General features: G+C 42.2%; 5 protein-coding genes across 13 annotated transcripts; 4 read left to right on the top strand and 1 right to left on the bottom strand.

Annotated features, from left to right (window-relative positions):
• The first annotated feature begins 10,696 nt into the window (after positions 1-10,696).
• Positions 10,697-15,578, top strand: LOC311144880 (malectin-like). Its single transcript, XM_084181047.1, has 6 exons — positions 10,697-10,930; positions 11,291-11,543; positions 12,600-12,778; positions 13,072-13,248; positions 13,468-13,525; positions 13,859-15,578. The coding sequence occupies exons 2-6, from the start codon at positions 11,336-11,338 to the stop codon at positions 14,104-14,106; spliced, it is 870 nt and encodes a 289-aa protein (XP_084037173.1). The 5' UTR covers positions 10,697-10,930; positions 11,291-11,335; the 3' UTR covers positions 14,107-15,578.
• Positions 15,579-18,298: 2,720 nt separating this feature from the next.
• On the top strand, positions 18,299-27,940 carry LOC311144338 (protein unc-119 homolog B-like). The gene is made up of 5 exons (XM_084180373.1): positions 18,299-18,587; positions 20,953-21,066; positions 26,273-26,375; positions 26,800-26,972; positions 27,334-27,940. Exons 1-5 carry the CDS (start codon positions 18,353-18,355, stop codon positions 27,444-27,446), a joined length of 738 nt encoding a protein of 245 aa, XP_084036499.1. The 5' UTR covers positions 18,299-18,352; the 3' UTR covers positions 27,447-27,940.
• A 2,976-nt stretch (positions 27,941-30,916) lies between these two features.
• On the top strand, positions 30,917-32,903 carry cUnh12orf43 (chromosome Un C12orf43 homolog). Of its 3 annotated transcripts, XM_084180889.1 has the most exons (6): positions 30,917-31,086; positions 31,278-31,308; positions 31,442-31,540; positions 31,689-31,759; positions 31,888-31,978; positions 32,169-32,903. In XM_084180889.1, the coding sequence occupies exons 1-6, from the start codon at positions 30,966-30,968 to the stop codon at positions 32,554-32,556; spliced, it is 801 nt and encodes a 266-aa protein (XP_084037015.1). In that variant the 5' UTR covers positions 30,917-30,965; the 3' UTR covers positions 32,557-32,903. The 3 variants fall into 3 exon arrangements, with proteins under 3 accessions (XP_084037015.1, XP_084037013.1, XP_084037014.1); XM_084180887.1 differs by lacking the exon at positions 30,917-31,086 and having other exon boundaries at positions 31,137-31,540; positions 31,689-31,756; positions 31,885-31,978; positions 32,169-32,778; XM_084180888.1 differs by lacking the exon at positions 30,917-31,086 and having other exon boundaries at positions 31,137-31,540; positions 32,169-32,778.
• Positions 32,866-43,137, bottom strand: hnf1a (HNF1 homeobox a). 2 transcript variants are annotated; one of them, XM_084180879.1, is made up of 10 exons: positions 39,658-43,134; positions 38,279-38,478; positions 35,829-36,009; positions 35,521-35,723; positions 35,174-35,319; positions 34,532-34,673; positions 34,173-34,343; positions 33,898-34,013; positions 33,651-33,735; positions 32,866-33,379 (listed from the first exon to the last, which is right to left on the bottom strand). In XM_084180879.1, exons 1-10 carry the CDS (start codon positions 39,954-39,956, stop codon positions 33,249-33,251), a joined length of 1,674 nt encoding a protein of 557 aa, XP_084037005.1. In that variant the 5' UTR covers positions 39,957-43,134; the 3' UTR covers positions 32,866-33,248. The 2 variants fall into 2 exon arrangements, with proteins under 2 accessions (XP_084037005.1, XP_084037006.1); XM_084180880.1 differs by having other exon boundaries at positions 33,259-33,341; positions 39,658-43,137.
• LOC311144776 (RNA-binding protein Musashi homolog 1-like) lies at positions 38,491-68,863 on the top strand. 6 transcript variants are annotated; one of them, XM_084180885.1, is made up of 15 exons: positions 38,491-39,325; positions 48,053-48,093; positions 48,871-48,952; positions 50,120-50,204; positions 56,296-56,337; positions 56,996-57,088; positions 60,285-60,333; positions 61,035-61,117; positions 61,215-61,332; positions 61,960-62,097; positions 65,809-65,865; positions 66,086-66,142; positions 66,255-66,421; positions 66,810-66,855; positions 66,998-68,863. In XM_084180885.1, the coding sequence occupies exons 2-14, from the start codon at positions 48,057-48,059 to the stop codon at positions 66,849-66,851; spliced, it is 1,050 nt and encodes a 349-aa protein (XP_084037011.1). In that variant the 5' UTR covers positions 38,491-39,325; positions 48,053-48,056; the 3' UTR covers positions 66,852-66,855; positions 66,998-68,863. The 6 variants fall into 6 exon arrangements, with proteins under 6 accessions (XP_084037011.1, XP_084037012.1, XP_084037009.1 ...); XM_084180886.1 differs by lacking the exon at positions 38,491-39,325 and adding an exon at positions 44,575-47,690 and having other exon boundaries at positions 62,017-62,097; positions 66,255-66,400; XM_084180883.1 differs by lacking the exon at positions 38,491-39,325 and adding an exon at positions 44,575-47,690 and having other exon boundaries at positions 62,017-62,097.
• The last annotated feature ends 1,179 nt before the right edge of the window (positions 68,864-70,042 follow it).

Below are 70,042 nucleotides of genomic sequence, written 5' to 3'. Positions count from 1 at the left end.
GTATGTCTAAATACCTGAGCCCAGGAACAATCCGCCGAGGGAGCTGAACATAAATACAATGGGATCTTATCCGCCCTGATAAGATCCCTAATCCTAATTTTGAATCTTACTCCCCACCCTTCTCTGACTCCTATTTTGTAGATCACTCGTCCTTGAAGGTCAGTATGTCAGGTCGCTTCCCTTTTATTTCTTAATAATGGTAAGGCCATAGCATAATTGGTGCGAGGTGGTGGTGGATCTTGACATACCAAGACTATTGCCGAGACTATGATGCAGCTCAGGGTCACCCATATTCCCAAAAACCGCCAACCCTCTCCTGCCTTTAGTCCTTCTGCTTGGTACCACCCCATACTCACACCCTAGGAACACACTACAATGATGATAGGTCTGGGTAGGAGATCTTCATTAACAAAGGTGACCCCCGGACCCTATTGGCACAGTTCTTCTCTCCAACTCTGCGTGTTTTCAGTGGTGCTTGTATGTGGTCTTACCCTCTTGCAGTGGGTAACATGGACCCAGGTTGCTCTCTCTGCTATTCTAACGGCAAAGGCAGTGACCAATATAACCTGATAGGGCCCTTCCCAACAGGCCTGCTTCCAGTTTTTCTTCTTTAGGGACCGTTAATTCTCGGACCTCTTTAGAATATTTATTTCCCATGGTGGAAAAATAAGAAATCCCCCCGTTTAGTAATAATTCAATCCAGAATTATTTTCCTAGGAGTTATTATTAGCTGCGTCTCTTGAGCCAATGTTATGATCTGCTTTTGTAATTAACCATTTAAATTATCTAACCCGTAACCCAGAGGTTTTTTTAAACTCCAGTTTCATGAAAGGGATCGGACAACCCTTTTTTCTCACGCTACCTATTTTAGTTCCTTCCTTGAAACAATTATCACGTATTTCGATGGATCATTAAGTCTCACACGTATACAACATTTTACGATGTATTTCTAACACTATCCGTAACCTAGAGGTCGTAACTGCTCCAGTTTCATGAAATAGACAGAGTTAGAGCCAATCCCCAGTTGTTTATGCGACTTTTGACTTATCTATCTTACACAATGATAATGATCTCCCTTCCTGTTTATATTGTAATACTGTACTCCGTACAATCTCAATATTAACTAGTTTATTTTGGTGATGGCCATTCACCTTGAGTCATTTCAGACCCCCTTCCTTTTAATTCTCTTATGAGATTTTGGTAACTATTCTCTGCCCTCCACAAGAATTACTATTCTCATACGTTCAAATCATTTCACCAAAATCCATGAATAAAAATTACTGACCTTTTCCTTGCAGTTTGGATTTAAATACTTTTTCAAACTCGTTAACGTCTTTATCGTTCATAAGATTAATCACCGGCCTGTTTATAACCTTAACGTCGAAGGCCAGGACTATTCGCCACGGATGCAATCACCCGCCCGTGCACGGTTTCGGTGTCCTTAGAACGACAAAGATGTATTTTAAGCTCCGCTCGTAGGACAACTTGTCATGAGAATTTTTATCTCTAATTCAACCTAAGCTTGAATCATTACCAGGGGTTGTAAGGCTCTGGTTTTAATCATAAATGATTCAAGGTCCACAACCAGCAAGAATGATCTGTATTTTTATTCATGGAGAGCTCTGGCGCCAAAACCCATACACTCCTGTTTTATACCCCTTGACACACAAAGGCACTTTGCTCCACCCACCTTTTAGGAGGCTTTTTTTAACCCGTTTTCTCAGTCCCCTTCACCCTGGAATGTTTAGTCCCGCCCCCCTCTGTTAGTGGGTTGCCACTACATTATAACTCTAACACCGTTCACACATTTATACTGTATTTGGGGTGAAATCCTTTAGTCATTATTCTTAAAATACAAATTAATCTAACAGAAACTGAAGATCTCGTACAACGCTGTGTACTACTCCCTTCACAGAACAGCGCAAACTGGCTCTAACCAGAATAGAAAGAGGAGTGGGAGGCCCCTGTGCACAACTGAGCAAGAGGACAAAAACAGAGTGTCTAGTTTGAGAAACAGGCGCCTCTCAGGTCCTCAACTGGCAGATTCATTAAATAGTACCCGCAAAACACCAGTCTCAACGTCAACAGTGAAGAGGCGACTCCAGGATGCTGACCTTCTAGGCAGAGATGCAAAGAAAAAGTCTCAGACTGGCCAATAAAAATAAAAGATTAAGATGTGCAGTCTGAGATATGGCTTTTTCTTTGCAACTCTGCCTAGTTACCACTTGCTGTGCGGTAGCAGAGAGAACAGTCTATGACTAGGGTGGCTGGAGTCTTTGACAATTTTTTGGGAATTCCTCTGACACCGCCTGGTATAGAGGTCCTGGATGGCAGGAAGCTTGGCCCCAGTGATGTACTCTCTGTAGTGCTTAGCGGTCGGAGGCTGAGCAGTTGCCATACCAGGCGGTGATGCAACCAGTCAGGATGCTCTCGATGGTGCAGCTGTATAACTTTTTGAGGATCTGAGGACCATGCCAAATCTTTTCAGTCTCCTGAGGGGGAATAGGCTTTGTCGTGCCCTCTTCACAACTCTCTTGGTGTGTTTGGACCATGATAGTTTGTTGGTGATGTGGACATCAAGGAACTTGAAGCTCTCAACCTGTTCCACTACAGCCCCGTCGATGAGAATGGGGGCGTGCTCAGTCCTCTTTTTTTCCCTGTAGTCCACAATCATCTCCTTTGTCTTGATCACGTTGAGGGAGAGGTTGTTATCCTGGCACCACACGGCCAGGTCTCTGACCTCCACCCTATAGGCTGTCTCATCGTTGTCGGTGAATTGGCCTACCACTCGTCGGAAAACTTAAATGATGGTGTTGGAGTCCTGCCTGGCCATGCAGTTATGGGTGAACAGGGAGTACAGGAGGGGACTGAGCACGCACCCCTGAGGGGCCCCGTGTTGAGGATCAGCATGACAGATGTGTTGTTACCTACCCTTACCACCTGGGGGCGGCCCGTCAGGAAGTCCAGGATCCAGTTGCAGAGGGTGGTGTTTATTCCCAGGGTCCTTAGCTTAGTGATGACCTTTGAGGGCACTATGGTGTTGAACGCTGAGCTGTAGTCAATGAATAGCATTCTCACGTAGGTGTTCCTCTTGTCCAGGTGGGAAAGGGCAGTGTGGAGTACAATAGAGATTGCACGGTATGGGGCGGTATGCAAATTGGGACTAGGATTTCTTAGACAATGGTGTTGATGTGAGCCATAACCATCCTTTCAAAGCACTTCATGGCTACAAACGTGAGTGCTACGGGTCGGTAGTCATTTAGGCAGGTTATCTTAGTGTTCTTGGGCACAGGGTCTGCTTGAAACATATTGGTATTACAGAGTCAGTCAGGGACATGTTGAAAATGTCAGTGAAGACACTTGCCAGTTGATCAGCGCATGCTCGGAGTACACGTCCTGGTAATCCGTCTGGCCCTGCGGCCTTGTGAATGTTGACTTGCTTAAAAGTTTTACTCACATCGGCTACGGAGAGCATGATCACATAGTCATCCGGAACAGCTGATGCTCTCATGCATGCTTCAGTGTTCCTTGCCTCGAAGCGAGCATAGAAGTGATTTAGCTCGTCTGGTAGGCTCGTGTCACTGGGCAGCTTGCGGCTGTGCTTCCCTTTGTAGTCTGTAATAGTTAGCAAGCCCTGTCACATCCGACGAGCGTTGGAGCCGGTGTAGTACTATTCAATCTTAGTCCTGTATTGACTCTTTGCCTGTTTGATGGTTCGTCGGAGGGCATAGCGGGATTTCTTATAAGCGTCCGGGTTAGAGTCCCGCTCCTTGAAAGCGGCAGCTCTACCCTTTAGCTCAGTGCGGATCTTGCCTGTAATCCATGGCTTCTGGTTGGAATATGTACGTACGGTCACTGTGGGGACAACGTCATCGATGCACTTATTGATGAAGCCAGTGACTGATGTGGTGTACTCCTCAATGCCATCGGAATAATCCCGGAACACATATTCCAGTCTGTGCTAGCAAAACAGTCCTGTAGCTTAGCATCTGTGTCATCTGACCACCTCCTTATTAACCGAGTCACTGGTGCTTCCTGCTTTAGTTTTTGCTTATAAGCAGGAATCAGGAGGATAGAATTATGGTCAGATTTGCCAAATGGAGGGCGAGGGAGAGCTTTGTACGCATCTCTGTGTGTGGAGTAAAGGTGGTCTAGAGTTTTTTTTCCTCTGGTTGCACATTTAACATGCTGGTAGAAATTAGGTAGAACGGATTATAGTTTCCCTGCATTAAAGTCCCCGGCCACTAGGAGCGCTGCCTCTGGATGAGCGTTTTCCTGTTTGCTTATGGCCTTATACAGCTCATTGAGTGCAATCTTAGTGCCAGCATCAGTTTGTGGTGGTAAATAGACAGCTACGAAAAATATAGAAGAAAACTCTCTTAGTGTGGTCTACAGCTTATAATGAGATACTCTACCTCATGTGAGCAAAACCTTGAGACTTCCTTCATATTAGATTTTGTGCACCAGCTGTTGTTTACAAATATACACAGACTGCCACCCCTTGTCTTACCAGAGTGAGGTGTTCTATCCTGCCGATGTAGCGTATATACCGCCAGCTGTGTGTTATCCATGTCGTCATTCAGCCACGACTCGGTGAAACATAAGATATTACAGTTTTTAATGTCCCGTTGGTAGGATATCCTTGATCTTGGTCGTCCATTTTGTTATCCAATGATTGTACGTTGGCTAATAGGACTGATGGAAGAGGCAGATTACTCACTCGCCGTCGGATCCTTACAAGGCACCCCGACCTACGCCCACGATATCTCTGTCTCTTTCTAATGCGAATGTCTCTTTCTACATGTCTTTTCTTATGAGATGACGTGCAAATTCTTTTCAGCCTACATTTCGTTTCAGGGCTGGGTTTTATTTAAATGTTACCACCCACCACCAGCATGGCAATGTTTATTAATCAGAAACACCTGCTGCAAAGTTATTCCTATTCACGAGTCCGTCCGAGAGCCAAACAGCTTTTCTCTGTAGCTTACATTTGGGTTTCCACTAGATAAAACAGCCACAAAGTCAAAATAAGCTTAATTTAAGGTCAGGGTTAGGCTAAGGTTAGCAGTGTGGTTAAGGTTAGGGTTAAGGTGAGAGTTAGGTTTAAAATCGACCCTACACTTGGCCGCCTTGCCATGGAGCAAATTAAGATTTTTTTTTTACCAGCAAATTATCATAATCCATTGGACAATTTATCAAATGTCACTTATTTTTTAGCTAGTCTGCATTAAAACTGCAATATGTAACTTTTTGGGAGACCCAATCAAATTCACATAGAAATGTGAGTTATATATCTGTCATTCTCATTGAACGCAAGTCTAAGAAGCAGTAGATCTGTTCTATGTATGCTATTTTTATGCTTCCCATTCTTACATTTCATTTATGTTTCTTTTACTTTTGGTTTTGTACACCAGCTTCAAACAGCTGAAGTTACAATATTTTTGGTTTTTGAAAATATATTTCACAGCGGTTTGGATGGTACAATGATTGTCTCTTGTTTTGTCACATAAACTGAAGTTAGGTGAACTATTACAATTTTAGCAACCAGGAAATGGCAGAGCGATTTCTGCATATTGCACCTTTAAAACAAATATATGCAGGGGTGAAAGTAGATTAAATTTCTTACCGGTACAGGACAACCAATGTGCGCACACGCATTTTTTTTTTAATAGGCCTATTACAAAAATTACAGGGTAGCCTACTCTGCTGACACTGACAAAAATATCAATAAAAACGATGTTGTCTGATCCATATAATGCGGCTACGAAAAGGGGAGACACTAATACGTTGACGTCCATCTAACCTGGAGGTGGTCCAAAAACAAACGAAAGTGGCACTGACCCAATGATAAAGACAGTGAATATGCACACTCACCCGGGATATGGCCGATGTTCTCAGCTGGTGCCAATAAGATAGGCTACTGTTCACTCAATTAAGTAATTAAATGACAGATTGGAGTATTTTCATTGTCATCTCTTTACAGCAATAGCCATTTGCTTTCCAAACAGTTTTTCCGCGATTGTATTTTTAAATATTGCGATTTGACTGGCTGGGTCGCTCTGCTTTTCAGTGACAGTCGCAACTCAACAATCATCTATTTGGTATATGCAGCCCGCTGCCCAAATTGCGGGCCCTTCCTACTGTAGGCTATGCGATATAAAACAATTCTGGTATAGTAGACTATTTTGAATCACTGATTTATTTCTGTATAGACAGGAGTAAGCTAATTAGGCTATATAATTTTGGCAATTTAATTGAATTTACTTTTGGGAAAGCTTAGCTAGCTAGCTTGCTGAAATGATAACAGAATATAGCTATTTGATCATGTCCATGTGCATGACCAAATATGAACGATATCTGGAATCAGACATTATTTCACACAGCCTGGTCTCATACACTAAACATAATATAGTAAATGTAAATCGGGACACTGAAATTTGTATATGTCATGTTTGGTATGGTTACATAAGACAGAAGGTTACTTAAAGTGGAACTGACAGTATTTTAACTACTTTGCAGATATGAAACAAACAGACAATCATAATATCAGTCAAAAATGTAAAAATCCCAGTTTATGCTACAAAACCAACTTTATAAGAGGTTTTTAAAAATATGTTGTAGTTGACTCAAAATTCCATGACATAGAGTAAGGCAATTTTAGCAGAATAGATGGAGTTAAAATGCATGATTAATATAGCGATTTCACCAATACTTTTCTTGGTAGTCCAACAAATATTGCTATCACGGTTGTAAAACACAGCTGGCCAGGGCCCAGTTTCCCGATAGTGATGGAATTTAGGCTTATGAGTGTTAAAACTATGCATCTTTCCTACAACGGCCGTAGATGTAACATGCCTTTCCCAGAACACCACGCAGAGAGAATGTTCGTTAAGTGCATCGTTGAGGCATGTGTCAATACTGATAGGATCGAAAGAAAGGAAGCACTGCTCTCGGATCAGCATTCTCCCTTTCCAATCTTACCTTAAAATTAGAATTATTCCACAATACTGACGACAGATCAGCTCCTAGAGAGATATTATCACCTATGGCTACAAATATTGAGGCGGCTTATTCTAATGCTTACCCTATAATAATGTACTAAATCAAGATTTGGCACATCATTGTGCACATGTTACACATCATGAAATAAATTGAAGCAAAAATTACAGACAGTAGTGTACAAATAGCTAAATAAAACTCAATTGAGTTAACATTACATTTATTTAAATATCATTCAAATATATAAGTCTATGTAGCCTATCCTGTATTTATCTGTTAATACAGTCATCTCGGTTTTCATTTGAAGTGTCTTTATATCCTTCTCTTGTTATGCAAAGAAACTGTCAACTTTGTATTTGTAGTCACTGTCACACTTGTTCTGAAGTTATTGGCGGTCACAGAAAGACTAATAAACATCTTGATTTTGTGTTCAGCAGAGATCTTCTGTGTATAAAGTGATACGAAAGGGCAAAAAAGCATGCAACAAAGTAGGCTACTTTGCTGGTCTGAGGCAGTCGTTAAATAACGTGCGTTTTCAAGAGCAACTTTAGTAACAATGGTTTTGGGAAACCGCTCTGAGATTTAACAATGCTCCTACAAAGGTTCTAACGATGAAAGTAGCCTTAAGATGCTTTTGGGAAACCGGGCCCTGGTACATTGTTTGCTGCCTTCAGCACTTCGGGATGCATTGTTTCAGATTCAATGACTCAATGTTTTGGCAAAAAACGGACAAATGTAACTAAGGCTGGGAATGTCAATACAATCAAACTAGCTGGGGCAATGACCACAAGTCAGTCATAATGTGGCTAATAGGCTAGCTTATCTATTTATGTAGCTATTTATTTAGCAAGCTAAAACACATAGCCTAACATAATGTTAGCTAGCGAGCTGCTGGGAGGATGTCATGTCATTGGACAAGTCGGTGAGTGGCCAACTTTTTCCTCCATTTCGTTTTTCGATGGCTACAGCTAGAGATGCAATTATCATTTGGTTAGCTAGCAAGAAATGTTAATCACTTTGCTAGCTAGCTATGCTGAACTTGAACGACTGTTATTCACAGTTAGCATATCTCTTAGTTGTCAATGAATTGTACTTGTCATCGATCAAATGGAAGGGCAGGCAGACAAGTTCCCATTCAGTTGTCAAAACGTGGGTTCGGACAAGCAGAAGGGGTTCGCAGGCTACTATTCCGCATCGTTTATCAGTGTGCAATTTTGACGGCCAACTACAATAAAAAAGTTTGAGAGGGTTTATCTACTGTTCCCTCATTAGATTTGAGCTAATCTCGCTCTGGCTAACATTAGTTGTTGATCTTGTTGTTGTTGATGTGCACAGGCAACTGAGGGAGAGAGAGCCTACCTGTTCATGGTTCTTTGATCAATAGAACTGTAAAGTTCCCAAATGTAAGATGACTCCTGTGGTATTTACATATTTGTAGAAATCCATTCAGCTGTATTTTATGGAATCTGGCAAATGCATTCTAATGATCTAAAGTCACGCTTTTGCTACTGCCTGTAAACACAAAGTCCAGTTCAAAGTGAATGATGGCAGGTCCGTGTGGCAAATGGCTTATTTGTATATAGGCCTACTGTAGCTCTGATTGGCTATGGCGCACTGGTTTGTGTAGAGTCTGGTTCTGGACAAGACTGACACGTTTTTATTAAGTTGTATTTACTGCAGTGTCTTATCAATTCTCCAAACGCAAGGTTGCGTGTTCGAATCGCATCACAAACAACTTTAGCATTTTAGCTCATTAGCAACTGTGCAACTACTTACTACTTTTGAGCTACTTTGCAACTACTTAGCATGTTACCTAACCCTAACCTTAACATAACTCCTAACCCTAACCTTAACCCAGCTAACGTTAGCCACCTAGCTAACATTAGCCACAACAAATTGGAATTCGTAACATCATACGTTTTGCACATTTGTAACATATTATCCGAATTGCAATTAATACATACCATATGAAACGTAACATATGATACTAATTGGAGAGTCTCGGATTTATTTTTACTATGTTATGTCTACCCCTGAGTCCAGGTTGCAGCACTGGAATTATCAAATGGCAAGAGTCAACCCTCAACATGTCAACAGCTGGAATAGGCACGGTTTTCACTCATCTCTTGACAGGTAGGCTGGTAGTCTTTTTCTGAAATAATTATTTTCCCCTGTTTTAACTGAAATGTTGCTCACATACTGTAACTTTCATTAGCTGGCTAAGGTTATTAGCATGCTAGCTAGTTACACTGACAGTCAGTTCCCTATTTGTTGTTATTTCTCTGCTACACGTGGAAATCACCACAACGGTCCCACCACCAATTCCTGAAGATGTATTAGAAGCCTTCCTCAGTCTTCGAGGTGGAACCTAAACGAGAATTTTCGCTCTAAGACAGGAATTATTCGAAATACAGTTGGTTTGGCAACTTCCTCTGAGGTGGGCCTTTAATGAACACCCTTTTCCCCTTTCATCTGTGCCAGACCGTTCTAATCACAACACAATCAGAACGATTGGGAACTATTTCACCCTGGGAAGATTTTTACATGACACCAGAGCCATCATGAAATCTAAGCGTCAAGTGTTACTATGGCAACGTTGTTTGTTCGTCATTTCTGACAAGGTCAGTGCTATCCGGCATCCTTGGAACGTCCCTACCCTAACCCGTACCTTTACCCTAACCTTAACCATAACCCAGGGCTCTCCAACCCTGCTCCTGGAGAGCTATCCTGTAGATGTAGTGTAGTGAAAACCTACAGGACGGTAGCTCTCCAGGACGAGGGTTGGAGAGCCCTGCATAACCCTTACCTAATCAATTGAAATGTCAACTTAAAAGGGCGGTATGTACGTCCCAAGGATCCCAAATAGCACTGGCCTTTTTTGACAAACCCAGAGTGCACTGCAAGTGCGCTGCGTTGGACTCTTCTGATTGGACAAGATTTCAGACATCGGTTGCGTTCCAGGTTATTTTTAATTGTAGTAGCGCTGCGCCGATTATCAGATCCCAAAATGCCTGAGAAAGTGTTTTACATTTATCGGGAGCCACATTGCTTTATACAGCAACCTTCGTATCATATTAATGGGGTTCTCAAGAAGTTAAACACTTCTCATAGCATTGTGAGAGCTGATAATCTACGCAGTCAACTACAATAAATAGGACCTGGAACATGGCTATTTCCTTCTACCGTTTTTGTGATTATGGGAATCTGGTGAAATGTATCACTTTAATTTCAATTTAAACGTTTGCCATGTAGTAGACACTCTTAACCAGAGCGATTTACAGGAGCACTACCGTCATTCAAGTTTGCACAAAATACATATGCAGATTTGGACTGCAAACGTGTTTTTATTGAAAGTCTTATCTATATATTATATCTATGTATTCTAAATGTTATTTTCGAACAACACAATTAATAAAATCACGAATAACTCCCATTAGGTGTAATTGTGTGTAACTTCCGCATTTTGCCAACTGAACAACGTTGCACCTCAACCAAACCTCAGCTCGGTCTCTTTTGCATCGCCAATGTATCAACTTTGACCCTCTCATTGGTAAATGAGGTGAAAGTTAATATATAGAGAGGTTGTAGGGAACTGTATGTGATTCGTGAATCCAATGCATTTCTATGAATATGCTAAAATTGCAATACATATGTAGAAATACTTCAATAATGCCATGTGATTGGGTGTCTATTCAGTCATCCACTTCCTGTACAGTGAACCAGCATGTTCGTTCACTCACTCTTTCTCTCGCTTCAGCCTTCATGCAATGTGTGTGGCTCTATGGAAATCAACGTCTGTCATACCAATTTGGCAGAGAAGACTAAACCGTCATTACTGTCAATGAGAGCCTCAGTGTAGATTGTGGACTATTCGGTTTTACATTTAGCAGGAAACAGACATAGAAGCAACTTGCACCAAGGATTTTTCAATGTAAGAACCTCATATTCCGCAAGCTACAGCTGCTGAGAGCGTTGATGAGAGTTAGAGGAAGTCAGTTAGCAAGCTGAGATAGCTAACAGGCTAGACAGGTACTGTAGCTAGCTAGATGTAGTAAAGGCCAACGAGTCAATTTTACATTTTATTTAGAGTAAGCTGTGTTGACCGTACATTCTAGTTAGCGAACGTTTGCCAGCTGCAACATATTCATAATCATAGTTCATCTTAGCTAGATAGCGAACATGCTAGCTAGCTGAATATATTTGACTACCTTATCTGTGGAGGGGGTGGGAGGGTTTTGTGCTGTCATTTATGCTATCTAGCTAGCTACTATTGATGCCTTCTCTCACACAGCTTCCTTGGGCCAACTGGTGTGTGTCTGCTTGTACCAAGCTGTGTATGGCAATGCGGCGGGTAACAGTCCCATTGGTCATCGGGCTGGTCGTGGCGGTGTTGTCGCTGCTGGCTGAACACTGTTGGGCGGATGGTGGGGGCCCAAACCTTGCTGAACGAGTTATTTGGGCAGTGAACGCTGGCGGGGAAGCTCACACAGACATGCATGGCATTCATTTTAAGAAGGATCCATTGGAAGGAAAGCTTGGGAAAGGTGAGTCTGTGTAGGCATGGCTGGATCGTAATTTCCCTATTAGCTTCCTAGCTAACCTCGGTAACTTTGTATGATACATGACACAGTTTCCTATTGCAAATGTGACTGCTAAATTGAATTGAAAGCTAACTAGCCAGCTACACGTTAGATCTGTGTGAAATGAGCCACAATTTGAGCTATTTGGCTAAAATATTTTCTTCTGGCAGAGGGTAATTGTGTGATTGCAGATTTGTATTTCCCATAAAGAAGATATTTCAAGCTAATCAATTCATGCATGTGTTTGACTTCCGCAATTGAACCTAGTTAACCAAATGAAGAGTCAGCATTAGTTTCTAGTGCCTGCCTCGAAAATGAAGCACCTCATGGAAGAATAATTAACCCAACTGTGATGACTAATGATATTCAGAAAAGTATTTATTTAAAAGCAATAATTGGAAACCAATAACATGAGCAGTTAATTAAAAGTAAAGTATGAGGTAAAGGATACATTGATTAAACTTCCTATTTGATGTTGTATGATAGCCACTTTGCTTAGTTCCACGGCATGTTCATCTGTTCATTGATAAAAAAACACTTCACTCTGTAGCGGCATTTCAGATTGTTTCTTACATCCACTCTAAAACTAAAGACCAAATGAGTCTGTCTTGAAAAATACTGAACAAAAATATAAATGCAACATGTAAAGTGTTTGTCCCATGTTTCAAAAACTGCTAGGCTCCCTGCCGCTAAGCCATCGCCGCTCACATGCCAGAACAGATAAGTCATGAATATTTGAAAATGCCAAGCCATGGTTAGCCAGCAAGTTTGCATCTCAAATTTTAAAAGGACCTTATCAGCCATAAAAATGCATGCACTATTTGCCTTGTTTGTGTGCAAATACAGTAAAAAAAAAAGTAAATGTATGCAGGCATCACTATACTGTTCCAGTACATGTGTAAGCAAATGGATTTGTATTGTGTAAGCTTATGTGAGAAGTGTGTTGGGTGAAAATGTGACTGAATTGCTTATAAATCGACAACGTAGTGAACAATCTCTACTCTTTGTATTTCCCTCTAGCTTCAGATTATGGAGTCCGTCTGCCCATATTGCGCTCTAGTCCTGAAGACCAGGTTCTCTACCAGACAGAACGCTACAATGAGGATACTTTTGGCTATGAGGTGCCGATTCGTGAGGAAGGAGACTATATACTAGTCATGAAGTATGCAGAGGTCTACTTTGCCCAGTCTCAGCAGAAGGTACGACTCAGACATCAAATCATCAAAATATGTTTTCTGTTTAGATCTCAAAGTTATCACTCCTGTAAATCATGTTAATGTTATTCTAATTTGGCAGCAAAGATTGTTGTTCAACTTAGATGATGTTGATAGTCTCAAAATAAAATAAAATGTCCAACAGATGTTTTATTGCAAGGTAATGATTTATTAGTAATCTATAAATACTTCTTACAAACTTGTACACTTTGGACTGAGGATTTCCCATGCTATTTTCATGTTGCAAATCTAGCTGACTGAAATTGTCCTTTCTACAGGTATTTGACGTGCGTCTTAATGACCACGTGGTGGTGAAAGATCTGGATATCTTTGAGCGGGTGGGTCACAGTACAGCTCATGACGAAATAGTGCCCTTCTCAATACGCCGCGGTAAGCTGAGTGTCCAGGGGGAGGTGTCCACCTTCAACGGCAAGCTCACTGTGGACTTTGTCAAGGTGAGTTGAAGTGTGTCAGTGCACAACGTTTTTTCCTCAAATTAAACAGTCAAGCACAAAATTGACCTACACACAACTCTGAATGTGTGTTTGTTTATGGTATTTCCTATGCCAGTAATATTTATTTTTACAAATAATGGTAGGATAGTGTTTTTCAGCATTTTCATTTGCCGTGTGGCTTTCTCTGCTATGAACTGATAACCTGCTGTGTTTTCTCAGGGTTATTACGACAACCCCAAGGTCTGTGCTCTGTACGTGATGAAGGGGACATTAGACGGTGAGCCTCAGTCTATTAACAGTAGAATATTCAACAGTACCAGTCAAAAATAGCATTTTCTAAGATGTTGTCTTTATAATTCTGAAATGTTTGAAGAATTGTAATGGCATGTTCTATTACAAAATAATTGCTCCTTTTTTATCACTTTCTTTTTCAAAAAAAAAAATCATTTGCTGCTGAATCAATTAATTGTATGCACAATCCAGTCTAAAGACATCACAACCTCTCCTCAAGTTCTGTATTACTAATTCTTTTTTTATTACATTTCTATTTTCACTTAACCCTATCTTTAAATCCATAATCTCACCCCTCTCTATTCTTTCTGCATCTCAGATGTACCAAAACTCCAGCCTCACCCTGGACTGGAGAAACGTGAAGAACTTGAAGAGGAGGAGGAAGAGGAGACTGAGGCAGGAGAAGAGGGTGGTAAGAAGAGTACCTCAACAGTTCCCAAGTACAAGGTCCAGTCGGGCCCCAGAACACCAAACCCGTACGCGGCTGACAATAGCAGCCTCATGTTCCCTATCCTGGTGGCGTTCGGTGTGTTCATCCCTACACTCTTCTGCCTCTGTCGGCTGTGAGAACGTAAGATTGAGGGGGAAACGGGGACATGAAGGACAAGAGACTGAAGAGGGAGGGGAGGTCAAAGTGACATCAAAGACACAAGGCAAGCATACAGATGGGAGAGAGCACGAGATCCAAGGGGAGAATGGTGATAAGAGGACAAAAGAGAGACCACAATTTTGGAATGCTGGGCAGGCTGCAGAATAAAATGCCTTCCTCACTGACTTTAAGGTCACACAGAGAAAAGGGAATGAAGAGAGTGTGTTTGTGTGTGTGTTGTACATTGACACATTTTCACTACGTGGCACATTTAACACATTGCAAATAAATAAGACAGGATTTACCACTTTCAAACCAGGTTTGTCTTGTCTGGCAGGAAGTGGCTGGGATTATACTGAGGGGTTCTGAAGTGTGATTGGCTGTCCCTCTTTATAGATGGACGTATTGCTATGGCTTTGGATGAGGTGTGGCTTGAAGTGAAGGGAATGCAGATAGGCTGCAATGCTGATCAACAAAAATCAGGCCCAGTATTTAGTCAGATGGTACAGGAGGTGATATCCAGAAAATTGACTGATTCTTTAAAAGTTGGAAATTGAAGATATTTTGTTTTAGAGAATGCGTGTTTGGTGGAGGGGAGGGGGAGATGGTTGCCAATTTGATCAGTTAGGCTTTAGAATTTTGCTTTTGCTTGCTCTTTTTGACTTAATTTTTGTGCTTGATTATCTCAACTTGCTGGTGTTGTAGAGCAAACATGTATCTTAGCTTTTGATACAAGATGTGCCATAGTTTGTTGAGGAAGACAACATACTAATCATTTGAACAAGTTAATACTGTTACAGCCTGTTCTTTGCAGCGCATTGATGTTTCATGTGCTGTTTTATAAGACGGCTGATTAAGTGTTATCACAAATTCAAGGTGGGCATTCAATTATGTTGCATAATGTTTTTAAAATGCATGTGTACCTCAATGGGACTATCCCATGCTGTGCTGTTTCAAATAGCCAATGCAAGTTTCCTCAAATGTGATCACAAGTAAGAAGTCCACTTGTTGTGCTGGCACGCATAAATATCTGTCCTAGCAGGTACCTTCTGAGACAGCTAGACTTTATCGTTATCAGAAATTGAATCCTTTGAGGGTTTACATGGTTTTTAATCACATTGATAAAACCCTCTAACTTCTATGTGTTTTCTGCTTAACGGTACATGGCTTGGTTTGCAGCTGATGAAAGGCCACCTCTGAAAGGCTATATGAAATAGTTCTGAGTGATTGAGTTACATTGCCAACATTGAGGGACCTGGTAATTTAACAAATACTCTAGTGGGACAGGTCCCGAATCAGGAACATGTCTAGATTGACACAGAGATGCGTGTAGTCCTTTGTCATGGTCACTGCCTTTTCCACTCATTTTATGATTGTGCATGCCTTTTTGTTTCACCAAAGAGTGTTTTGTGTTGTAAAATTTTGTTTGATAAAACTCTTAGTAATCCTCCATTCATAACACTGTGATTGATATGATTTAGTTTTTTAACTCACATTGTTGGTGCTGTAGTGATGATTAAGTACTAGGTCAGGATATAATGTAAACATCAGAGAAGTTATCCCTATCCAATGTGTCATTAGGATTTATAATAATGGGAAGAGCCTAAGCGTTTTATTTTATTTAGTATTTATGTAAAGTCCTCTTTGAAATACTGCTGGATTCTTTAAAAATATTGGAATATAAATGTAGGACTTACAATGTGAAGAACAATTGTGTGTTTATATATATATATATCTCAGTTATCCATAGCTACCTAGAGGATTAGAAAGTGAAATGAGTTTACTAGTTCTTTCTATGTTAAACATCTGTTGCCAAGCAAGATTTTCAGTTGTAGGCTAAATTGAAACTGGCTGTGACCAGAAAGCTTCAGAGCAGCCTTCTTAATAATTATTTTATTGCAATTTTGAAATGATGTTCCCAGGGAAAAGTGTTTTTAAAAGCCTGCACACTTTTAGAACTAAAAGGCGCTATTAGTCAAATCAACATGATGTAAAAACAGTGTGCTTGCACCAGTCTTAATCATGCCTATTCACTGTGCACCTGTGAGTAGATATGGGTGTGTGCATGTTTCACTATTGGGAATATTTTTCCTCTTCCCCATCTCTTCAAAAAATACAATTTGTTCAGTTTAGGCTAGTATTTTTATCTCATCAATCCCTAGCATACCTTGTCTTAAACTTGCCTTAAAGTAGACCGCAGCATTTTGTTGTTATTAATGTCTAAGGTGTCCCAGTTACATCCTATATTCTTCCATTGAGTTAGCCTGGAAGTCAGTAGCTGCATGTTTGCATTGTTTTTGTGTGTCCAATTGCCTCTGTATCAAGAACGTACCTCTTTCCAAGAATGACACGTATTTTACCAAGCCTATTTTACTGACTTGTCTTATGTTCCCCCAAGCCTCTCCACACTTGTCATTGATTTCATACTCGTTGAATACTTGACAAATAGATGATCCATGTGTTGTAAATCCCCTCACTCCTGAGGTTTCCCTCTCCATGTTCCATGCTGCTGGAAAAAACAGCCAGGGGATGTTACAATACTTGATAGTCAGCTGATAGTAGTTGTTTGGTTTGTGTTTTTTTTTATATATAAACAATCCATAAATAAATCAGAAGCACCTTTGTTCCTTAGTTGAAAAACTGCAAAAACGTCATTTAATTCAGCACCAAAGTCATAATATTTTGTTTGTTGGCTAATCTAATCTCTACACAGTTGCGTGTGTATATACTGTATGGTACAATATCACACTTATTGTAGTGTGATAGCAGTTATTTTTTCATCTAAATTGTTATTATTGAGGTGTTAGGGTTTTTTAATGGTTAATTGTAAAGAAGACTGTGGCCTTTCTGCTGGGCATGACAGCCAGGTGAACACTGACTGTCAGGAAGAGAAATGTGATTAGCGTAGTATGGAATTCTTTACATTTTATATTGTATAATTTAAGTAAGAACGTGGGGTTTAATCTTGATATTTGTTAAATGATTAATAAAGAGTTGTAGCTTTAACATTTTCCTCAGGATCTAAAAAAAAAAAAAAAAAAAGTTTTACCATGATGTTTTAACTGGTTTATTTTCAAAGCATTTGTGTGTAATTTTTGTTTTGATTGATTCCTTGTTGCCTTGGTTTTCAATACATTTGTGCTTTACCATTATCTGCTTTGAGGTTCCTTTTTTTGGTGTGCTTTTGATTACTTAATTGCATGGTTATTTTATTTATTTTTGCCCAGGAAAGTCCTAGTGTGCAAAAATCCTAACCCTACATGAGCTCACCTCGGATAAGAAACAAAGGCTTGCCGTCATATAGATATGTAGGCCTAAGTCTTCAATAAATACATTTAGCTACATCACTCTCCCATTATCACCACTGAGGTACAGACAGACAACAATCATACACTCTTGTGCTCCACACACAGTCATAATCACAGAGTATGTATGAATTAGTGTGAATGTGTGTGAGAGAAAGTGATCAATGTCAGTAAGGAATCCTACTCTCCTTATTGATTTCTCCCACCCCTGAGGGCTTTAGGCAGCAGGTGGACTGATGGAGTAATTTGAGATGCCCCCACCTTACTTTTTGGCTCTGCAAATAACAACTACAAAGTGGGAACTGCTGATAAATGCTGTCTCTTTTTAATAAATGTGCTATTCTATCTTACTGGTGTTTTAGCAAATGGTTTCTTTGTTATGATTTATCCCATGTTCTACTATCCTTAGGGTTATTGTAGTACCCCACCCTCATAACTGAACGGTTCAACATGCTGTATCACTGAGGTACTGCAGTCATCACAAGTAATGAGAACTACAATTATATTATACTTCTATGGGAGGGACATGGGAAATGTATGGTCGGTAGGGTGAAATAACAGTAATGCGTTTGAGAGAGGTAATGAGAGATGATGAATAAAAAGCATGGGCAAACTTAAACTACATTGGTATAGTGAAACCATTTTCATGAAGTTGTACCATACTCCGGTGTTCCCTGGTTGGAATTCCATTTACCTGCAACCTAGGTTAAAGATTCAAAAACAGTTTTTTACCTAGCCTCAAGTTTTTGAACATTCTGCCCTACTGGTAACTATGGTAACCACCTAGCGTTTTCAGCCAATTACAATCGACTGTGCTCAGCATAGGTTGTCCATAGAGACGCTTCGCCATCTTGAATTTAGTGAAAGTTGTAGCCAGCCATCCACGCAGTCGCCTAAACAAACACAGAACAACCAAGACATGAGCGGCTCTAACTCTCGGAACAAGACGGTAGCCACAGTTAATGGACCGGACACCGATATGGGGCCGGCTGCAAATTCCAGGGAGCGAAAGTCCGGTGGAGATGTGATGAATAGACTCAAGTCGCGACGAAATCAAACTGATAAACAGCGGCCTGTTACAGAAGAGGAACTCAGGGCGCTAGGAAGAGACATCACACCAGATGAAATCCTTGGTCTGTGTGCTGTTACACGGGGTATGTTTGGAGTTAGCTACAGATTGTTAAAGCATATAATGTGATTTAACCAATTACTTTTGGTATCCATTACTGGGAGTTAGTTACTGTTTGATGTAGCACAGTTGTCCGTGTCCAGTTGTAGGTAGTGCGTTTGAATTTGGGGTGGACACACCTGTCTAAATCAATGAGTGAAGATTTGAAATGGCCAAGATGGCTGCATACACAATGTTGGATTACTTAATGGAACAAAAAATTGGTTAATTTTAATAAAGGAGCATTTTCTAAATTCAAACGCACCACCTGCAACTGGACACAGACATTTTAGAAGATACACTGAACAAAAATATAAATGCAACAGGTAAAGTGTTGGTCCCATGTTTAATGAGCTGAAATAAGATCCCAGAAATGTTCCATAAGCACAAAAAGCTTATTTCTCTAAAATGTTGTGCACAAATGTTTACATCCCTGTTTGGTGAGCATTTTTCCTTTGCCAAGATAATCCATAGACCTGACAGATGTGGCATATCAAGAAGCTGATTAAACAGCATGATCATTACACAGGTGCACCTTGTGCTGGGGACAATAAAAGGCCACTCTAAAATGTGCAGTTTTGTCACACAACACAATGCCACAGATGTCTCAAGTTTTGAGGGAGCGTGCAATTGGCATGCTGACTGCAGGAATGTCCATCAGAATTTAATGTTCATTTCTCTACCATAAGTCGCCTCCAATGTCATTTTTGAGAATCTGGCAGTACGTGCAACCGGCCTCACAACCGCAGACCAAGTGTAACCACGCCAGCCCAGGACCTCCACATCCGGCTTCTTCACCTGCGGGATCGTCTGGGACCAGCCACCCAGACAGCTGATGAAACAGTGAGTTTGCACAACCAAATAATTTCTGTACAAACTGTCAGAAACCGTCTCAGGGAAGCTCATCTGCGCGCTCGTCGTCCTCACCGGGGTCTTGACCTGACTGCACCGGGGTCTTGACCTGACGGCATCATAACCAACTTCAGTGGGCAAATGCTGACCTTTGAAGGCCACTGGCATGTTGGAGAAGTGTGCTTTTCAGGGATGAATCCCGGTTTCAACTGTAACGGGCGTATGGCGTTGTGTGGGTAAGCGGTTTGTTGATGTCAATGTTGTGAACAGAGTGCCCCATGGTGGCGGTGGGGTTATGGTATGGGCAGGCATAAGCTACGGACAACGAACACACAATTGCATTTTATCAACGGCAATTTGAATGCACAGAGATACCGTGCCATTCATCCACCTCCATGTACGGCCCCATGTTTTGCACAGATCTGTACACAATTCCTGGAAGCTTAAAGTGTCCCAGTTATTCCATGGCCTGCATACTCACCAGACATGTCGCCCATTGAGTATGTTTGGGATGCTCTGGATCGACGTGTACGACAGCGTGTTCCAGTTCCCGACAATATCCTGTGGTCCTGTGTGGCTCAGTTGGTAGAGCATGGCACTTGCAATGCCAGGGTTGTGGGTTCGATTCCCACGGGGCACCAGTACCAATTAAAATGTATCCATTCACTACTGTAAGTCACTCTGGATAAGAGTGTCTGCTAAATGACTAAAATGTAAATATTCAGCAACTTCGCACAGCCATTGAAGAGGAGTGGGACAACATTCCACAGGCCACAATCAACAACCTGATCAACTCTGTGAAGGAGATGTCGTGTTGCATGAAGCAAATGGTGGTCACACCAGATACTGACTGGTTTTCTGATCCATGCCCCCGTCTTTCTTTTTAAGGTATCTGTGACCAACAGATGCATATCTGTATTCTCAGTCATATGAAATCCATAGATTAGGGCCTAATGAATTTATTTCAATTGACTGATTCCCTTATACTCATTCCCAAGCTTTGAAATTGTTGCATGTTGCGTTTTATATTTTTGTTCAGTGTACATGTTTGGCCGAATCGAGAACGAAGATAGTATCGCCAAGTTAAGGTTGGTCAAATTCTGTGTGCTACACCAAACAGTACTTAACCTGTAACTCCCAATAATGGATACCAAAAATCTTTGGTTTAATCACTTTATCTGGTGTAACAATCTGTAGCTAGTATGGAGCGGATTGATTGGAGCTGATGATAGATGGGATTTGGATAAGATTCAAGTTAATCAATGTAGCCATCTATTCTTATTCTAGCTCATCTAGCTAGCTAGCGTGTTAACTAGTTGGCTAGCTAGCTAACTTGATGTGGCTGCACAACAACACTGCATACCTCGCTTTGTAGTGAGTTAGTTGACTTTAACTAGCTAGCTAAGTTTCCACAATGTTTTGAGGAAGCCAAACAAAGAATCTGTGAACACACCAGATTCCCTGTCTGTATGTGCCGCTTACTACGAATTTCCTTCCAGATTATCTATGTAAACCTGAGGACAATGTCTACAATATTGACTTCACACGTTTCAAGATCAGAGATCTGGAGACTGGGACAGTGCTATTCGAGATTGCTAAACCTCACAACTGTGGTAAGCTCAAATATCTCTTGCCCAACATGAAGTTAAAACTTTTCCACAACACTTTGCCACAACATAAATGACAGATCTTGAATAGGCCACATCTTAAAAGGTAAACTCCGCAATATGCCATCATCATAATACATACTGGCGTGACTTTCTGCTTATAGAAATCAAGCCGGGGTCACTGTCAGCTTGAACAGGGCACCAGGCTCAATCTGTGAGACACCCCAGCTGCTGAAACCATTGCAGTCATTGCTAACCGATGCACTGGGGTTAGGTTGGGGCACAAAACGAATGCTGAAATCTGCCACACATGACACTTGGCTCTTTACAATGTGGACTTGCCTCATTGGAAGGTATATATTGGGACAGCCCATAGTTTTGGCAGATTTGAGCATTAGTTTAGTAAGCAGGAAGTTGCCCCGCCGTGTATGATGATGTCATATCATCATACACAGAACGACTCAGGAGGCGCGCACACCATCCACCGCTTCCGAGTATATTACTTGCTAATGTTCAGTCTCTGGATAATAAAGTAGACGAGCTCAGGGCGAGAATCTCCTTCCAGAGAGACATCAGGGATTGTAACATACTCTGTTTCACGGAAACATGGCTCTCTCGGGATATACTGTCTTTGTCCATACAGCCAGCTGGGTTCTCAGTATATCGCACAGACAGAAATAATATACTATCCGGGAAGAAGAAAGGCAGGGGTGTTTGTTTCATGATTAACCACTCATGGTGTGATTGTGATAACATACAGGAACTCAAGTCCTTTTGTTCACCTGACCTAGAATACCTCACAATCAAATGCCGACTGTATTACCTCCCAAGAGAATTCTCTTCGGTTATAGTCACAGCTGTGTATATTCCCCCTCAAGCCGATACCACGACGGCCCTCAAAGAACTTCACTGGACTTTATGCAAACTGGAACCACATCCTGAGGCTGCATTTATTGTAGCTGGGGATTTTAACAAAGCCAAATTTGAGGAAAACGCTACTGAAGTTCCATCAACACATTGACTGTAGTACTCGCGCTGCTAAAACACTCGACCACTGCTACTCCAACTTCCGGGATTCCTACAAGGCCCTCCCCTGCCCTCTCTTCTGCAAATCTGATCACGACTCCATTTTGCTCCTCCCTTCCTATAGGCAGAAACTCAAACAGGAAGTACCCGTGCTAAGTACTGTTCAACGCTGGTCTGACCAATCGGAATCCACGATTCAAGATTGTTTTGAACATGCAGACTGGGATATGTTCCAGGTAACATCAACGAATACACGGATACGGTGACTGAGTTTATTAGGAAGTGTATAGGAGATATTGTACCCATTGTGACTATTAAAACCTACGCTAACCAGAAACTGTGGATAGATGGCAGCATTCCCGCAAAACTGAAAGCACGAACCACTGCATTTAACCATGGCAAGGTGACTGGGAATATGGCCAAATACAAACAGTGTAGTTATTCCCTACGTAAGGCAATCAAACAGGCAAAACGTCAGTACAGAGACAAAGTGGCGTCGTAATTCAACGGCTCAGACACGAGACGTATGTGGCAGGGTCTACAGACAATCACGGACTACAAAAGGAAAACCAGCCACGTCGCGGACACCAACGTCTTGCTTCCGGACAAGCTAAACACCTTCTCCCGCTTTGAGGTTAACACAGGGCCACCGACGCGGCCCGCTACCAAGGACTCTGGGCTCTCCGTGGCCGACGTGAGTAAGACATTTAAGAGTGTTATCCCTCGTAAGGCTGCCGGCCCAGACGGCATCCCTAGCCGTGTCCTCAGAGCATGCGCAGACCTGCTGGCTGGAGTGTTTACGGACATATTCAATCTCTCCCTATCCCAGTCTGCTGTCCCCACTTCCTTCAAGATGTCCACCATTGTTCCTGTACCCAAGAAAGCAAAGGTAACTGAACTAAATGACTATCGCCCCGTAGCACTCACTTCTGTCATCATGAAGTGCTTTGAGAGGCTACTTAAGGATCATATCACATCTACCTTATCTGTCACCCTAGACCCACTTCAATTTGCTTACCGCGCCAATAGATCCACAGACGATGCAATCGCCATCGTACTGCACTATCCAATCTGGACGAGGAATACCTATGTAAGAATGCTGTTCATTGACTATAGCTCAGCATTCAACACCATAGTACCCTCCAAGCACATCATTAAGCTCGGGGCCCTGGGTCTGAACCCCGCCCTGTGCAACTGGGTCCTGGACTTCCTGACGGGCCGCCCCCAGGTGGTGAAGGTAGGAAACAACATCTCCACTTTGCTGATCCTCAACACAGGGGCCCCACAAGGGTGCGTGCTCCGCCCCCTCCTGTACTCCCTGTTCACCCATGACTGTGTGGCCACGCACACCTTGAACTCAATCATCAAGTTTCCAGACGACACAACAGTAGTAGGCCTGATTACCAACAATGACGAGACAGCCTACAGAGAGGAGGTGAAGGCCCTGGGAGTGTGGTGCCAGGACAATAACTTCTCCCTCAATATCGACTAAACAAAGGAGCTGATCATGGACTTCAGGAAATAGCAGAGGGAGCATGCCCCTATCCACATCGACGGGACCGCCTTGGAGCAGGTGGAAGGCTTCAAGTTCCTCGGCATACACATCACTGACGATCTGAAATGGTCCACACAGACAGCGTTGTGAAGAACCTCAGGAGGCTGGCACCGAAAACCCTCTCAAACTTTTACAGATGTACAATTGAGAGCATCCTGTCGGGCTGTATCACCGCCTGGTACGGCAACTGCACCGCCCACAACCGCAGGGCTCTCCAGAGTGTGGTGCGGTCTGCCCAACGCATCACCGGGGGCAAACTACCTGCCCTCCAGGACACCTACAGCACCCGATGTCACAGGAAGGCCAAAAAGATCATAAAGGACAACAACCACCCAAGCCACTGCCTGTTCACCCCGCTATCATCTAGAAGGCGAGGTCAGTACAGGTGCATCAAAGCTGGGACCGAGAGACTGAAAAACAGCTTCTATCTCAAGGCCATCAGACTGTTAAATAGCCATCACTAGGCGGTTTCCACCCGGTTACGTAACCCTGCACCTTAGAGGCTGCTGCGCCATATACATAGACTTAATCACTGGCCACTTTAATAATGGAACACTAGTAACTCTGTTTACCTATTTTTGCTTTACTCATCTCATATGTACAGTTGAAGGCGGAAGTTTACATACACTTAGGTTGGAGTCATTAAAACTTGTTTTTCAACCACTTCACAAATTTCTTGTTAACAAATTATAGTTTTGGCAAGTCTGTTAGGACATCTACTTTGTGCATGACACAAGTAATTTTTCCAACAATTGTTTCAGACAGATTATTTCACTTATAATTCACTGTATCACAATTCCAGTGGGTCAGAAGTTTACATACACTAAGTTGACTGTGCCTATAAACAGCTTGGAAAATTCCAGAAAATGATGTCATGGCTTTAGAAGCTTCTGATAGGCTAATTTACATAATTTGAGTCAATTGGAGGTGTACCTTTTGGATGTATTTCAAGGCCTACCTTCAAACTCAGTGCCTCTTTGCTTGACATCATGGGAAAATCAAAAGAAATCAGCCAAGACCTCAGAAAAACAATTGTAGACCTCGACAAGTCTGGTTCATCCTTGGGAGCAATTTCCAAACGCCTGAAGGTACCACGTTCATCTGTACAAACAATAGTACGCAAGTATAAACACCATGGGACCACGCAGCCGTCATACTGCTCAGGAAGGAGACGCGTTCTGTCTCCTAGAGATGAACGTACTTTGGTGCGAAAAGTGCAAATCAATCCCAGAACAACAGCAAAGGACCTTGTGAAGATGCTGGAGGAAACAGGTACAAAAGTATCTATATCCAAAGTAAAACGAGTTCTATATCGACATAACCTGAAAGGCCGCTCAGCAAGGAATAAGCCACTGCTCCAAAACCGCCATAAAAAAGCCAGACTACGGTTTGCAACTGCACATATGGGGACAAAGATCGTACTTTTTGGAGAAATGTCATGTGGTCTGATGAAACAAAAATAGAACTGTTTGGCCAGAATGACCATTGTTATGTTTGGAGGAAAAAGGGGGTTGCTTGCAAGCCGAAGAACACCATCCCAACCGTGAAGCACGGGGGTGGCAGCATCATGCTGTAGGGGTACTATGCTGCAGGAGGGACTGGTGCACTTCACAAAATAGATGGCATCATGAGGAAGGAAAATTATGTGGATATATTGAAGCAACATCTCAAGGCATCAGTCAGGAAGTTAAAGCTTGGTTGCAAATTGGTCTTCCAAATGGACAGTGACCCCAAGCATACTTCCAAAGTTGTGGCAAAATGGCTTAAGGACAATAGAGTCAAGGTATTGGAGTGGCCATCACAAAGCCCTGACCTCAAACCTATAGAACATTTGTGGGCAGAACTGAAAAAGGCCTACAAACCTGACTCAGTTACACCAGCTCTGTCAGGAGGAATGGGCCAAAATTCACCCAACTTATTGTGGGAAGCTTGTGGAAGGCTACCCGAAACGTTTGACCCAAGTTAAACAATTTAAAGGCAATGCTACCAAATACTAATTGAGTGTATGTAAACTTCTGACCCACTGGGAATGTGATGAAATAAATAATAGCTTAAATAAATCACTCTCTACTATCATTCTGACATTTCACATTCTTAAAAATAAAGTGGTGATCCTAACTGACCTAAGACAGGGAATTATTAATTAAATGTCAGGAATTGTGAAAAACTGAGTTTAAATGTATTTGGCTAAGGTGTATGTAAACTTCCGACTTCAACTGTATATACTGTACTCTATTCTACTGTATTTTAGTCTATGCCACTCCGACATTGCTCGTCCTAATATTTCTAATATTTATATAATCCTTAATTCCATTATTTTACTTTTAGGTTGTGTGTATTGTTGTGAATTGTTAGAGCTAGAAGCTGTTGGAGCTAGAAACACAATAACATCTGCTAAACATGTGTATGTGACAAATATAATTGGATTCTGAGTCTACTCAGAAGGGCCCAGACTAAATTAATCTGTCTATTATTTCAAGTAAAACCAAACAAGCCAAGTTATTCCCTCTATGATAATTAATGTAGTCCTTACGCAAATGTTGTAGATATAATTTTAGGTTGAAATCAGAGATGACCTGTTGTCACTTATTTGGATGCCAATTACATTTGAATCCATGTTCTCTTTATCAGACCCTGAAGATGAGGAGAATGGAGACGGAGACACCAGTGCTGGGCGCTTTGTGCGGTATCAGTTTACACCAGCCTTCCTCAGACTGCGGACTGTTGGTGCAACGTAAGTCAGTGGATTAAACAGGAAACATTACATGCATTATCATTATTATGAATCATACGACTCATCATTGAAAAACCACATACTGTGGTTAGGCCTAAATGTTCCATAGTATGTGCTTTCCCTTATGCTGACAAATTATGTTATGTTTCGTTTGCTGGTGTGGCTTACCAGCACAATAAACTGAGTCTTGCAGCTCTGGCAACCACTTAAACTACAACAGAGAGGATTTGGCAGAGCACACAGCTGGGAACAAGACTATTGAAAGAATCATCCTACTTTTGGACTTTAAAAAGGAAAATAAATGGTCAATGAATAAATCTACAATTCAAATAGTTAAAGCAATTTAATGCAGGTAGCACCCACAGTTATGTTCAGCATGTCCCTGCTAGTATCTCAAGTGCCTCTCTTTCTACTCTGCTTTCAGTGTGGAGTTCACCGTGGGGGACCAGCCTGTTAACAGCTTTCGCATGATAGAGAGGCATTATTTCCAGAATAAAGTTCTCAAGAACTTTGACTTTGACTTTGGATTCTGCATCCCAAACAGCCGCAACACTTGCGAACACATCTATGAGTTTCCCCAGCTCCATGAGGACCTCAGTAAGTCTACTAGTAGGAATAGCGTACCTATCTTTGTCATCCAGCAATGCCCTCTCTCACTTTGTCTATCAACTTTGTTGTAGCCTGTGTGGGTCCCTACAAGCTAAAGTTCAGACTGGCCACAACATAGCTGGCCAAGTCTGTAAGTCTACACTATACACATCCATACAGAGTCAGTCAGGCGACTCTCATTGTAAGGGGAGCAATGTGGATACTAGACAGTCACATGGTTCCCCTACAGGTTGTTTATTTTTGTGCGCTGAACAGCAGTAATTTACTTTGTCAGCTATGTGTGTTCTGCTGTTCCTTATGAAGTCATTTGCAAACTGAAATTCCTTCTTTTTTGTCTCTTTCTTTTAAGTTTGCCTAATGGTGGAGCACCCGTATGAGACCAGGTCAGACAGCTTCTATTTTGTGGACAACAAACTGATCATGCACAATAAGGCAGACTACGCCTACGATGGGGGCCAGTAGTGCCTGAAGATTAGCTTCTTGTGTGCAATGCAACGCAGGGGTCACATTGCCCCTGAATACAACCATCCATGTTGCCCTTTTGGGAACAGGAGTGTACTTTCTCCACTTCAGACATTCCAACAAACCTTACCAGTCCCAGGTTTGGGAAAACAGGACCATATCTGCCTTCAAAACAAGTTGCTTCATTTATTTGATACCTCGTACCCATCTATTGCTGGGACTCATAGGAAACTCTTGTCAATCACTCTTTTGTAATGTTGAACATGTTTTCCTTTGAATCTTTTCTAATGTTTCCACATTTTAAATGGTTACTTTACTGCTTATTTCAATCTGCCTTGAGTTCAGTATTTGTTGCAATATCCTTGTTTTTGAGTTGTACTGCGTTTAGTCCACTCTGTTACCAGACAGCTCGACAGGGAAAATTACATGATCCCAATCTGAATGTTGAATACCGGTCATTTTTAGCCTGTAAAATGAACACTGATTGAAGTTGACCAGGTTTTATGTTATTTTGTACACACAAAGGGTTGACAGATGGCACAATTGGATTGCAAGCCAATTACAACTGTGATACTACATTTACATTTAAGTCATTTAGCAGACGCTCTTATCCAGAGCGACTTACAAATTGGTGCATTCAACTTAGGATAGCCAGTGGGGCAACCACCACTGGGGAAGGGGGGGGGTGTAAAATGATTACTGTTAGACTATTCCAGGTATTCCTTAAAGAGGTAGGGTTTCAAGTGTCTCCGGAAGGTGGTCAGTAACTCCGCTGTCGTGGGGGAGCTTGTTCCACCATTGGGGTGCCACAGCAGCGAATAGCTTTGACTGGGCTGAGCGGGAACTGTGCTTCCGTAGAGGTAGGGGAGCCAGCAGGCCAGAGGTGGATGAACATAGTGCCCTCGTTTGGGTGTAGGGTCTGATCAGAGCCTGAAGGTAAGGAGGTGCCGTTCCCCTCAGCTCTGTAGGCAAGCACCATGGTTTTGTAGTAGATGCAAGCTTCAACTGGAAGCCAGTGGAGTGTGCGGAGGAGCGGGGTGACATGAGAGAACTTGGGAAGGTTGAACACCAGACGGGCTGCAGCGTTCTGGATAAGTTGTAGGGGTTTAATGGCACAGGCAGGGAGCCCAGCCAACAGCGAGTTGCAGTAATCCAGACGGGAGATGACAAGTGCCTGGATTAGGACCTGTGCCGCTTTCTGTGTAAGGTAGGGTCGTACTCTGCGAATGTTGTAGAGCATGAACCTGCAGGATCGGGTCACCGCTTTGATGTTAGCGGAGAACGACAGGGTGTTGTCCAGGGTCACGCCAAATTACTACCTAATTTGAACAATAGTTTGGTTCTGGTCATTCATCAATTTTCACTACTCAAGTAGCAATCATGATCCTTTGCTATGTCTTCCCTCCTCAGATAGTGGGCTAAACTGTATATTCAGCTTTGAGACTAACAGATGCTCCATGAATTTGAAATTTTGCCTTGGTAGAAGCTTTATTATTCGTATTGGGTGTCCCATGTCACCTCTAGCTGTATACACTGAGTGCACAAAACATGAACACCTGCTCTTTCCATGACAGACTGACCAGGTGAAAGCTATGATCCCTTATTGATATCACTTGTTAAATCCACTTCAATCAGTGTAGATGAAGGAGAGGAGACCGGTTAAAGAAGGACTTTCAAGCCTTGAGACATGGATTGTGTGTGTGCCATTCAGAGGGTGAATGGGCACGACAAAATATTTAAGTGCCTTTGAACGGGATATGGTAGTAGGTGTCAGGTTTGTGTCACAAACACTGCTGGGTTTTTCACCCTCAACAGTTTCCTGTGTGTATCAAGAATGGTCCACCACCCAAAGGACATCCAGCCAACTTGAGCAACTGTGGGAAGCATTCCTCTGGAATGCTTTCGACACCTTGTAGAGTCCATGCCTTGACAAATTGAGGCTGTTCTGAGGGCAATGGGGGGGTGCAACTCAATAATAGGAAGTTGTTCTTAATGTTTGGTACACTCAGTGTATACAACCAATAATCCCAGTTGACCATAAGGAGACATTTTTGTATTAACTGCCTGGTAGTAAGTGATAGACAACACCCCTGGTATTTTAAGTGTTTTTAGCATTTGTAACAGCACTGTAAATGTACTTGTAGTGTGTTTGTGCCTGCTGGAGTTATACTGAGTTTTCCAACACTAAATGAAACCTACCCCATGTGCCTTGTATTCAGACTTCTCAGCTCAAGAGGCTTTGTTGTGTGTGTGTGAGAGAGAAATCCATGTGAAGTCCAGCTGTGCTCCGCTACACATCTGTCCAACAACATCACATTTTTGTGAATTCATTCTAAGCATATCCCAGTCAGCTATAAAATAATATCAGTAACCCAGAAGTGAAATTGTTGTGAAAGTTTGTAATTTCCTGTTTTACTACTGCTGCTCGTAATCACATAATTGTACGTGAGCATCGACATATCCTCGCCCTTGACAGATTCTCGCCGTTTCATCTGTCCACGAGAGATTAGCTATGAAATTATACCTATACAGGTCATAATGCCCAGTGGAAGGTATAGTGTATGTATCAGTGGAGGCTGCTGAGGGGAGGATGGCTCATAATAATGGCTGGAAAGGCGCCAATGGAATGGCATCAAACAAATGGAAACCATGTGTTTGATACCGTTCCACTGATTCCGCTCCAGCCATTACCACGAGCCCCCAAACCTCCTGTGGTATGTATGATGAAATGGCTGTGATGTTATCCACTTTAGAGACTTGAGGTGTGTCTGTTCTTTACCTTTACTGATGGAAGGTCTGTGATAGCAGGCACCATTTTTGTATTATGTTTTATTAATAGCACCACCAAATGAACACTAATTATGGCTTTTACAACATGGTCGCAACTGATATCATTTTTCACTCGTATAATAATATAATATTTAGCAGACGCTTTTATCCAAAGCGACTTACAGTCATTCGTGCATAATTTTTTTTTTGTGTATGGGTGGTCCCGGGGATCGAACACACTACCCTGGCGTCACAAGCGCCGTGCTCTACCAGCTGAGCTACAGAGGACCACATATTGAACCCGCATGCTGTGTAAACTGGAACCCCTTTGATTTTTATTGATCATATTGTATTTTTACCTATTGATGAATGTGTTTTACGACAGACAAATCTCAAAGTGAGATTTTATTCAACATTATTACAAAGTTTGCTGTCTTTTGAATGTTACATTTCAGGGACCATATAGACTCCATATCAAATACTGTTGTCTACATCATTGGATGTGTACTTGGTGAGGATCTGGTAGATCTAGAAGCCCTCCTAACATTGCCTTTTATGTTCTGTTCAATTTTTTTGTTTCTGTAAGATGATATACTGTCAGGAGAGGGGGAAATAAATAAAAAATTGGTATACAGTTTGGCTTAAGTTCACTCATCAAAGTCTCACTACACTGACCCCCCCCCCCCCCCCCCGAAATACTTCATTACCCATAGTGCATTGCTCTGTAGCCGCACATGTACTTGATCCAACATGTCAGCCCCGGTTGGAACTGTGGTTGAAGACTCGAGCAGTGAAGATGAAGATCTGGAAAAGTTTAAGGAAGCAGCTTGGAGTTTTGGCACATATGGAACTAATGGTACCAACACGGCAGGTAAATTCAGCCTAACATTAAATAACCTTTGCTTTAATTAAGACCCAGGATGTAGCTAGCTAACGCTAGTCAACAACAAATGTGGGGTGGGAGATATCTTAGTGTGTGAAGTCTTTAGTTAGTGAGCGAATCTATCTTACCCCAAAACAGCAGCGAAATCTTAACAGTAATATAACTACTGTTGTTTTTAGATGGGGAAAGCAATGGGAAGCTATCCCGTCGGTAAGTTTTCCTTTTCTCCGAATGGCATGCTATCTCCTCTGTATTATTATGATTCACCAACATGCATAGAGGTTCTGCCTCACGTTTGGCTTTGCCAGAATAATAGTGTTTTATGTAATGCTATGGTCAACAGTGTGGCTGTATCTAAACATGAACATGATGGGAACGAGCTTCAGACGACCCCGGAGTTCCGTGCGCACGTTGCAAAGAAATTAGGGGCTATACTTGACAGGTACAGTATTTATTCTTTGTCATGGGAAAATGTTTGATGAAACATCAGTTTTACTATTATAGCTACCTATAGCCTTTGCCTCATGTTACCTCCACCTGTCAACTTTTCAGTTGCCTACTTTAATCTAACTATGCAATTTGATTTTCAGTTGCATTTCATTGATATCTGCAGAAACATCAAAACCCTGCACAGCGTCAACCAAATGTGAAGATGAAGGTGGTGAGGGTTTATCGAGAAATTGTTTTGCATTGAAACTGATGCAGTAGTTACGAACTGTATGATGTGTTGTCAGATATGACGTGATATAAATGCTGGATGGGGTCTTGATCTTATGTCTTGGTTTTAAGGTTTCCGGCTGTTCACCACATCTGTCCCAGGAGAGTTTACCATTGATCCCCCCCCCCCTCCTGTAAGGCGCCGCCCCATCCCCAGCTCAAGGTGATGCTTGTTCTATGTAGGCCTGGCCTTTTAACCTTTGGGTTGTGTGAGGTGGTTTTATGTAATTTTCATTCCTACTTTGTGAAGGAATCCTTACAGTAGCATTGCATGATTGTAATATTCCTGTATCTCATATTGTAATACTACTGTAATAAACAGTTTAGTGTTTGTTTCTGCAATGTTCTTCTAGTGACAGTGACAGTGAGCTGGAGATGAGACTGAGAGAGGCAGCAGTGTCAGTTACAGACCTCCTATCATCGGCTCTCCCCAGTGCGGTTACACCTTCCATGCCAGAGTCCCTCAGCTCTGAGAAAATTAAGAAGAAGAAGAAGAAGAAGAAGAAATACAAGGTTCAGGCAGGAGAGGAGGCAGAAAGAGAGCACAGTAATAACAGCCCTGTTCCAAAGAAAAATAAGAAAAGGACAGCTTCCCACGGGGAGTTTGGAGAGGTAGAGAACTGTGGAGAAGCCTCACCTTATGCTAAAACAGAGGAGGAGCAGAAGAGCCCCGAGGAGGACAGTCTACCCCTGAAGGTCAAGAAGAAAAATAAAAAGGCACAGATGAAAGGGTGGAAGTAGAAAAGCACTGAGAGACTTCTGAACTTGTGTGTTGTGATTTAGGATATTGGCTGTTTGTTCCATACTTGTAAGAACTGTTAACCTGTTGTACTTAGGAATCTTAGCATTCATTATAACATGGTCAGGTCATACACTGTTATTTTCTGGAAATAATCACTGCAATGTTGTACAACTTCGTAGTTTGTTCTTTTCTGGAATGCAATATGATCTTTCAGAAATGTGGCATACTGTATTTTATTACCTATTTTCTCTGCCCAAAACACAATCAGTGCTATGCCTTGTTTTGTAAAGAAAGCAGTTCACACTGAATTCTTAGATCATTTTTATTAAAACACTTTTTTCTATTGATAACATAAGTTTATTGTAAAATGGGGATCAATTGCTCAGCGTTCTCTGTTTTGCATGGATTTAGATGTGGCTCTTTCTAATGGTTTATCCCTGACCTCAGATCAGCAGACTGACACACTGAGTACACTGGTCTATGTAATAGTAAGGCCGCTAATTCAAGTGACGAGACTGGTAACTGGCAGTGAGTCTGTCCTGGATTTATGTATCTCGCAGAATGGGAAATATGGTTTCTCTGGATAATTTTACTGCAGAGGTAGTTTTTGAGAATTTGCGTTGCATCTCTATTACAGTTCTCTACTTACTACTCCCACCCCTTCACATTACATAGTGATTACATTCTGTTGCTACTGTGCGGTAGAGACCATCTGTGCAGGAATGTAGGAGTTGATGTCTGCTGGCGAAGAGGAGAGGCGGTGAGGTGGATGAGTTTCACTAGACTGAGATGGAGGATACAGCTGTAAGTTCCCAGAGGAAACTAAGAAAGACAGATGGTAAGTTATTCGTTTCCAGTTTCTCTACTGTCATTCCAATTACAACCCTGCATTTAAAATGCCCTTTTTTGACTGGCAACTAGAGACTACCATGGGTTATATTTACCACTATCTAGATGTATTAAGATGACTTTGAAATATGTGTTACACACTTAGTAGCTTTTTTAGATGTCTTCAGTCTCCCCTGTAGTGTAGTGTAAGAAACTGCATCTTTAGGGAAATAGTCTACACTTAGAGTAACATGTTTTATCTTACCTGGCACAGGTGAAGGGGACTGCAGGTGTAGGGAGTCCTCTTGGATGGGCTGGTCTGTCTGCTCCTCAGGGTCTGTGGTCAGAATCTAACCAATGCAAAAGTCATTAGCAGATTCAACCCACATTTAATACTACTTCTGATCATTAGCTAGTGAGTCTAGACTTTTCTGTACCTGTATACTCTGACTTGTGCAACTGATTATTAATGACATCGCTTTCATTTAGGTGAATGTTTGGAATCACAGTACCTGTCTGACTGTGGTTAGACTGGTCAGTGTTCCAAGGCTGCTGCTGTCAGTGATGACCATGGCTTGGGACAGTAGGCTGGACGGAGGGTAGTGGGACATATCAGACTTGCTGTACACTACAATGGAGAAATTGAGAGCAGGCGCTGAGGTACTTTATGAAACCCTCCTTAGTTCTAGCAGTTCTATTCAGTTGCTCTCACTCATTCCTTGTTTCACATAAGGTATTTCTGTCAAAGGGCAAATGAAGGAGTAACATGCTGCCACTGTGGCCTTACTGTGGCATGGAAGCTGTGCCATGGTTGCCATGAAAGGACTGTGGCCCATATGACTCTGGAACTGCTGTGTGAGTTGCTGCTGGGAAGTGGAATGAAGCTGCTGCTGGAATGAGATTGGCTGAAGGGTGGTGAACCCACCTCCCACGTTGTTGATGACAGGTACAGTTTGACCTGTTGACCAATATAGGCCAGGAAAACATGGATTAGGCTGCTTTGTTAATGTCAGTTACAGTTTATATGTGACAACTTTCTGATCATCATGCAATACAGTGGATATGTTTTGAAATGACCGTTTAATAATAACTATGCTCTGACTTAGAACCGTTTGAGTGGATGGGACTGTGTGTAGAATAGGTTACCTATGAGGAGAGAGGACTCTCCCAGACTCATGACGCTGGGCAGGGAGGCCATGATGAGTCCATGGTGGGGAGCAGCCGAGGCAGACAGACTGTGCAGTGAGGTCAGGGTGCTGACTGGGGGCAGGGGGCCACCACCTGATACCTGAGATGGGAAAGTTGGAGGCAGATAGTTAGAACCACAGCCATGGATTCTTGTGAGGATTGAGATGTTTTGTATTCCCAAAGGTTTATGATGAAGTGAAGTAGTCTATGATCTCACTAGTTTGATGTGATATGGCTTGTAATTTCACTGCCTTACATGATGACCTATGTCTTTTGATTATATGATATGGTTAGTGATCTCACAGTCTTATATTATGATATAATATGGTTTGTGATGTCATTTGCTTATTATGATGTAATATGGTTTGTGAAATAATTTGCTTATTATGGTTTGTGATCACTGATGCAGTTACTAATCTCTGTATTGTGGTGATGATGTGTATTGGGATTATGTGATCATAGTTGCTGATCTTTGGTTTGTGACAATGAGAGGTTGTTTGTGATCCCATCTCACTGGTTTGTGATTGTGTAATATGGATTGTGACAATGTGTGTCGAGGTGAGATATGGTTAATGATAATATAATGGTAGGTGATCTCACTGGTTTGTGATGGTGTGTTTCCAGGAGTGTGTGGCTGGGCTCCAGTTGAATGGGGCTGGCCAGGCGGACCCCCATGCCTCGGTCTCCATTGTGACCCCTCGATGACCCCAGACTGTCACATGTGATTTGCTGGCTGTACTTCATGCCTGGAAGAGAGGATGAGTTAGGATCAGGTGTTCTGGGAGGAGGGAATGTTGCACCCTGTCAGTCTTGGCTCTGTTCCTCTGTATAAGGGCACTGAAAATCTTACATACGCAACATCTGAGCACAACACTAATGGTTCATTATGCTCTTTGTGGATTAAATGAAATAATATTTTGATTCACTTTGCTGTTAGTGAGTGTTACCTTGCAAAGGGCTGTGTGAGAGAGTGTGGTTGGTGGAGCTTGCTGATTGGCTGGTGTAAGGCATATCGAGAGCCAGCTTATGGCGGAAGGCCTCCTCCTTGCGGCGGTTAGCGAACCAGTTGTACACTCGTACCTCTGTCACCAGGTTAGAGCCCAGGCCAGCCAGCTGGGACGGAGACACACCCCTCTGGAGACACTCAGCCCTGAGGGAGAGGGGGGGACACGCTAAAATGACAGGGACAGTTCCTCCATTGCACTGGAACTGGGAACATTTCTTGTTTTTATCTGACCTCTCCCCTTTCTCTCACCTGTTACACTCCTCCACTAATCCCTCTCTCTCCTCTTTGCTTGGGTTCCTCTGTCGTTCATAGGCGTGGAAGAGGATTTCCTGGGAGGCGGGTCCCCATTTGAACCTGTTCCTACGTCCCTTCCTCACGTCCTCTCCCTGCTCCTCTCCAGACCCAAGGGCATGCCTGGCATTAGTAAACTCTGCATGGGGTGGTCAGTGAAAGCATATTTGTGATAAATATGAATTGTATTGTTATAGTATCCATGTTGTTATAATATCAGTATAATTCATTATTCAGACAGTATTGTGTTACATGTACACTACCAGTCAGAAGTTTGGACACACCTACTCATTCCAGGGTTTTTCTTTATTTATACTATTTTCTACATTGTAGAATAATAGTGAAGACATCAAAACTAAGAAATAACACATAAAGTGTTAAATAAATCGAAATATATTTTATATTTGAGATTCTTCAAAGTAGCCACCCTTTGCCTTGATGACAGCTTTGCACACTCTTGGCATTCTCTCAACCAGCTTCATGAGGAATGCTTTTCCAACAGTCTTGAAGGAGTTCCCACGTATGCTGAGCACTTGTTGGCTGCTTTTCCTTCACTCTGTGGTCCAACTCATCCCAAACCATCTCAATTGGGTTGAGGTTGGGTGATTGTGGAGGCCAGGTCATCTGATGCAGCACTACATCACACTACCTGGTCAAATAGCCCTTACACAGCCTGGAGGTGTGTTTTGGGTCATTGTCCTGTTGAAAAACAAATGATAGTCCCACTAAGCGCAAACCAGATGGAATGGTGTAACGCTGCAGAATGCTGTGGTAGCCATGCTGGTTAAGTGTGCCTTGAATTCTAAATAAATCACTGACTGTGTCACCAGAAAAGCACCATCACACCTCCTCCTCCATGCTTCACGGTGGGAATCACACATGCAGAGATCATCCGTTCACCTACTCTGCGTCTCACAAAGACACAGAGGTTGGAACCAAAAATCTCAAATTTGGACTCATCAGACCAAAGGACAGATTTCCACCGGTCTAATGTCCATTGCTCGTGTTTCTTGGCCCAAGCAAGTCTCTTCTTATTATTGGTGTCCTTTAGTAGTGGTTTCTTTGCAGCAATTCGACCATGAAGGCCTGATTCACGCAGTTTCCTTTGAACAGTTGATGTTGAGATGTGTCTGTTACTTGAACTCTGTGAAGCATTTATTTGGGCTGCAATCTGAGGCTGGTAACTCTAATGAACTTATCCTCTGCAGCAGAGGTAACTCTGGGTCTTCCTTTCCTGTGGTGGTCCTCATGAGAGCCAGTTTCATCATAGCGCTTGATGGTTTTTGCGACTGCACTTGAAGAAACTTTCAAAGTTCTTGAAATGTTCTGTATTGACTGACCTTCATGTCTTAAAGTAACGATGGACTGTCATTTCTCTTTGCTTATTTGTGCTGTTCTTGCCATAATATGGACTTGGTCTTTTACCAAATAGGGCTATCTTCTGTATACCACCCTACCTTGTCACAACACAACTGATTGGCTCAAACACATTAAGAAGGAAATAAATGGTTGAGAGAATGCCAAGAGTGTGCAAAGCTGTCATCAAGGCAAAGGGTGGCTACTTTGAAGAATCTAAAATATATTTAGATTTGTTTAACACTTTTTTTGGTTACTACATGATTCCATATGTGTTATTTCATATTTGTGATGTCTTCACTATTATTCTACAACCGTAGAACATAGTAAAAATAAAGAAAAACCCTTGAATGAGTAGGTGTCCAAACTTTTGACTGGTACTGTATATATTTTCAAAAATAAGGCTAATTCACAGGAATGTATGTTTTATATTAGAGTTTGAGATCATTTGTAATGCAACACATAAGTGCATGTGTGTGTGGTAAAATGTGCATAGGACATGCAGATTGTGTGTCTCTCTACACATGGAATGTGAAAGTGGACAGTATCATGTTACCTTACATGTCTATATTTAACTCCCAGTGACCAGTGGGCCCCCATAGTTGTTTACATCAGACAGACGTATTGAATCATTTATCATGATGGGTTTACCAGTCTAAGGATTGGGGTACAGGTATTGTGATTTCGCTATCATTAGGAAAACACAGCAGGAGACCACAGTTTCCTTACATGTTTGAAATGGAAAGTTTGCAAACGTCAAAGCTATTTGAAAATTAGCCAGAAAGTGGATATAAGGAAGGACATAGAACGAGAAAGAAGAGTAAGGAAGATCCGTTGACATAATTGTTCTTTGCATCCTGAGATTCAGTCTTGTGTAAGAGCTCCCAATGCCCGGAATCGAATAGATTTATGGTAATTTATTGTGAATATTAATGAATGAGGTAGTCATGATTTCACCTAATATAAATGTTACACTTATAGAGTCCAGACTGTAATGTCATACTGTTGTGCAGTACAGGCAGGGTCAGCTCATCAGCTGGTCAAATACTCACGCTGGCTAATCTCGCCCTGCTTCCTGACGTACCAGCTGTACAAAGCAGCCCGTTTCTGGTTCTTCATGGGCGTGCCTTTGTTGAGGTGCTGGGAGAGATGGGACTGGTTGAGGCCTGTGGACTCTACCACCTCTCTCTGGGGGAGGTTATGCTGCTGCATGTAGCTCTTCACCACTTTTGCCACGCGCCATGGATCCTCCCTATCACACACAGACAAATACACAGACACAGACACAGGCAAAACACATGTGCATAAAGAGAGGGAGGGGGAGGGGGAGGGAGAGAGGGATGTTGACAATAAGAGATAAGGGGAAGCACAGCAGGGCAAAGTCCAGCTCTCTCTGGTCACTGGAAATAAAACCCATAAACATTATATGGATGGCCTACTTGCTGCAACACAAACCTTAACGGCTAGCAATAGTACATAACATAGGTATAATGTATGTTAACATACAAAAGCTTTTTGTTTGATGCATTTTTATACTAAGGCATGGTTGGTAAAGTTGTGTGTTCATGCTAGGTGTTGTAAAATTGCCAACTTTTAGTTATATACAATGAGCAGTTAAACCATAATCTTGTTGTTTTATTTTTACTTTTTTTTTGTTAAAAATAAATGCACTGTTGGTTAAGGGCTGTAAGTAAGCATTTCACTGTAATGTCTGCACCTGTTGTATTCGGCGCATGTGACCAATAAAATTTGATTTGATTTGAGATATTTGTTGTAGTTTTAAATGTGGTAAAATTAAATGGGCTTTTCCAAGCAGTAGTAAATATTCACTCAATCTGTTCTAACACACACACACACACACACACACACACAGCACATTTCTGTTAATCTTAACCCATGCATGTAGTTCATTCATTAAATGGACAGAGAATAATGATGGGGTGGGTAATTAGTAACTAGGAAAGGAGGAACCCTCCTTTAAATTCACCTCAGAGGCCGAGAGAGATCTCACAGAGGGAGAGGGAGAACGAGGGAGGAAGGGGGAGAGGGGGACTAAATTTGAGGAAGACGAAGAAATGGAGTAGAAAGGATGCTACCAGGTAAAACCGTCAATTGTTTGTACTCTGGAACCTTTCCTTGGTCAGAAAACAACAGGAAAAGATAGCAGAAAAGAAAGAGAATGGAAAACATAATCAAGTAACCACTAAAACGTATTTGTTTTCCAATATTTTTTTTTTACAAATGAGTTGGACATTATTTTTATAAAGTGAGAGAATAATAGCACAGCAAAGGGATTTGGCTATTTTGTTGTTGTATGGGTGTGTGTATTAATATTTGAGCTTTGATAAAAGGAATAGATTGATGTACTGTACATGTATGTGTATGTTAAGGGGAGGATAGGGTGGATGGCAGACATTTGGAAGCTACTTACTGAAGCAGTTGGTCGACCAGAGCCCTCTGTCTGGCTGCCTCCTCTGGGGCTAGTGCCTCCAGCTCCTGGAATATGGGGGGTGGAAAATCAATTTCTCCCTCCTCCGAACTCTCGCCATCCCCCCTGTCCCCCTTCTCTGCTCCAGGGGTGACCCTCTCTCGCTCCAGTTCTCCCAGGGCATGGACCAGGACCTCCCGGGACAGTCCAGAGCTCAGCAGAGCCCAGATCAGCTGCTCCTGGAGAGCAGACAGACGCCCAGGGCCGGGCCCTGCTTCTCCTTTCCTCTCCTCTCCCTCCATTACGCTGTTGCCTAATCTTTACCTCACTAACACAGCACACAGACTACGCAGGCCACAGGTCACAAACGCGCACACACACACACTCACACACCAACACAGACACACTGCAGTCATGCGCTTACACAAAAGACAGAGGATTTGGCTTCTGGAGTCATTGCATTTCTGTCCTTCTTCAGTTTAGGAATAGAGAAAGTTTGCTTTCATTTTCCCCTGTTTGATTTTCTCCTCGTCTCGTTCCGTTCTGAGCTGAGCTGTCTGGTTTTAGCCCTCCACCTGCTGTTATGCTTTAAAAGGTCTTTTTTTACCTTCCTCCCCCTCCTCCCCATGCGCTTTCTTTGAACTTTGTCCCCATCTCCGTCCATCCCTAACAGTGAACAAAGTGCAGTCAAACTATAAATGAAAATAAACTGCACATTCATACAGGCTCCTGTATAACACACAAATGCAATACATATATGAGAGGTTACAAAAATATGCAAACTGCATCTTAATACACCCATTAAAAACGATCATATTTATTTTATAATATATTCAAAATAAATTGAAAGAAGCAGTTGTCCTGCACAGCACTAGAGGGCACTACTGCATCATCCTAGAAAGACACGGTCTGATAGAGGTAGCTTTTAGATGCCAGAGAACACATTTTACATTTACGTCATTTAGCAGACGCTCTTATCCAGAGCGACTTACAGTTAGTGAGTGCATATATTTTCATACTGGCCCCCCGTGGGAAACGCACCCACAACCCTGGCGTTGCAAGCTGAGCTACAGGGGACTACACCTACTAGTGTTCACTGATTTTGGGTTCTGTCTCTCTCTGCTCACTTTCCTCTGACCCTCTTCCTGGATCTTTTTCTTCCCCAGGTAACCTAACCTAAGGGAGGAGTGTAGGGTTTTCACTTTCCCAGAGCAGTAGACTATCTGGCCATAAAACCCAAACAAAAGCATCTTCCCACCCCTTTTTCCAAGCCTTTTCTCATTTATTCCTTCCTCTCTCTCATTGAAAATGCTTTACTGCCTGTGATTACATCAGACATAGATGTCACGTCAAATCTTTCACTAAAGATTGCGTTAATTATTTTATATATTTCAGATTCACAGGTCGTTACCATCACACGTCTGTTCTGTATTATCATCCAATGACTTTGTCTAAATTCATGCGTACATCTGAATCAGTAATACTTAAGAACCCCTGCAGGTGGCATTGTAGCTATACTCTATAGGTAGTATTGCTTTCGCAGTGTGGATTCAACTCCAATAACGCTCTCTCTCTTACCATGTGCTTCCTCCGGTTCAGCCTCTCTCCTAACCCCACCCTACACTAGGGAAGGCATTGTACACTATTTGAAAGGGGGGGAAACTCAGGGAAACAGTGCTCCCTCTATCTCTCTGAAACACTACTGCCCTGTAATTAAATCACATTGTGCCTGAATTTGCACTGTTCAGAGGACAGCCCAGAGAAAAAGAGACGGGGTGGGGTAGTGTGGTCTGTACTGCATTTTAATCCCATACAGTGCATTATATCACACATTCTAGCAGGCATTTGGTGTGACAAAGTAAATATACAGTTATGTAATTTTATTATCAAAGAAAAAGTGTGTTTGCATGACGTGTTAGTATGTAGCCTACAGTATTTTCTGTTCTAGAAATAAAGAACCACATAACCAGTTTACACTTTGTTTACTGGAAAAGGGAACAGAGTAACTGTTTTCCCTGCTGTCCTCCTCAGTCTCATTAGTCAGCCAACCTCCCTGTTTCTGCCCCCTCCTCTCTCAGCCTTGTGTCCATGCTGCCCCGCCACCCAAGATCCCCCACCCCATACTATTCATCCCCATTGATCATGCATGCAGAAAATAAACACACCCCTTAGTTCCTGCCCAAATAAGCACTGTCCACATTTTTGTAGTTTCCTCTGCAGGGAGCAGAGGCTGTGTAGCCTACGCTGGGTGCCTCCAACAATGTCCAACAACTCACCCAGTATAAACTTCATGGACACTTCACAGCACAAACAAATAAGTAGTCAATAGACAAATAGGAATGTAAGCAAGTTTGGCGTTTCACATATTGAGCAGATATTCTTGAGTAGGTAGTGCGAATGAGTTTGTTTGTTCAGTCTCTCCTTCTTATTGTCATCTGGCATTAGTTTAGCGTCTTGAGAGTGCACCCCCTAATGGAACAAGCTGAGTGTGTAAAGGGGAGTTGGATGAACCAGAGGCTTCTATGACAATACAGTAGTTACGGTTAGTCTATTTGAAGTTTTAATGCAGATTTGAAAGACTTCCCAATGTTCCCACAGTCTTTCGGAGGCATGTGAATCAACAACATTGTTTACCTTCATCACCATAGGCATTGGTGCTAATGCATTGCCATTGCTTGAATTATTTGAACGGCTGTTTCTTAGAGGTAACATTGTGATCGGCCTCCAATCGGTTAACAAGTCACATGTTGAGTCAGTGTTGGAGAGGAGATTAGCTGGAGCTGACTTTGGCACAAATTAAATACTGAAGACCCAGCAGTGAATGAGCAAGCACACTACCCAAAACCACCACCTTGTCAGGGGGTTAAAGTATGGGGGGGGGTGGATTGTGCCAGTGTGAGCGACTGTATTACTGAAGCTAGTGTCAGGACTGTTTCAGGTGTAGGCGAACCAAGGCCTGGAGACACTAGCTAGGTTTCCATCCAATAAGTGACAGATTTTCATGTGAATATTCTAAAATATGCATAAATAAAATATCATCAACATCAACTAGCCCAAAGGTTTTATTTTCTCAATCCATTTTATTTGTAGACAAAAAACGGTCCATTTTCATGATGGCCTGTACTGTAGTTGTACAATAAGTATGTTTTGTGAGATTTATTAAAAGTGGAGAGCAGATTTTTCAAGGCTAGCTTCGTTGTTCAATATTTAGTAATGCAGTAGTCAGGAAGGTAACAAATAACTAAATGCTATACATTACCTATTGTCAAACAAAAGAGAATTCTAAACGTGTAGGCTGTACAGGGTTGGATACAATATGGATTAGTCTGAACGTCATTTGGTGTCATATGTTCACCAAACCTAGTCATTTGTTTTTTTTTGTGTATGTCTTGTAAAGTGTCGCAGCAGCATACAGTGCATTCGGAAAGTATTCAGACCCCTTGACTTGTTCCACATTTTGTTACGTTACAGCGTTATTCTAAAATTGATTAAATTGTTTTTTCCCTCATCAATCTACACACAGTACCCCATCATGACAAAGCAAAAACAGGTTTTTAGACTTTATCAATTTTATTAAAAATAAAAAAAAGTATTCAGACTCTTTACTCAGTACTTTGTTGAAGCAGCTTTGGCAGCGTTTACAGCCTCTAATCTTCTTGGGTATGATGCTACAAGCTTGGCACACCTGTATTTGGGGAGTTTCTTCCATTCTTCTCTGCAGATCCTCTCAAGCTCTGTCAGGTTGGATGGGGAGCATCGCTTCACAGCTATTTTCAGGTCTCTCCAGAGATGTTAGATCGGGTTCAAGTCCAGGCTGGCTGGGCCACTCAAGGACATTCAGAGACTTGTCCCGAAGCCACTACTGCGTTGTCTTGGCTGTGTGCTTAGGGTCGTTGTCCTGTCGGAAGGAAAACCTTCACCCCAGTCTGAGGTCCTGAGCACTCTTGAACAGGTTTTCATCAAGGATCTCTCTGTACTTTGCTCTGTTAATCTTTCCCTCGATCCTGACTAGTCTCCCAGTCCCTGCCGTTGAAAAACATCCCTACAGCATGATGCTGCCACCACCATGCTTCACCGTAGGGATGGTATTGGCCAGGTGATGAGCGGTGCCTGGTTTCCTTCAGACGTGACGCTTGCTGGTTTCCTTCAGACGTGACGCTTGGCATTCAGGCCAAAGAGTTCGATCTTGGTTTCATCAGACCAGAGAATCTTGTTTCCTTTGGGTGCCTTTTGGCAAACTCCAAGCTGGCTGTCATGTGCCTTTTTACTGAGGTGTGGCTTCCGTCTGGCCACTCTACCATAAAGGCCTGATTGGTGGAGTGCTGCAGAGATGGTTGTCCTTCTGGAAAGTTCTCTCATCTCCACAGAGGAACTCTGGAGCTCTGTCAGAGTGACCATCGGGTTCTTGGTCACCTCCCTGACCAAGGCCCTTCTACCCGATTACTCAGTGTGGTTCCAAACTTCTTCCATTTAAGAATGATGGAGGCCACTGTGTTCTTGGGGACCTTCAATGCTGCAGAAATGTTTTGGTACCCTTTCCCAGATCTGTGCCTAGACACAATCCTGTCTCGGAGCTCTACGGACAATTCCTTGTTCCTCATGGCTTGGTTTTTGCTCTGACATGCACTGTCAAATGTGGGACCTTACAAAGACAGGTGTGTGCCTTTCCAAATCATGTCCAATCAATTGAATTTACCACAGGTAGAAACATCTCAAGGATGATCAATGGAAACAGGATGCACCTGAGCTCAATTTCGAGTCTCATAGCAAAGGGTCTGATTATTTATTTTAATTTTTAATACATTTGCAAACATTTCAAAAAACCTGTTTTCGCTTTGTCATTATGGGGTATTGTGTGTAGATTGATGAGGGAATTTTTATTTATTTAATTAATTTTAGAATAAGGCTGTAACGTAACAAAATGTGGAAAAAGTGAAGGGGTCTGAATATGAATGCCCTGTATGTCACATGAGGGAGTTGGGTGAAGTCAAGCACGTGTATTAGGCCTATGGACCTATGCCTGTAGGACAGTTCATTCAATCCTATTATCGCAACTAAATGGAGAGATGGTGGCATGTTAAATTCAGGATTGTTTCATTGCAAAACATTTTGTCAAACTTATAAAAAAGGGCTCTCTTTTTAAAACACAGATTTTTACAACACAGGTAACTGCCACAATAATGTAAACGCTTGAGTAAATGAGGGATACAAAGTATATTGACAGCAGTTGCTTCCATACAGGTGTCGTTCCTGAGTTAAGCAATTAACATTCCATCATGTTTAGGGTCATGTATACTGAACAAAACTATAAATGCAAGATTTTACTGAGTTACATAGAAGGAAATCAGTCAATTGAAATAAATTAATTAGGCCCTAATCTATGGATTTCACATGACTGGGCAGGGGTGCAGCCATGGGTGAGCCTTGGAGGGCATAGGGAGCTTGGGAGCCAGGCCCAGCCAATCAGAATGAGTCTTCCCCACAAATTGACTTTATTACAGACAAACATACTCCTCAGCACCCAAAATTTTAGAGAAATAAGCTTTTTGTGCATGTGGAAAATTACTGGGATTTTTTATTTCAGCTCATGAAACATGGAACCAACACTTTACATGTTGCGTTTTATATTTTTTGTTCAGTGTATAATAATGCTGGGCAGGCCAGTATTTTGGCTACCATGGCTATGCCCCCATAGGATGACAATGCGTCCATCCACAGGGCACGAATGGTCACTGAATGGTTTGATGAGCATGAAAACAATGTAAACCATATGCCATGTCCGTCTCAGTCATTAGATCTCAACCCAATTAAACACCTATGGGAGATTCTGGAGAGGCGCCGGAGACTGCGTTTTTTCACCACCATCAACAAAATACCAAATTATGGAATTTCTTGTGGAAGAATGGTGTCGCATTCCTCCAATAGAGTTCTAGACACTTGTAGTATCTATGCCAAGGTTCATTAAGCTGTTCTGGCTTGTGGTGGCTCAACACCTTATTAAGACACTTTATGTTGGTGCTTCTTTTATTTTGGCAGTTACCTGTAGAATCTCAATTAAACCTATTGAAGGGGAGCACCCGCAGTGGGGTTTGAACCAGCAACCTCGAGGTTATAGGGAAGGTGCACTACCTCCTGTGCCCTAGACAATTATTTTGGAAGAGGTCAGTACATTTTCATCTATTGAGGACTGGGCACACAAGTTAAACCTAATGCTTACAGATTGAATCCCACTTACAAAAAGGCATAAGGAACTCTTGAAATATCCCATCACTGCCACCATTGTAGCGATTGGCGGGAAACAACCATCATGGTCCAGTGGTTATGCAGTAACTGGGAAAGCTCCGTTCCTCTTGTGCCAGATAGGCCCAGACTTCTTGGCAGAAGGCATAGTAGCGTTACTCATCTACTTCTATTTTGATACACTACATTACCAAAATTATGTGGACACCTGCTTGTCGAACATCTCATCCCAAAATCATGGCCATTAATATGGAGTTGGTCCCCCCTTTGCTGCTATAACAGCCTCCACTCTTCTGGGAAGGCTTTCCACTAGATGTTGGAATATTGCTGCGGGGACTTGCTTCCATTCAGCCACAAGAGCATTAGTGAGGTCGGGCACTGATGTTCGATGGGGTTGAGGTCAGGGCTCTGTGCAGGCCAGTCAAGTTCTTCCACACCGATCTCGACAAACCATTTCTGTATGGACCTCGCTTTGTGCATGGGGGCATTGTCATGCTGAAACAGGAAAGGGCCTTCCCCAAACTGTTGCCACAAAGTTGGAAGCACAGAATCGTCTAGAATCTCATTGTATGCTGTAGCGTTCAGATTTCCCTTCACTGGAACTAAGGGGCCTAGCCCGAACAATGAATAACAGCCCGAGACCATTATTCCTCATCCACCAAACTTTACAGTTGGAACTATGCATTGGGGCAGGTTGTGTTCTCCTGGCATCCGCCAAACCCAGATTTGTCCGTCGGACTGCCAGATGGTGAAGCGTGATTCATCACTCCAGAGAACACATTTCCACTGCTCCAGTGTCCAATGGCGGTGAGCTCTACACCATTCCAGCCGACGCTTGACATTGCGCATGGTGATCTTAGGCTTGTGTGCGGCTGCTTGGCCATGGAAACCCATTTTATGAAGCTCCTGATGAACAGTTATTGTGCTGAAGTTGCTTCCAGAGGCAGTTTGGAAGTTGGTAGTGAGTGTTACAACAGAGGACAGAAGATTTTTACGCGCTATGCGCTTCAGCACTCGGCGGTCCTGTTCTGTGAGCTTGTGTGCCTACCAATTTGCGGCTGAGCCATTGTTGCTCCTAGACGTTTCCACTTCACAATAAAAGCACTTACAGTTGATGGGGCAGCTCTAGCAGGGGAGAAATTTGACAAACTGACTTGTTGGAAAGGTGGCATCCTATGATGGTGCCATGTTGAAAGGCACTGAACTCTTCAGTAATGTTTGTCTATGGAGATTCCATGGCTGTGTACTCGATTTTATACACCTGTCAGCAAGGGGTATGGCTGAAATAGCCGAATCCACTAATTTGAAGGGGTGTCCACATACTTTTGTATATATAGTGTATTTATGTGTCATTAATATGGCCTAGCTTAAAACCTTAAACCTGTATGGAATATATGCAGCCCACACGAACAAAAATGATCATTCCAATTATTTCATACAGTATTATCATTTACCCAAACGAGAATACATATTGATTTCTCTATTTGTTTATTTATAAGCATGCGTAAAATTTGCGTAATTTCGAACTAATTTATGGGACAAAGGTGTACCGCTAGGATGAGAGGAACACGCGGGTACAAGGAGAGGAGGAGTCGACCACCTCTCCTTGAGCCAAATGCACTCGTCCCTCCTCTCTGCAACAGCCCGTTCCCCCCTTAAACCTTGGCCAAACCCCCGCCCCATCACTCCACTCTGCCTGTTTTTCCATACGGTACAGTCTGAACACACGGGCACGAAATGGATACGGAAGGGAGCCAGAGCAGCCTGTCCTCCACGGACTCCCCTCACGACCCCTGGTAAACCTACCTTCCTCAGTCGGCTATACCTAGTCCTGAGATCGGATACACCTCCGAGACGAATCCAGGAGTGGAGAGAAACTACCTATTTTACTGAGACGGAGAGCATACTCGCACTTTTTGTGTTGTTGGTCCATGGCACTGCTCATCTTCAAAGAGAGACCGCTCATTCATTGTATTTTTGTGAACAGAGAAATTATATTTTGGCTTCAATAACGGTGTTATAACTTATAATAAGCGAGTTAAATATTGCTGTCGACATTTCTAAATGATTGAACTGCCCTCGTTTATCCAACATCAAAGCTTACATGTTACCTAGGACTATTTAATGTGCTTTTTCACTTATGCGTTATTTCTTTTAGCAAAATGTTCATTGGCGGCCTCAGCTGGCAGACGACACAAGGTAAGCTTTTTTCTCCAAACTTTATAAAACTTTTATCAGCCGTTTATTCTCGTATGTAATTCTCAGTCATATCTGTTTTAAAGTCACAGTGAGAGTAGGAAATAATAATCTGTAGCTAATAGCCTAAATCCTAGTTTTGATTCAAGATTTCTAAAAGTGATTAATGAGTTATGCTAAGCTCATTTGGCATCTAGATAAATTCAATCTGTGGTCCACCGCTAAAATCAAAGCCCCCCATTCAACTCAGATCAGTAGCCTAGCCTACAGGGGAATATAATAAAGAATGCCAAGATGAAAATGAACCAATCCTAAAGTAATGAGACAAAACTATAACTGGCCTAAATCTATAAATCCGTTAAAAATGGTATGGCATTTTGGAAAAGGAGTTTACAAAAGTTCTGCTGAATAAACCAATAGGCTATTGTTCAAGACAATAATTGCGCATTTATCGCAGGAAGATAGATTTTGTTGCATCCCTTGAGGGATGAGTTTTGTCTTGATTCTGTCATTGGATAATGGATCATAATTTAGTCTCTATTATGTATAGGCTGTCATTGTCAACTTTAAACATTCCTTATTTTATTTTCTCATTACTGGACACTGGACAGTAACATTGTTGACGTTTGAACCCAATCACATACTGCGACCATCAGAAAGTTGAACAATGGTGGCTACAATTATACCGTAGTAGGCAGTAGCGTCACACACCACCTGCTTTATGCTACTGACATACAAAAAAAATAGTTTATCTCAGTTTGTTGGTCTTCTTTCTTTCAGAGGGATTGAAAGAGTACTTTTGCAAGTATGGCGAGGTGAAGGAGTGCATGGTGATGCGGGATCCAGTTACTAAGCGTTCTAGGTGAGGGGGGCGTGCGCGGTGCAGCGCCCTATCAGAAAAGCCCAAGCCTGCTCGGACACATCACACCAGTTCAACTGCTCGTGATGACATAGGCCTACTTCATTCATATGATTAATATGTGTCAATACTTTCTTTATGTGTTTAATTATTGTACAGTGCCTTCAGAAAGTATTCATACCCGTTGACTTATTCCACATTTTGTTGTTACAGCCTGAATTCAAAATTGATTAAATAGATTTTTCTCACCCCATCTACACAATACCACATATTGACAAAGTGAAAACATATTATTATTATTTTTTGCACATTTATTGAAAATAAAATACAGAAATCTCATTTACATACGTATTCACAACCCTAAGTCAATACATGTTAGAATCACGTTTAGCAGCGATTACAGCTGTGAGTCTTCCTGGGTAAGTCTCTAAGAGCTTTGCACACCTGGATTGTACAATATTTGCCCATTATTCTTTTCAAAATTCTTCAAGCTCTGTCAAATTGGTTGTTGACCATTGCTAGACAACCATTTTCAGGTCTTGCCATAGATTTTCACGCAGATTTAAGTCAAAACTGTAACTCGGCCACTCAGAAACATTCACTGTCTTCTAGATTTGGCCTTGTGTTTTAGGTTATTGTCTTGTTGAAAGGTGAATTCGTCTTCCAGTGTCTGGTGGAAAGCAGACTGAACCAGGTTTTCCTGAACCAGGTTGCCTGTGCTTAGCTCCATTCCGTTTCTTTTTTATCCTAAAAAACTCCCCAGTCCTTAACTATTACAAGCATACCATAACATGATGCAACCACCACTATACTTAAAAATATGAAGAGTGGTCCTCAGTAATGTTTTGTATTGCCATAACAAAGGGGTTGAATACTTATTTACTCCAGACATTTCAGCTTTTCATTTTTAATAATTTTCAAAAATATTCAAAAAACAAAACTGCACATTTACATTTACGTCATTTAGCAGACGCTCTTATCCAGAGCGACTTACATGAGCAATTAGGGTTATTTTTTGACATTATGGGGTATTGTGTGTAGGCCAGTGACAAACAATCTCAATTAAATCCATTTTAAATTCAGGCTGTAACACAACAAATGTGGAAAAAGTCAAGGGGTGTGAATACTTTCTGCTGGGTGCTGAGGCTCTTTGTTGATATTTATTTGCAGGGGTTTTGGATTTGTCACGTTTCTTGACCAGGCCGGTGTGGATTCAGTTTTGGCAGTAACCAGGCATGAGTTGGATTCGAAAACAGTGAGTTATTCATCCACTTAAAGTATTTCTGTAGATTAGAATACTTTTCTAGTCTTATCACTTCCATTTTTATACAAAAGCCTACTACAAAACATGTCTTCCGTTCTCAAGAACTAAAACATTATTTGATATGGCTGTAGTAGTTTTATCAATTTGAATAGTCTTTTAGACATACTCTACTATTAAAAAAAACAAAAAACTTTTGTAAAGTTATTACGTTATCTCTGGGAAATAAGTTAAATATAGATATATTATTGCCTTTATATGGCACTATTAAAGAGATCCATTGCTGCCTTTAATTTAAACTAGACTACTAAACTAGGCTACTAGTAAAATACTTTTGAGTAATGCTCTTACCATTATGATTTGCAAGTGTTCTTTATACATGACGCTTAATGGGATATAAAAACTACACGTTGAGCCATGGAGTAAAGCTCAGGAATAGACTGGGCTACAGAATGTGCTCTCTCTTTCCCTTACCCTCCACAGTGAAACAGTCAAGAAAGCATTACACAGTGTCAATTGCCATGGTAACTGGGGGACCCAGACAGGGTTGTGTTCAATAGCACCGTTTCTGCTTCATAGCAAGTGTAAACTCATCATCAAACGTTCTGCATGCTGTTTTATACTTCAGTTCGCAAGTCATTTGTTCCTTGGGTGAAAATTACCTACATAACTGTCTTATTTAAAAACATCTATGAATTAACTTGTGCCTCTGCACCCTGAAACTAGTAAGCTACAGGTGTTGATGTAGTTGGGACAAGATAGTGATATTCCCAACATTGTCATATCAGTGCTATTCAATAGGGAGGGCGTGTCAGAACAACCACTACCATATGGAAGGGCATTATTATCCCTTGTGGGAAAACAAAACAAAATCTCAGAACACCATTAGCCAGATCAAAGATTGCCCTATTGTTTCAGACATTACCTGTTTCTATGTGTACATGTGCATGAGGGAGTGTGTATAACTTGTGTTTTTAAAACTCTGGGTGTTGTGTGTCTTTGTCATTAATGAATGTGGGCTGGTTTGGGAACAATGCTGCCCGTTGGTCGCCATAGGGACGGCTAAGTTCCCCCTTACTGGGTGGGAGTGGTGATGGCTGGGGGTAGGTCAGTGTATTGAAATGTGCTGAGGCTCTTTCTTCCCTTTTGTGTTTGGAGAGGTACACCATCTCAACATATCTACAGATATACACACGGAAGATTAGTTGAGACTAAAGAGGACACCACTCAGGGGAGGGAGGGAGGGGGTCATAGTTAGGGTGGAGAGCTTTATGGGATGGGAACGGCACAGATTCAAAGTAACATTCTGTGCAGAAGTATAGAAAAAGGTTTGTAGATAAATAATAGATTTACAAAAGTCAGACCAAGTCAAAGGTTACTACATCAGTCTGATTTGGCATGATGATAGTTACAATGGGGGCTTTAATGGTTAGTTGCCATGGCTTTTGTGTCTCCATGACACCCCCCTCCAAAGAGAATGGACACAAAACCAACATCTTTGAAAATGATCATTCCTGGGATACCAGACTAGGTGACAGTTTAACCTCCTATCAAAACCTAGAGGAGTAATAGATTAGATCCATGTGTTGTCAGCTGGATGGAGCATGGCTGAGTGTGGTTGGTAAAAGGGTGTGACTGTGCTCTGCATGGCCGGTGCTCTGTTGTAGCTTTAGAGTGTGTGTGTCTGGGGTGGTCTGACTCAGTGACCAACGGCAGGGGTGGGATAGTGAGTAGGGTAGGCTTTAGTTTAGAGTGAGAACACCCTGCCCCCCTCTCCTCTCTCTCTCACATCCACAGGCAGGCTGTCCTGTTAGAGAGTAGAGAGAGAAAAGTTATCCAATGGCAACAGAAAGAATGTACCATGCTGTGACTGACTAACCTGCTCCAGGATGAGAATGGAGAGATGTTTACTAAGAAGGACTTTTATTTGTAACTGCTAGGCACACTGTCTGCAAGTGACTTGAGTAGACTTGAGTCTATGGAGAATGATTGTATTATGTTCTTGTAAGATTACTCCCATTGGAGTGATGTTGCACTCTGTCGTCAAGGTTTAGAAAAGTGTTTGAGGTAAAGTGAGTTTGACATGATATTACATCATCCTATATTTCTCTAGCATAACTTTAACACAAGGATACTCATTGCAACAGTAGTTCAATCTCAAGTTACAGAGCTCCCGAGTGGCGCAGCGGTCTAAGGCACTGCATCTCATCTTGAGGCGTCACTACAGACCACCTGGTTCGATTCCAGGCTGTATCACAACCGGCCGTGATTGGGTGTCCCATAGGGCGGCGCACAATTGGCCCAGCGTCGTCCAGGTTTGGCCGGTGTAGGCCGTCATTGTAAATAAGAATTTGTTCTTAACTGACTTGCCTAGTTAAATAAAGGTTAAATAAATAACATTTAAAAAAAGACCACCTGCAGCTCGTAAAACATATTCTATCTAAACATAGAGAACTGTGTCAGTCGGACTCAGTCCTGAATATGGACGTCATTGGTGCACTCCCACACCTGCTATGCACCCACCCAAGGCAAGCTATAAGGTCCTAAGAAAGGGAAAAGAATAACCTGTCCTAGAAAAGGTCCAGTTCAAATCAAAGAAGTTTGAGACATCCTAAAATCATTCATTCTATGATTATAGAATCTGTATAGATAAGCTGTTTCAGTTAGCCCTGACGTGAAGCGACAAGCATGCTGACCCAGGAGGAAGACGAGGAGAGCGAGGAAGGGATGCATGAAGGGATAGAGGGAAGGTGACAGGTGGGATCACCCCATTTGTGATTAGTATGGATCTTTCAGTGTAACATTTCTAGTGTTGATTCAAGAGTTAAATTAACACTGTAAAGAGTTATATTAACACTCAATGATGTAAAAGAACGCAAGTGTTGGTGTTCCCATTATTATCATATTTCCCAGAATACTTTATTGCAGGTAGATTTTTAGAATTGTTTGTGTCAATATCTATGTTTTTGCATGTACATTGATTGATTAATTAATCTTATGCTACTCATATATAAATAAGATACATTTTTCTAAATGATTCCAATCTGTTATTTGGACTTATTGTACCTGTTATGGTTGTTCCAGTTTATATATTTAAGGTAGTCTTATATCTTAGTCTTCCTAACCCTGGCAGTCATTCTGAATGCAGGTTGCGTGTATAAAAAATATAAATAAATGTTGGATTCCAATAGGAATTGCACATCACTACGCAATCCAGCGTAATGTGATTCACAGGGCTGATGTGGCCTGTAAACTATGAGTTTCAGGCCACTGAATTAGAGTAAAACTAGGCCCTCAAAAGAAGGCCTTATAAAATATGTATTGTATTGTCTTAAATAATTACATTTTAATGAGTTAGGATCTCACTTGGTGAAGGCCACAGGACTGAAAATGAATGATTGCAACAGCCATGTCTCTGTCACTAACAAACACAGTCATGGGTGGTACTGGTAACTCTAAAATTCAATCGACAGGCACCCTGGGAAATATGCAAACAAGGCTTAAAACTACAGCAGGGCTATTCAATTTCGGTCCTGGAGGGTCGAAACATTTCTGTTTGGGATTTTGTATGGTTCTTCAAAGAATCATCCCATTTATGGTTCTTCATAGATCCTAAAATGGTTCCCCTATAGCATCGCTCTCAAGAACCTTATTTGGTTCCAACTTGCACCTTTATTTTAAAGAGTGCATGGTTGGACTGTAATTGGTCAAAGGGATCATCCTGATTTGATAAGACCCCTTGCCTTGGTCTTAGTCTCAGCTCTGTGGACAGTCGGTGGGCCTGGGTTACAGCCTGGCCTGTCTCCCTGACACCAACACCTCTGCCACATTTAGCGTGATCCAATAAATATGTCATCATGATTTTTTTTTAAAGCAGGGTGTTTTACAGTTTCCATGGTTATGTATTTTACTTTGTGTCATAAATATAGAAAAGGGGGGCATTTAACTTTCTCAAATCAATTCTCTATTTGGGTCATTCATTTTGTTTTCAACAATGATTTTATGAAAACGTTACCTCACCTGTCTAATGTCCATATCTTCCCCCCATGGGTGTGTGTTGGTTGCTCTATGTTGATTCTATTTGTGTGTGTGTGTGTCTGTTTGTTTGTTTTTTAATGTGCACAGGAGTGTTGGACATCAGGAGGGTTGGTGACCGGAGGTGACTATCAGAGTAGTCTAGAGACCATAGAACTAAACAGTAGACTGCATCCGATACACCATCCAGTCTAGAGACCATAGAACTAAACAGTAGACTGCATCCGATACACCATCCAGTCTAGAGACCATAGAACTAAACAGTAGACTGCATCCGATACACCATCCAGTCTAGAGACCATAGAACTAAACAGTAGACTGCATCCGATACACCATCCAGTCTAGAGACCATAGAACTAAACAGTAGACTGCATCCGATACACCATCCAGTCTAGAGACCATAGAACTAAACAGTAGACTGCATCCGATACACCATCCAGTCTAGAGACCATAGAACTAAACAGTAGACTGCATCCGATACACCATCCAGTCTAGAGACCATAGAACTAAACAGTAGACTGCATCCGATACACCATCCAGTCTAGAGACCATAGAACTAAACAGTAGACTGCATCCGATACACCATCCAGTCTAGAGACCATAGAACTAAACAGTAGACTGCATCCGATACACCATCCAGTCTAGAGACCATAGAACTAAACAGTAGACTGCATCCGATACACCATCCAGTCTAGCCTAGACTTCCCACTCTGCTCAATAGAACCTGCTGTGATGTCGACACTATACACGTAGACTAAACACTGTACTTTACTCTGGTAAACGCATGTGGTTTACCATAGAGGCACTAGCTCTCTACTGTAGTTCTACTCTACCCTGTCATGGTTACGGACTAATATAGAACAGTACAGAATGGAGTAGTCTAATTGTTCTCTAGTTCTATTAGATCAGTATAGACTAATACTATAGAGGTCTCCAAGTCCTGTACTATAGTCTCTATAGTTGCATCTTTTTGGCATGGTGTAGTTATACTCTTTATCCAATCTGAACAAATGACTATATTGTCAATTGTAAATATATAAATTCAATGGTTTGGCTTTTGTGTGACAAATTACATGGTGAATCTACAATTGACCTGACAGTTTATGTAATTGCATTATTATTATTATTATTATTATTATTATTATATTCATTTAGTATTATTATATTTCAGTCTCTGCACTGTTAGTGATAGCTTAGCTCTCACTTTTACTGAAGAACTGTGTGGAAGAACTGTGTGATAAACACACTATGAAATGTTGGCTTTTAAATAGCTCACAAAATCATCATAATGTCTTAGCGGGAGAGAAAGGCAAAAACAAACAAACACAAAGAAATAAAATGAGGCTGATGTGCTGTCAGTGTGTGAGGTTGACGGCTCTCTCCCCTGTTTGCGTCCGTCCATTCTCCCTCCTCGTCTTCCTCATCTTCCTCTTGTTCTGTGCTGTCCCTCCCTTTCTTTCGCCTACTGTGTCTCTTTCGCTGCCCTTTTTTTGCGGAGGTGAGATGTGATTGTAGTGCCTGTGTGAGATTCCAGGAGATCACATGTCGCATGTTGGTGACGAGAGGAGGAGAGGGCTGTGGAAGGCAGGCATGCCGGAAAACATTCCCACACTTTCCACCTGCACACGCACACCAATAAATCAGCACTTCAGGGGTTGTAAAAGTATTCATTACAACTAAGACCAGCTCTGGCTGGGCCAATGGGGTTATGGTTACAATTAGTTAAAATGAGAGTTTCTTAGTTCCAAATCTACCAGCAGATTCTTTCAGAGAGAAAGTAAATATTATACTCATCTATTTTTTCACCTTCTATGCCCCACGTTGTGAAAAAAAATGATCCTTTAGTTGTCTTACTGCTCTAGCTCTCATAATGACCTAATGCATGTACTGGTGCAGCATTATAACCCAGACACGCATGTTAAGAAGGAAGCCTTACAGGATGAGGCAAAGAGCGGCACCAAAGAAACCATAACCATGGACTTGGTTCACAGTTACCTGTATTGAGCTGTGTGTCTAAACTGGCCTTTCTCCTCTTAACTCCCTCCTCTAGATTGATCCGAAAGTTGCATTCCCTCGTAGAGCCCAGCCCAAGGTGAGTGAGCCAGTCTAGTCATGGTTTATCAGGGCTTAGTCCTGTGAGTCCAGTTTGAATGGCATTGCTGGGAGGGAGCAGAATAGCCTGTGCTTGCTATGTTAAGCTTTTCACATTCTATCTGGGCTAATGCCTTGTCATGAGATGAACATAACTGCTGCTGTGACATCAATGTGTTCCATCCTCTTGTGTGATCAAGTGGCTTTTGTTAACACCTTATACAGCACAATAATATACATTTGTATATTCATAAGAGCCTAACGTGTATACTGCAAGTTCACCGGCATTAATGCAGGTGGTGGTAGCAGAATACGTTTTCTACATAAGCAGTGTAACAAGTATGTTAATAATGTACTGTACTGTTTGTCGTGATGCCATAAAGATCAACATAAAGTCTGAAACCATTTTGTGGTAATACTTGGCCAGAGCTATTTCAGCTGACTCCAAAGGGAGATGTCTTTTAGGTGCTTTGAGGTAAATTGGAAGCTTGGCTGCTGGTGGTTTTTCCATTGGCACCTGAATTCATTTATAATTGAGATGGATAATACCAGGCTACCAAACTACAGCCACCATTAAAAGTTCATCTTAATCCATGGTGCTATCACAGTTATTCATTCATTCTCCATCCATTCATAAACTGACCAATTTTCCCTTGCAGCTAGTGACTCGGACCAAGAAGATCTTTGTTGGAGGTCTGTCCGTGAACACGACCATTGAGGATGTCAAGGCGTATTTTGACCAGTTCGGAAAGGTAAGCAGCATGGGAGCTAGTATAGCTATTGAAATGTGATATAGAAAGTAGACGTGTGGGGATCTGTGTCTCAGACTGTGTTGAGGGAGTGGAGATGAGTGTGATGTTGCAACATCCTCCATGCCACTGTTTTCCTCAACCCGTCTCACATCTTTGTTGTTTAGATAAAACTGATTGCTGAGTTAATGGTAAAAATGAAGTGCAATTGAAGAGTTGTTTTGGAAGAAAGGAGAGTTACTCATGGGAGGGGTGGAGGAGAAGAGGGATAGAGAGGGTAGAACGGAGGTATGGAGCATTAGGCTAAGTTAGGGAGAAAAAGTTTTGGAGAGGGAGTGAGTGTGGCGATGGTGGGGAAGGGGGAGGGATTATCAGAATCTGAATTAATCTGATGTAACAGCTGCTCCTACCCCCAACCCCCTCCTTGCCTGTTACCGTGGTAACCCGGCTTGCCCATTGTCCCCAAGTAATTCAGCGTTTTGTGTTGAGGGGGGGGGGGGGGTTGGAGGTTGGAGAGTGTCAACCCAGGAGTTGTGTAACAATAACACTGGTAGACCAACGGTCAAAACAGACCCAAACCAGCATACTTGTCACTTCCAGTCTGTCTTCAGTTCTTCAAACTTATGCCTTTGATTTTATTTGAATATCCATAGATATTTATTTGAATATCCGTATTGTACTCAAAGTTTTTACTCTTCCCACCATAGATTCCAAGGGCTTTGAAATGCAGAGCAGAGAGAATAAATGAAGGGGTAACAAAGGCAGAAGGGAGAACGGGTGCAGGGATTTAATGGGACTATTATGTCTTTGAACAAAGCTAGGCAAATATTTTGTTAGTTTGTACAGGAGTTCAATATTTACAAGGAGGTGCGCTGTGGTGCGCTCGTACTCCTCTGTTGAATTTTCTAACCTTTCTTACTTTTTGTTGACACTATTTTAAACAGACAACTTGAAATAGTGGTCGCAAGTAACCTACGCAAGTAAGTAAGGTGCAAATTCAGTAGGAAATCTGATAAACCAATGAGCCTGGATACTAACTAGATTAGCTTTCAACCCCAATAAAAGGCTGCGGCGAAGCTAATTTATGTAGTTTACCATTAGTCAGTCAGGGCAGAGTGATTATGTAATATTCAATTCAAAGTCTTGATAATTGAAATTATACTTCCTGTATCTATCACATACGTATGTGGCACACAAAATGCTTCACTCCCAATCATAAAACCACATTAATGGAATGAGACAGAGAGAGAGAGATGGATAGATGGAGAAATGTAAGCTCTAGCCACCCATGGAAGTTTCTGATTAGACTGCCTCACTGGACCTTTTGTCTCCTGCCCTGCTCTGGACAAGGGGGTGGAGAGAGGGATGGGGAGAGGATGAGAGGGAGGATGAGCAGTGTAAGAGAGGGGAAGAGGGGAATATTGTCCAGTGCACCATTAAAATGTCCCGTGTTTGAAATATATAGCTTTGAAGGACGGTTATTGACTTATTTAGAAACATTTAGTTAAATGAGGACATTATTGACGTTTTAACTTGTAAACTTGAATTGCACTGGGTACTTGTGGAATTATGTACAGTATGTACAGTTTGGTTAAAGTTTGGTGCTCTAAACTGTGGAGCAACATTGTCTGTGTTGTTGCATTGCTGTGTCATGGTGCTTGGCCTGGAAAGAGGCAGGGCTGGTTAGGGAGACAGGAGGGGTGATACAGAAATGTCAGAGTGGAAAGAGTCAGTGATTTGAGAGAGCGAAGACCGACAGGTCTTCTTTCACATTGGCTGGAGGCCCTCCTCCCTCACCCTTGACCTTTCTTTGTGCAAGCTGCCCAAGGGTGTCCCCAAGCACGAACACACACACACACTGACACACACGCATTGACTAACACAATGTATCAGCTCTGGGTGGAACCGTATAGGCGTGTGAATAAGTGGTTCTGGCAAATAGTAGGTGGAACCATGTGCTCCTGCCATTGGCTTTATTGCAAACTGAAAGGCATCAGATATTGAATGTGGAAAGCCTTTCTACAATATTAGTTAGCAATTCGTTTAGGAGTTCATTTGAATTATATTAGGTGTATGACAGTTCATGCTTTTTTATTAGATTTTGCATTGAAATGAATTGGTCTGTGTTCAGTTGAAGGTGAAACCTGGGCCTCTGTACTGTGAAGGAGGGAGGTACAGAGAGGGAGAGAGAGAGGGCACTAGGAGAAGTGGAATCATGGCTGACTGTGCCAACAGACAAAGCCTCCACACCTCTTTGTTATCTTGCTCCCATTCTTTGTCTCTCTCTGTTCTCCTCCCTCCCAATTTAGTCCCACATTTTCTGTCTCCACCTCTATCTCACGATACTGTATCTTTCACTTCTCTCTTTCTCTCACACACACCCGTCTCTACCTCACCATGGTCTGTCTGTACGTGTATTCTCTCCCCAGTCCCTCTTCCCCTCATCCAACATTATACTTGCCCACATTTCTACCTTACTTATTGTACCCCCTACCACTCTCATTCTCTTTCTCTCTTTCTGTCTGTCTGTCTGTCTGTCTGTCTGTCTGTCTGTCTGTCTGTCTGTCTGTCTGTCTGTCTGTCTGTCTGTCTGTCTGTCTGTCTGTCTGTCTATCTATCTATCTATCTATCTATCTATCTATCTATCTATCTGTATCTCTCTCTCTTCCTCTCTGTCTCTCTCACACTCTCACATATTCTCTCTCTCTTAACAATTAATGCTTGGTGCCGGATAAAGATCTTTAAGATATATTTTTGCACAGTTGCAATGGGAATGGCAAACTTTGGAAAGTAGTGGGAGCGAGGGTGGATTATGTCCTCTTTTTCAGAGAGAGATTGTGACTATGCAATTCAGAGGCAGGAAATCAAACTAAGAGAAACAGTGAAGTGTTTCTGATTTTGTGTTTGTCAATCAAAACTTTTCTAGCGGCCATCTTGTGCCCATGCATCATTCATTTCCCCCTCTTAAGATGTTTTCTTTCTTCTGTTTTCTTCTCTTCCTCTACTGTGCTCCCCTCCCTCCTTCCCTCTTCTCCTTTGTAACCGGTCCCCCTCCTCCACCCCTCCTCGTTTTGCCCCTTCTGTCCATCTGTTGCTGAGCCTCCCTGTAGAACTTGAGAAGGGGTGAGGTCAGACAATATGGCGCGTGTGTGCGTTGTGTGAGATGATGTGTGTAAAACTCTGTGTTTGTCTCCTCTAGGTTGATGATGCCTTGCTCATGTTTGACAAGACCACCAACAGACACAGAGGTAAGACTGAGTAACCCTCTCTCTGTCCAGTCCCCCAGTACTCCAAGCCTTACATCTCTGTATCCTCAATTGTTTTTTTACATTTACATTTAAGTCATTTAGCAGAAGCTCTTATCCAGAGCGACTTTCAGTTAGTGGGTTCTTCTTAATGTAGCTAGGTAAGACAACCACATATCACAATCGTAGTAAGTAATACGTTTCTTGAATAATGCAACTATCAGCTATCTCCTCCTTGTAGGCTGAACAGGAGGAACTGAGTAGGAGGAGAGGAACGAGTCTAGGCTAATTAGTCAGTCTGTTAATCGGGGATCAGGATAAAGCCTCCTTAAGCACCTCCTACCCACCCTGGGACTGATCGATTATGACAGCCCACCAGCTTTACTCGGCTGAGAGAGGTAGGGAGGCTCGCTCGCTGACCTGGCCAGGAGGGAGGGGAGGGAGGAGGGGATGAGCCAGGAACAGCGCCCCAGAGGGGGGAGGGTGCCAGTGTACTAAGCGGCTATTACAGTACCTAATACAGGAGGTGGTTAGCAGTAGTGCATTAGCCCCACTCTCTAACTCCCAGAGACAGTAGAATGGATTTACCTAAAATTGGGTCTGAGATGCTCAATAATGGGAACAAGGGCTTTAATCAATGGTGTTGCCATGCACTTCATGAGCTGACACTCCTCATATTCTTTATTTGTATTTGTCCACTCCAGGGTTTGGCTTTGTCACGTTTGAGAATGAGGATGTGGTGGAGAAAGTGTGTGAGATGCACTTCCATGAGATAAACAGCAAAATGGTAAGCTAAGAAGTCAATCCTTCGTAATTCAATACACAATGTAATTGTTAGAGTTGTAGTTGTTGACTGTTTTGTCCCCCTCGTGTGTTTCTGACAGGTGGAGTGTAAGAAGGCTCAGCCCAAGGAAGTGATGTCACCCACGGGATCGGCCAGGGGGCGCTCTCGGGTAATGCCCTACGGCATGGATGCCTTCATGCTGGGCATCGGCATGCTGGGTAAGCTCATAGTGACGATGATGATGACAGTAATGTCGATGATGATGATGTGGCCCCTCATATCCTTTTACCCCATACCATCAAATGACTGTGTTAAGAATCTTCTCATAATATCATATTTTATATTATGTGTAGATGATTTACCACAGATGTTACTACCGCTACGGGACAGATAGCATACCCTTAATAAGATAATCTCCCCTTAATAAGATCATTTCATATTTGAGCCTGCCAACTGAAAAGTCTATTAAAACATGTGGTACCAAATTAGTCTGAGGTACCCTGGAATTTATGCACTCTATGATCTTGGGATAAAGTAATGCATGTATGTGTGTAATATTGATATTTATGAGATATATAATAGGATTTAGTGGTTAAAGCATGCCTCTGAAGATGGGCTAATTATGACACTACCATATACTGTTCAGTCTGAGAACTGCAATATTCCCAATGACGTTGGCAGGACAACAGGGAATTATAGGCAAGGGTACAGTTGTTAAGTTAGATAAACTTTGAGCTGAGCATACATACACAAAATATCCTGTTGGCTGATCTAGACTAAAGAATGTAATTGACTGTATTGTTTCTGTGAACCTGTTGTTACATTGACAGTATCCTCTTTCACAGGCAGGGGGCAGCACTGTTTCACTCAAACACAGACGCATGACTGTCCTTTCACCATAGGTTACCCAGGGTTTCAGACAGCTACCTATGCTAGTCGAAGTTACACTGGCATCACCCCTGGATATACCTATCAATTCCCTGGTAAGAACCTACTCCTCCACCCATTCATACTCCCTTGAGTTAATCATTGCCATTTTGTCCTGTCCCTGGACCGTCACAGTGTAGTGGAAGAGTCCAATCATTTGATGATGGTTGTGTATTTCTTAGGGTTTATTCATTTTCACTTGGTGTGTGTCCAGACTCGTCATACTGTATATAGCTCCCACAACACAGACAAACTCTTTAACCAATACACAAACATGCCTCCATGGGAGCTCATAAAGCACTCTGAGTGTCATTTGCTGCTAATAAATATCAGGGAGTGGACCACATGTGATTGTGTGTGTTTGTAAGAGAAAGAGTGGGTATGTTTGTGGGGGAAAGTATATTCTTATTCCATCCTAACGTATTACGCTTGAACAACCAGTTAAGCTGAATTTTTCTGCTACGTAAATCTGCCACTTCCCATTCCATCTTCATTTCTTCCTCTTCCTCCATCTCCCTGGTCAAATCAAATCAAATCAAATGTTATTTGTCACAAGGCTCCCGAGTGGTGCAGCGGTCTAAGACACTGCATCTCAGTGCTTGAGGCGTCACTACAGACCCCCTGGTTCGATTCCAGGCTGTATCACAACCGGCCGTGATTGGGAGTCCCATAGGGCGGCGCACAATTGGCCCAGCGTCGTCCAGGTTTGGCCGGTGTAGGCCGTCATTGTAAATAAGAATTTGTTCTTAACTGACTTGCCTAGTTAAATAAAGGTAAAATAAAAATAATAATACAAATGTGCCGATTACAACAGGTGTAGACCTTACTGTTAAATGCTTACTTACAATGCAGTTCAAGAAATAAAGTTAAGAAAATATTTACTAAATAAACTAAGGTATAAAAAAATCTAATCAAATCAAAAAGTAACACACGAAAATGACATAACAATAACGAGGCTATATACAGGGGGTACCGGTACTGAGTCAATGAGCGGGGGTACAGGTTAATCGAGGTAATTTGTAAAGTCACTATGCATAGATAATAAACAGCGAGTAGCAGCAGTATAAAAATGTAAATAGTCTGGGTAGCCATTTGATTAATTCTTCAGCAGTCTTATGGCTTGGGGGTAGAAGCTGTTAAGGAGCCTTTATGGTCCTAGACTTGGCGCTCCGGTACCGCTTGGCGTGCAATAGCAGAGAGAACAGTCTATGACTTGGGTGACTGGAGTCTTTGACCATTTTTTGGGCCTTCCTCTGACACCGCCTAGTATATAGGTCCTGGATGTCAAAAAGCTTGGCCCCAGTGATGTACTGGGCCATACGCACTACCCTCTGTAGCGCCTTAAGGTCAGATGCCAAGCAGTTGCCATACCAGGCGGTGATGCAACCGGTCAGGATGCTCTCGATGGTGCAGCTGTAGAACTTTTTGAGGATCTGAGGATCCCTGCCAAATCTTTTCAGTCTCCTGGGGGGGAAAAGGTGTTGTCGTGCCCTCTTCACAACTGTCTTGGTTTGTTTGGACCATGATAATTTGTTGGTGATGTGGACACCAAGGAACTTGAAACTCTCGACCTGCTCCACTTCAGCCCCGTCGATGTTAATGGGGGCCTGTTTGGCCGTCCTTTTCCTATAGTCCACGATTAGCTCCATTGTCTTGCTCACATGGAGGGAGAGGTTGTTGTCCTGGCACCACACTGCCAGGTTTCTGAGCTCCTCCCTATAGGCTATCTCATTGTTGTCTGTGATCAGGCCTACCACTGTTGTGTCGTCAGTAAACTTAATGATGGTGTTGGAGTCATGCTTGGCCACACAGTCGTGGGTGAACAGGAAGTACAGGAGGGGACTAAGCACGCACCCCTGAGTGGCCCCAGTGTTGAGGAGCAGCGTGGCAGATGTGGTGTTGCCTACCCTTAACACCTGGGGGCGGCCCGTCAGGAAGTCCAGGATCCAGTTGCAGAGGGAAGTGTTTAGTCCCAGGGTCCTTAGCTTAGTGATGAGCTTTGAATTAGTGTAGGTACACTTGGCATCACTTCTCATGTATTGAACCAGCAACATGTTTCATGTTAAGTTTGGACTTGAATGTTAAATTGGTAGTGTTGAGCAAAAGGGTTTGAATTTCTTCCTGCATGGGGCGGCAGGTAGCTTAGTGGTTAAGAGCATTGTGCCAGTAACCGAAAGGTCGCTGGTTCTAATCCCCGAGCCGACTAGGTGAAAAATCTGTCGATGTGCCCTTGAGCAAGGCACTTAACCCTAATTGCTCATGTAAGTCGCTCTGGATAAGAGCGTCTGCTAAATGATTAAAATGTAATGTAAAATGTGTTGAACGCTGTGCTGTAGTCAATTAACAGCATTCTCACATAGCTGTTCCTTTTGTCCAGGTGGGAGTGTGGAGTGCGATTTGAGATTGCGTCATCTGTGGATCTATTGGGGCAGTATGCAAATTGGAGTGGGTCTAGGGTTTCCGGCATGATGGTGTTGATGTGAGCCATGACCAGCCTTTCAAAGCACTTCGTGGCTACCGACGTGAGGGCTACGGGGCGGTAATCATTTAGGCAGGTTACCTTCACTTTCTTGGACACAGGGGCTATGGTGGTCTGTTTGAAACGTGTAGGTATTACAGACTCGGTCAGGGAGAGGTTGAAAATGTCAGTGAAGACACTTGCCAATTGGTCTTCGCATGCTTTGAGTACACGTCCTGGTAATCCATCTGGCCCCGCGGCTTTGTGAATGTTGACCTGTTTAAAGGTCTTGCTCATATCGGCTACGGAGAACATGATCACAAAGTCGTCCGGAACAGCTGGTGCTCTCATGCATGCTTCAGTGTTGCTTGCCTCAAAGCGAGCATAAAAGGCATTTAGCTCGTCTGGTAGGCTCGCGTCACTGGGCAGCTCGCGGCTGGGTTTCCCTTTTTTTCAAGCCCTGCCACATCCGACGAACGTCAGAGCCGGTGTAGTAGATTTCAATCTTAGTCCTGTTTTGACGCTTTGCCTGTTTGATGGTTTGTCCGAGGGCATAGCGGGATTTCTAATAAGCGTCCGGATAAGTGTCCCGCTCCTTGAAAGCGGCAGTTCTAGCCTTTAGCTCGGTGCAGATGTTGCTTGTAATCCATGGCTTCTGGTTGGGAAATGTACGTACAGTCACTTATTGATGAAGCCGGTGACTGAGGTGGTATACTCCTCAATGCCGTTGGATGAATCCCAGAACATATTCCAGTCTGGGCTAGCAAAACAGTCCTGTAGTGTAGCATCCGCGTCATCTGACCACTTCCGTATTGAGCGAGTCCTGCTTTAGTTTTTGCTTGTAAGCAGGAATCAGGAGGATAGAATTATGGTCAGATTTGCCAAATGGGGGGCGAGAGAGAGCTTTGTATGCATCTCTGTGTGTGGTGTAAAGATGGTCTAGAGATGTATTTCCTCTGGTTGCACATGTGACATCCTGGTAGAATTGAGGTAAAACAGATTTGTTTGCCTGCATTAAAGTCCCCGGCCACTAGCAGCGCCGTTTCTGGATGAGCATTTTCTTGTTTGCTTATGGCCTTATACAGCTTGTTGAGTGCGGTATTAGTGCCAGCATCGGTTTGTGGTGGTAAATAGACGACTACGAATAATATAGATGAGAACTCTCTTGGTAGATAGTGTGGTCTATTTCTTATCATGGTGTCACCCTAGTTGTATGTTCTCTGCAAGTGTGTGTGTGTGTACGGATGAGTGTGTCCCTTACCTCGCTGGTGTGGTGTGTTTCAACAGCACTCTGATGTTTCTGTTCTAGAATTCCATTTAGAGAGGACCCCCCTTCTGACATCACCACACCCCCCTGAGCTCACAGGTCAGTCCCTCCTCTGGACTTTACAAGCAGCATGCTGTCAGTCTGCTACACACCCCTTTACTGTGCGACACACCAGTTATTAAACAGTGACACCAGTTATTACACAGTAATTACACACCACACAGTCGTGGGTTTGCACTCGTCAGTGTAATGTAGCCCCATATGTTAGAGTTGGACATGATGTCAATGATAATGATAAAAATCTCCTCTTCTCTGTCAGCCATTCCTCTGTCGGCATATGGACCAATGGCAGTGGCGGCAGCAGCGGTAGCTAGAGGTATGTATGTATGATGGGTTGAGAAATGATTGCCAATTTGTTGTACAGTATTTCTCCTGTGTACCTAATGATGTGTCTGTCTACTTATTTGCATCTGTATATGTTATTTTAGGCTCCGTCCCCTCTCGCTCGGGGGGGTTCAACAGCCCTGGGCCAATGGCAGACTTATATGCAGCAGCCAATCAGGAGTCTGCTGTCAGCAGTTACCTCAGCGCTGCAAGCCCCTCCCCAAGCACTGGGTTCGGCCATAGTCTGGGGGTAAGACACAGCCCTTATCACGTAGGTATTTTAGACCCTATTCATGTTTGGAAATGCAAAAGGTGTCTGCATACTATCTGTTCAGTTTGTCATAGGAAGACTATCTATGCTATATAGCAGTGCTCCTAAGATGTTGATCTTGGCACGTGTTCATAGATCCATCATGCAATAGTGTCCAATCCTGTGTTATGACCGTATTTACATTGAGGGGGTCTGTTATGAGGATAGAATTGTCTGTCAACTGTTAAATCAAGTCAAATGAACAAGAAATGATGCTCTTGGGTAATCTACTGTCCATTTTGACAGATTTTGCTGGCACATTTGGTGAGGGTTGTGTTATTGTATTGTTGAGTGTGATATGATGGGCGCTCCCTCTAATCTCTCCTGTGTGTCTGACTGCTTCCTACAGGGTCCTCTGATCGCTGCGGCCTTCACTAACGGCTACCACTGAGAGAGTGAGTCTGCCACTACACCGCTCACAGCATCACATACTCAGAAGAGTTCCATTCAAATAAATCACTCTAATTTACTGTACATTTATTGTAACAATATAATGTTGCCTATAGAAGCATGAAAATGGTCTCTATTTCTCTGCAGAGCTGTGAACTGAGAGATGGAAAGAGTTGAAGCTGCTTTGAACTGGTCTGACATGTCTCTGTATGGTTACTCCTCTCTGGCCGTGTGACCCTGCAGCTGCAGTGGGAACACTGACCCTTGACCCCTGATGTCCCCGCCCCTCCTCCCACTGAGGATCTCTCTTCTTCAGACTTCCTGTGTTCTGTCTTTACATCACCTCCTGTCTAACATGTTACTGTAGTTAGCAGAAAGGAACAACAACCTTTAAAAATATATATGTTTCTGCTTGTATTAGAAAAACATGCTGAAAATTCTAGTTACTTTTTTATTGTGTCTTATTTCTTTTGACTGTTTTGTGAAGATTGTAATGTAATCTCATATGTCTTAATTCTTTGTTTAGTTTTTTTATTCATTTGATTATTTTGTCAGAAGAAGGTGTTTTATTGAGAGGCGGTGAGGGAGAAAAAGTGATCTCCAGGTACGAAATATGTGAAGGACTGGAGAAATAATTTGTACTGAATAAGTGTATATTTATATTTTAGTACATACTGAATTTTAACAGAACATTGCTGATTAATACAATTTTTTTATGTATTACAAATTTGAAAAATGTATATCTTGGTAGGTTTTTAACAAACATTTGTTATACTAATAATGGTAAAAGTAACAAAATTGATAGTCATGAGCCTATTTCCAGTCAGATTGAACTGTGTGATGTCTGTTTTTGTAAAATATTGTAAATATATCTGTCTTTTGGATTCTGCAAAAAGATAGGGGTATTGGGAAGGCAGTGATGGTATTTGTTTTCAGCAGATGGTTTTGTACTTTCATTCATACTGTTCGGTGTTGGGCACCCAGACTGTTACATATCATAGTATCATAGTGTATTTGTGTGATTCATAATCTTTAGCTATCTGAGTTGTGAGACTGGTCCAGGTCTGTCAGAGTGAAAGGGTTTGCTCCTATACTGTGAATTCACCCAGGAACCCCTGTTATCAGCACTGGGAGAGAGAAAGCTTGAGATGTTACATAAATGTGGGCGATGCAGGTGTGGGGATACTCCTCTTATATGAGTAGGCCTAAAACAAGCTGTTTCTTTCCTCATTACTTTGAACTTATTTTATTGTTGTTTTAGAATTATAATTTTGAATATGTAATGGTTGTAAAGGAAAATGAAGGACAAACATGCAGGAACAGCCGTAAAACAGTTTCACGATGGTACGATTTCACAAATTGTGTTGATGCGTGTGACTGCGCGTTTGTGTGTTTATGTGTGTGTGTATTGTATGGCTATGTGGTCACACTTATTGGCATCAGGTGTGAAATGTATTGTCAGGGAATGGATACATTGGTGGCAAATGTGAATTTATAACCGCCATTTTGGTTTGTTAATGAACTTCCTTGTCTCTGTCGATGTGTGGAGGGGATTCATTCATTCATTTCAGTGCTAAATTAACACTCTCAGAGGTGGTCCTGAGGCTCTTCCATGATGAGATTGTATGTATTTCTCCTCAACCCCCTTCTCCACACTGACAGATACAATGTATATCTATCTACTGGATGACACAGACTGGAGCCATGAACTCATAAGAAGCTATATACTTTTTTAAGAGACAGCAATCATTTTGTAAACATTTTTTACGTTTTTGCAATGGGAGGTTAAATAAAGTGTTTTAATTTTATGGTTAGTTTAAGAACAAGAGGCGCTGTCAATTTCTATCACCAAGTTATAGATTTTGATATTTTTTTCTAAGCCTGCTGATTGATTGCCATGGTGTTGCAGCCTTTGGACTCTGTGCTCACTCTGAAAGGTAACGTTCTTGTCAACACTGTAACCCTCTTTTTCAATTTTTTACAATTCCTAATAAATTATTTTAAAACATTCTACTAATGCTTTAAGTTGTAACTGGCTTTCCAAACATAGTTTTCATGAAAAGGTTTAGAAACAGTATGAGATGAAGCGAGGGGGTAGTAATGGATTGATTTTCAAGCTTGACATGACTAGTATACTGTACTGTATGTCAGATATAAAGGGATTGCAGTCTCTCCCACTGGCGGACTTACCATTAGGCGGAAGAGGCAATTGCCTCAGGTCTCACATCATCAAGGGGCCTCGAGCTGGGCATAACAAATATGAAAATAATTTATCCACTTGAGGCCCCCCCCATTCTCCGCTCGAGGCATAATAAAAAATAAAAATTCCCATCAAAATCTGTCTGTCTAAGCTAGAGATGTCTGTTGCGGTGGAAGGTGGCAGAGCTACAGCGGTGTTTGTCAGACCAGGACACATCTCGAAAATCTGTCTTCTCACGAAAACGTCTGTAGTGTCCAAACAGTTTGGAGTACAAATGACTTTGACCCATCTATGGAAAGATGAGACTCACGAACATGATGGTGTTCTCCGACTGAAGGTAACCCGGTACCAGGCCAAAAAATGAATGTCAAAATGTATACAGGTAATTCCACTATAAAAATTATTAGCATTTTTTTCCTGAGCTTTCTTACATCTCTCAGATATAGGACAGACACTTAAAAAATAGCAGTAAGGCCAAATTCAATGTTTTATCCCCCCCCTTTTTTTTTTACATGGGTCCTAAAATTCCAAATCAAATTTGTATTTTGTGTTTATTTGTATTTATTAGGGATCCCCATTAGCTGCTGCCAAAGCAGCAGCTACTCTTCCTGGGGTCCAAACATATTAAAACACTTACATATAAAACAAAATGTAAAACAGTACATCATATAACATTATTACACCACTACCTATTTACAATACAAAATGTTTAATACCACCATACAACAATATCACAATGTGTCTATACTTTTGTGTGTGTCTCTTCACAGTCCCCGTTGTTCCATAAGGTATATTTGTACCTGTTTTTTAAAATCTGATTCTACTGCTTGCATCAGTTACCTGATGTGGAATAGAGTTTCATGTAGTCATGGCTCTATGAAGTACTGTGCGCCTCCCATAGTCTGTTCTGGACTTGGGAACTGTGAAGAGACCTCTGGTGACATGTCTTGTGGGGTATGCATGGGTGTCCAAGCTGTGTGGCAGTATTCCAA

The sequence above is a fragment of the Coregonus lavaretus genome, assembly GCF_964263955.1.
Source record: "Coregonus lavaretus genome assembly, chromosome: 17".
Lineage (NCBI taxonomy): Eukaryota > Metazoa > Chordata > Actinopteri > Salmoniformes > Salmonidae > Coregonus > Coregonus lavaretus.
The sequence above is the reverse complement of the archived record's forward strand: the minus strand, read 5'-3'. Positions and strand labels throughout refer to the sequence as shown.

Excerpts from the sequence above, each read along its gene's own strand:
- LOC311144880 (XM_084181047.1), top strand. The coding sequence starts at position 11,336 with ATGGCAATGCGGCGGGTAACAGTCCCATTGGTCATCGGGCTGGTCGTG. Across the intron at positions 13,249-13,467 it reads TCACTGTGGACTTTGTCAAG|GGTTATTACGACAACCCCAA; the intron begins GTGAGTTGAAGT and ends GTGTTTTCTCAG. Across the intron at positions 13,526-13,858 it reads GATGAAGGGGACATTAGACG|ATGTACCAAAACTCCAGCCT; the intron begins GTGAGCCTCAGT and ends TCTGCATCTCAG.
- LOC311144338 (XM_084180373.1), top strand. The coding sequence starts at position 18,353 with ATGAGCGGCTCTAACTCTCGGAACAAGACGGTAGCCACAGTTAATGGA. Across the intron at positions 21,067-26,272 it reads TGCTAAACCTCACAACTGTG|ACCCTGAAGATGAGGAGAAT; the intron begins GTAAGCTCAAAT and ends TCTCTTTATCAG. Across the intron at positions 26,973-27,333 it reads CCAGCTCCATGAGGACCTCA|TTTGCCTAATGGTGGAGCAC; the intron begins GTAAGTCTACTA and ends CTTTCTTTTAAG.
- cUnh12orf43 (XM_084180887.1), top strand. The coding sequence starts at position 31,278 with ATGGGGAAAGCAATGGGAAGCTATCCCGTCGGTAAGTTTTCCTTTTCT. Across the intron at positions 31,541-31,688 it reads TTAGGGGCTATACTTGACAG|TTGCATTTCATTGATATCTG; the intron begins GTACAGTATTTA and ends TTTGATTTTCAG. Across the intron at positions 31,979-32,168 it reads CGCCCCATCCCCAGCTCAAG|TGACAGTGACAGTGAGCTGG; the intron begins GTGATGCTTGTT and ends ATGTTCTTCTAG.
- hnf1a (XM_084180879.1), bottom strand. The coding sequence starts at position 39,956 with ATGGAGGGAGAGGAGAGGAAAGGAGAAGCAGGGCCCGGCCCTGGGCGT. Across the intron at positions 38,479-39,657 it reads CTGGTCGACCAACTGCTTCA|GGAGGATCCATGGCGCGTGG; the intron begins GTAAGTAGCTTC and ends TGTGTGTGATAG. Across the intron at positions 33,380-33,650 it reads GTCCCCTTCACCTGTGCCAG|TTTCCTCTGGGAACTTACAG; the intron begins GTAAGATAAAAC and ends TGTCTTTCTTAG.
- LOC311144776 (XM_084180881.1), top strand. The coding sequence starts at position 47,632 with ATGGATACGGAAGGGAGCCAGAGCAGCCTGTCCTCCACGGACTCCCCT. Across the intron at positions 57,089-60,284 it reads ATTTTGACCAGTTCGGAAAG|GTTGATGATGCCTTGCTCAT; the intron begins GTAAGCAGCATG and ends TGTCTCCTCTAG. Across the intron at positions 65,866-66,085 it reads ACACCCCCCTGAGCTCACAG|CCATTCCTCTGTCGGCATAT; the intron begins GTCAGTCCCTCC and ends CTTCTCTGTCAG.